Raw genomic sequence first — 72,089 nt, forward strand, 5'->3', positions numbered from 1 at the left:
CCTGCTGAAGATCCTGATGGATGTCCCGGAGCTGGGGACCAGCTAAGATTGAGGTTCACCTTTCCCTGTAGGTGAGCATTCTTCTTCAAGGTGGAAACACACCACCGGGTCCAAGCTACGTGCACCAAAAAACCTTGGAACAGACTCTTGGAAACCGTGTATCAGGGTCACTGGCATAGTTATTAGTGCTAGGAATCAAAGAGTAAATCTCAACAAGAATCACCTGTTCCAAGTAAAAGGCAGGAAATACAAAGCGGGAGCCTCACGGCCCAGGGAAACAAGACTATACCACGGCAAGGGCACAAGAACCTGGGTTTAGCCCCAGAAAGCCATGCATGCCCTGGTCAAGCTGGATCTTCCAGCTTTGTAATCCTGGGCTGCAGCTTTAATGAGACATTAATGTACCTAATTACAGGTACAAGCGGTTCCAAGAGAGAAGAGGCTATTATCCAACTTGCAAGTTCTCTTTCAGGAGGCATTAGCACAGAATGGATGGATTAGTAATTTAAGAAATTTGTTTTTTCCTACAAGTGCACTTTTATGCCAATGCTCCTAGGTCCAAACCTTTCATCTACTCCCTGGGGCTTTGGAGAGAGTCCTGAGAGGTGAAGTCATTTCTGGCCAGTTACAGCCTCCCAGGATCCACTTGGGCAGCAGCCCCCACAGTAGCTAGAGTGTCTGTGCCAGCCCATGGAGGGACAATGGCTCAGGCCATGCTGAGGTGACAGAGAAGCATTTGAAAAAGCGATTGAGGTTGATGGGGCCATCCCCAGGCACATCCACCACCTCACTGGGCTCTCAGGAAGGGTTGTGTTACCCCAGCTGGAGGGGGCGCCCCAGGCCAAACTTCGGGAACTTGGACACAACCCTGACCCTCCTCTCTTCTGACACAGTGACTCACACAGTTCACACAGAAAAGTGCCCATTCCAGACTGGAAACCACTGCCTGGTAGAGGAACCACTATAAAGGCTGGATCTGTGGCCACATTCTAGTGGCCGCACCACTGCTATTTCTTTCAGATGCGGCCCAGCTGCTCAGCCCTCACCTCCCATCTGCCCTGCTGAAGGAGCCTCTATGCAGCCTCCAGGCCTCCTGACTCTTAGCTCTCCAACTGGGCCCCCGGGGACGCCACCTCATACTTTCCCGAACCACGAGTCAGACTTTAACTCCTGTTCGGTGACTCCCTTTGTCGACAGCGTGAAGCTCAGACTCCTTAGCCTGCCCCTCAGCATCTTCACTCCCCACCACGCCAGGCCTGAGCCCAGAGCACTGTGTGGTCTGCAGGTCCCCTTTGCACCGATCCTTCCACTGCACTGTGCAGGGCCACGGGGACCCCCCACCCATCCTTCGAGCCACCTGCCTTCCCCTAGCTAATTAAACCCGAGAAGTGGTTAAAAGGGTTCTTGCAATCAACAGCGTGTGACCTGGAGCAATCACGTGGCCATTTTGTGCTCCTTTTGTTTCGTCTGTAGAATGGGGATCATAACAGGACCTTCCTATTGCCTAGTTTGGGGTGGGAAATCAAAGGACTGAATGCAGGTCAAGTGTTGAGAAGCATGCCTGGTGTGAGAAGTGCTCATAGAGCTCTAGCCGTCACGAGTGGTATGACCCCTGCCCGGGGGCTTTTTGCAGCCAGGGCACCTAAGCCAAAGCGTGCGGGAGAAGACAATACACCATCCCCATTGGGCTTGGCTTCCACTGCAAGCCAGAAATGATGGGCAGATTTGCGGTCTGCTGACAAGCTAAGCAATTGCAAAACAGCACAAGGCTATGGGCCTCCAACTGTGGAAAATGGCAGAAAGAGACATCTGCCTTCCTGGCTCCTTCTTGGACCAGGTATCCCTCTTGTAAAGCCCAGGACAGGGCCTGGATGAATGTGTGGAACAGCAAAGGTCTCATCTGCTTCCGTCCTTTGCAGTGATCCCTAAGGGAGGCTGGGCACATTCCTGTGGTCTGGGGTTCAACACTCAGATCCCCCTGTTCCCCTGATTACTTACTCTGCCACGGGTCTCATGGCAGGGTCCTGTGAGCATTTCGGTGAATAAGCGCCTCTCTACACTCAGGTGGATGGCCAGAACCCAGCACCCTTGGAGAAGGGGTTCCTGGGTAGATGATTTCAAGTTAACAAGCTTCACAACCAGAAACTGTTCTCAATAAGCTTCATCAGCACTCCTGTCCTACCCTTCCTCCCCCCGACCCAAGTCTTAGGGGAGGGGGCGTGGTAAGCAGCAGGTGTTTCCATTCCCTGGAACAGCTCCCCGCAGGATTTCCCACCACCAGCCACAGGGGCTCCAAGGGGGGGCCCCCCGAGGCCATAGGGCTGTGACAGTGTGCCAGGATGGAGACTTGGGTGGGCTGTGCAGTGTGCCCCCACCCAGAGCAGGTCATTTCACCCAGAGCTTTGCTTTGGAACTTGTAAGCAGCCTCCATAACCACAACAGTGGGACCACACAAATCTCCTGCAACAGAGCATGAAAAACAGCCTGCAGTCACCTGGAGATGGGAGGCCGGTGGAATTTCAGTTCTGACACTTAGGAAATAAACCGGAACAAGTTTCGACCTATTTGAGCCTTAGTTTCCTCATGTGCAAGATGGAAATAACGCTTGCTGTCCTGTCTCCCTCAGGGGCCTCTATGTTTATTCATGTGCTCAGCTAATTAAGCTGCAGCCAAATGCCAGGCCTGAGCAGGGGTGCTCAGGGGAAGCCTGCCGGTCCCTGGGGCCTCCAGGAACCCAGTCTAGCTGCTCTGATAACCATACAAGTCCCTATTTGTGAAAAAGCTATGTGAAAGTGTGAAATGCCAAACCACTGGCATCATTAACATGGAACGTCTTGCATTAAAGGTTATTATCTGCTGAAAAGGGCAAAATGTATATTAGGTTAGTGCTCTTCAGGCTTTAACGTGCACTAGGATCACCTGGGGATTTTGTCAAAACGGAGACTCTGATTCAAGGGTCTGGGGTGGGCCTGATACTCTGCATTTCTTGAAGCTCTCAATCTACTGGGCTGGGGGTCACACTGCACACAGCAAGGTGTTAGGTTAATGCTGAGTGATTACAGTTCATTAAACATAAGATATAACTTGGCTTATCAGATGGGCTAATTGCAGGATTTGGTGGGAGGAGAACACAGGATGGATAAGTTTTGATAGGAATGGTCGGCACTGGGCAAGTTCCAGAATGCAGGGCCTCTCTGAGTGGTGGCCACTGAGGATGGTCTACGCATCTATAGAGCAAAGTGAGATGCAGGGACATTTGAGGGAGGTGAGGTCTGGAGGAAGAGACAGGTGAGCACACTTCATGGGCTCCTCAGGGGTGTCCAGAATGCTCTGCAGAACGACAGGTTGCCCCAGGTGCAAGGGGTTGTCATGGTTTGGGCACAGGTCTTGGACAGCTTCTTCCGGGGCATCCTCTTTTCCCTACAAGTGTTCAGCAGGAGGAAGCTGGTCTTTCAGTGGGTCTCAGTTGAGACTGGATTCCAGGGCAACCTGACTTAAGCCAGAAAATATCCTTAGGGCAAAGCATCAGCTCATGGAGCCTGCGCCAGGGAATGCTGTCAGACCTCAGGAGGAGTGGGATGGGGGCTGGCCTCTTGCTCAGGCCCTCTCTCTCTCTTGTCTTTGTTCCTTTCTGTGTTCCCCAAAGTGCCTACTATAGGGCTGCAGAAGGGGCCCAAGGAAGTCAACAGAAAGAGAGCAGATAAGTACATACCGTGTCATAAATTTGACCTTGCAAGCAGTCTCCCACTTAGACACATATGCTTTACAATAAGAATGGAGTTGGGGCACCTGGAAAATTCTGTTCTTCACTCGATGAACTCTTTCCTCCAAAAATAAAGCCCATAAACTTGTTCAACGCTGGAATTTTCCCTCTGAAGAAAGTACCTCGTCTGGCAGTTGACTTAAGCAGTTATTTGCAGCCTATAATTTTCACAAAAACAGTAGGGTGTGCCTGGCGGGAGATGTTTTCTACAATCCCATGGAAAGAAAACAATGAGAAAACTTTGGAACAAAGGACGCCTCTGATTCCATCCGAAAATCGGCAACGCAGGGTCAAGGCCAACAAAGACGTGGAAAGTTTTGGAGCAGACTCGAAAGGAGTCGGGAGTGCTGTGCTTCAGGGGCTGCCAGAGAAGGGCTGGCAGGATTCTGGGTGGGACGAGGTGGCGGGGGATGCCAGAGGCAGGGGCGCCAGGAAGAGATGGCTGCAACAGTTCAGGTGACAAAGCTCGAGGCCCAAGGAGGCAGCAGCAGTGGAGGCTGGGAAGAGGGATCCGGGTAGAAGCCCGCACAGGGAGAACCAACAGGGCTCAGCAGTGAATAAACTGTACAGAAGGGGGTTCCGGGAGACCAGGGCAGTCTCGAGGTACCAACTCCAAGCGACTGAAGAATATGGTCCAGGCAATGAGGAGAGGGCACAAAGGATGGAGAGACTTGCCCGTGCTGGGGAGAGTTCTGCGCAGTCCGTAGCAATGTGGAAGTATGCCTGTTTCTCCTGTCCAGGCAGCTCCCCTAAGTTCCTGGGCCCACAGGAAGGGAGGGGATGGAAATGAACCAAGAGGACTGGTGAGAGAATGGAAATGGTGGGGTCTCTGCTTCTTGGGGACACTCCTTGAGGCCCTTAGTGCTGACGCTTTCCTTCCTTCCTCCCAAATGGCAGCTCATGGGGCCTTCCTGAGAACTGACCACAGAGTCCATTCATGCCTACACGTGAGGCCGAAAGTAGCTGGAGAGGCAGGGTCCTGGAGAGGCTGCTGCAATTCTCCCACAGGCAGGGGACACCAATATCCACACAGAGCTGAGTATCGTCAGCTCTAGGCGAGCCTCATCTCTGCCACCTTGGTTCCCCCTGGAGTGAAGAGTAGGAGGGGACACAGGACAACGAAAAGACCTTGACATGGAGAGCTGTCCACAGGAAAAGCATCTGCATGGGTGGTTCAGTGGTAGAATTCTCGCCTGCCACAGGAAAAGCATCTGCAATGTAGAACGTGTACCCTGTGCCTTCCAAGTTGAAGTTCTTCTCTGTCCAGGTCTTCTCACTGCTGCTCCATGTCTGAGACAACAGCAGTGACATGGAAGCTCTCCAGCGCCTCACAGGAGCCACTCTGGACTAGATCCGACCACCTCTTTGAACGGTCCCCAGGCTTCTCAAACAGTAGTGTTTGCTTACTATGACTGTATTAGCCAGGGTTGGCTAATGCTAGGTGCTGGAACAGCAATATCTCAAAACTCAATGGCTTAACACCAAGCTTTATTTCTCCCTCACAGAAAGTCCACAGTGGACTCCTTGTCAGCCAGCTCTCCTCCGGCGGGAACCCAAGCATTCTGGCTTCTTCCACTGTGTGGCTCCACCATCTCCAAGCCGGTCACATTTTATGACCAGGCCTCTAAGTGGCATGTAACCACTTAGATTTCTAAATCAAAGCATACCGAAGATTCCTCCAAACTTGGCAAAAAAAAAAAAAAAAAAAAAATCCATCCAACTTCTTTCACATGCTGAAATAATAGGAAAGAACTTGATATTTCTTTGTGTAGAAAAGGTCCCTTTGAGGAGGAAATGAAACTTGCCATGATGGAAACGACCTCTCCTTCTCAACCTACACCAGTGAGACTGGATTCTCACTGAGTTTCTAAACTCCTGGATGAAGGACAGTGTCAGAAAAGCCATGTGGACAGCACCTTCATGCCAGGATTAGCCATAACGCAGCACCCCTCCACTGAGCCACCCCTCTCTGCCAGGCCCTATCCTGAGCACACGAGGTGTGTCACTTCTATGTGTCACCACATCGTGCGACGTATCCATGAATGCACCCACTTGACAGGAGCAAACTGAGCACGAGGGAAGCTAGCTAGCTTGCATCAAGGTTACACAATGGTCACATGCAGTCCTAGGATATGATTCTAGGACAGTCTGGCTCCAAGACCCGCACCCGTTCCTCGGCATACGCCTGCCCTTCTCAGTTATCAATACAAGACAAAAGCAGAACCAGCAAGGAGACAACAGTGGCTTTAGACACCTCGCACCTTTTCGTGCGGTCCAGGGCAAATGGTAAATACTAGCATGTTGGAGCCATCCCTGCCCTTTGGTAATCATTTCTTCTCTGGATTCCCAATGCTGGTAATTTGAGGCTATGATTCCCATTTCCTGCATTAGCTAGGAGGACGCACAGATAGCAAAACTGCAAAACCCAGCTGCCCCCTGCAGCAGGAGGTAGCAATTACCTTGGACTCTGCCTGCAGCCCTCTGCATTTATCGGCTCCAGCTGAGGCAACCGCATACTCCGGATCTCACAGTGAACAGGGACTTTGTGCTGGGCCACTGGAACCCGCTCACAGCTGTACATCCTGGCCAGTTGTGCACATCTCTTCCCAGCTCCGTGTTCAATGTCATCGCATTAGAAGCTCTCAGTTGGCCATGGGGGAGTATTTACACCACAGAAATTGGTAAATGCCTCAAATCAGGACTTTTTTAAAAATGCAGGGATCCAGTTGATAGTGTTCTTGAGAACGGGGTGTGTTGGGGGAGGGAGCCCATGTGCAGGTGAGGAATTTGCAGTAAGGTGGGAAATTGCAGGAAGAACAGCCAGTGCAAAGCGGGCACTTACAATGTGCCTGGCACTGTGCCACGCTCTTGAGCTATTATCTTCTATAACCCATAGGAAACATATCAGGTACATATTACCATCACCTTCATTTAAACCACCCTTTAGCCACCTCACTGTACCTCTCGGCATAGTAGTGCCTCTGAAATATGGCCCAGGTCCCTCTGCTTCAAAAGCATCCTGGCTGGTTTATTAAAATGCAGATTCCAGGGCACTGTCCCTTCTGTGCTGAGTCATGATGTTTGGGGGAGGGGAGCCAGGACTCTGGATTTGAATCAAGCTCTCTGGGGATCCTTCTGCTCCACTACAAGTTGCAGACGAGGACTGAGGAGTTAAAAACTGGCCTCCAACTGCGGCCTTCTCATAGCTTACCACATAATTTACTGGGAAACCTGGCCAGAGAGTCGGTCTAGGACTTGGGTGGGGTTTGAGGCCTTGGCCCAAGAGCCCAGGGCTGGGGAGTCCAAACGCTATTCCAACTCCTTCCCCAGAAGCCAGTGAGTTCCCCAGCTCGGCAGGCCGCGGGGCCCCGGAGGTGGGGCACTTGGAGCAGTTGGTGGGGTCCTCTCTTTTACTGTCATGAAAGGAGTAGTGGGTTGAGTTCTCACTTTTACAACAATTTCAGTATGTGGAGCAAAATCTGTTTTGTATTATTTTCTTCTCAAAATAGACTTTCGCACATTTTATCATAATAAAATCACCTTGGTAGGACAGTCCTGCAACCTAAATGAAAACGCTCTCCAATGAAATGGCACTTGACCAACCTGAAACAAAGCAAACGTCGTATTTTAGATTGGAACGGAAGGGGGCTGGTGCACGGGCCCACCTGGCCATAGTTGTGACCAGGGCCAGCCCAGTTCTCAAAGGTCATGCTGGCCCACCCACCCCACTGGCCTTCAGAGCCTGCAGGCCCTCTCACTCTCTCTCTCTTGTGTGTCTTTCCACCAGAAGTCATTAGGGATGATTCAGGAGGCACTTGGGCTCTCCCTGGCCCCAGCTCAGGTCTGGACTGGCGCACAGCAAACAGCCCTCCTGTTGCCCGTAGCCACTCCCTACAGGGCACCAAGCCCGGAGAACGGAAGCGGCAGTGCCACAAACCAGCTGTGGCCATGTTGCCCTGCGACGGCATGGCCATCTCTGCCTGGCTAGGGCAGGGCCTGACACCCACCATTGCAGTACAGAATCTGGATGAAAGCACACCCAGGACCAAGCAAATCTCATCGACACCTCTATGGGACTACACTGAGCAGATCCCTGCTGAGAGCTAGTGCTGACCCAAGAGAGACAGCGGGAGGACTCAGGGTTCTCGGGGGAGGGAGAGAAGGAAAACACTTGCGGGGAAGTATTTCTAAGCTCTCTACGCAAAAGGAGGGCCCGTGGATTTGCCTCAGAATAACCTTTGCGGGGGATGGGGGTGGGGTATGTGTGGAGAATACTGGAAACAAATGGGCCAAGAGTTGATCGTTGTTGCAGCTGGGTGACGTGTGATGGGTATGGATTATACTTTTCTCTCTACTTTTGCAGATGTTTGGGAGTTTCTGTAATAAAAAGTTAAAAATCGAAAAAGGGACCCTCGGATATAATTTATACTCCTTTGCACAGCTCCTGCTGCCTGGGAGGCTGGAGGGTCCATGTCCCAATGGCACGGAGCCAGCAGGGAAAGGATATCACAGCTGCAGAGTCCCAACTCCCAGGCCCCACCTTCTTTCCGCACGTTCAGCCCGAGGCACAGAGGCCTCAACTGCCTGCACCCATCCATCGTCACTCAGCGCATACTTACCGTCCTCCTACCGGGAAGCCTGCTCCAAACCAGGCACCAGAGCCCAGCAATCAACAAGACAGACACGATGCCTGCCTTCATGAGTTCAGTGCTACCTGGGGGAGGCCAACAATAAACGTAAATGAACACTTGAGGTCATTTCAGACTGATACGAGCTATGGGACAAGAAACCAGGATGTTAGGAAAGACAGGCTGCTTTAGCTGTGGGGGTCATGGAAGGCCTCTCTGAAGAGGTCACATTGGAGTAGGAACCTGAGTGAAGGGAAGCAATGAACCATGAGGGCTTCTCGGGAGTGCTCCAGCAGCGGGAACAGCAAGGGCAAAGGCCCTGAGGCAGGGCATGCTTGGGAGTATATGAGAAACCACAAGGAGGCCACAATGGCTGAAGTGCAGCAAGCAGGAGAGAAGGGCAGGCACTGTGATTAGGGGATGGGCCAGGCAGGGGATATCACACAGGACCTCGAAGTCCTGGTAGGAGAGAGAGGAATGCCACCAACACTCTGGTTTGCAGTGAGAAGAGACAGAGGGAGCCAGAGTGGTGACCAGGGGATCAGATCACAGGCTGTAGCTGTTTCAGAATCCATCACACTTTTTACTTCTCCCATGAAACCTTTCCTGATCATTGAAGCCAAAAGAGCCTGTTGCCCTTACCTACCACTGTCCTGTAGTGTCCCCTCAGCTCTTTCATGACCCTTGTCATGCGTGCCTGTCCTATATGGGGAGGGGAGACATGGCCAGACATCAGCAGCTTGAGAGAAGGGACTGAGCCCCTTACACCTCTCATCCTCCTGGGAGCTCCCTCTCCTTCAAGTCTTATCCCAATGGCAGCTTCTGGATATTCAGTGCCCTTCCTCCAGTGTACCTGCTACTACCAGCACTTGCTTCCCCTGGAGCACTGGTCTTGACACACTGGGATAGTCTGTGCTTATCCAGCTCCTTACAAATCGGAAGCCTCTCCATAAGAAGAGCAACGCACTGATGACAGTTGATCAATACTGCATATTTGTTATGTGCCAGGCCCTATGCTAAGTGCATCTTATGCTCCCTTTGATCCTTTGAGGTAGGTAATATTGTTAACCCAACTCACAGACGGGGGAACTGAGGCTAGGAGAATGTGAGTGTCTTGTCCAACCTCACACACTAGTGACTAGCAGAGCCAAGATGTGGACTAAGGTTTGTCCGAGTACAGAGGTCCTGCTCTTGGTCTATTGTACTCCTCTATCCCCAAGCCCAGGAGAGAGAACATCTGAATTGCCTTTGGAGCCCCCAGTGCCTGGCAGAAGTCACCAGGGGCCCAGGAGGTCCATGACACACATCCCCCCCACCGACTGCCCAGCCCAGGGCTAGGCCCTACCCTGGGGAAGCAGCCAGCAGAAAGGCCCTATTTACTCAGGTGCCAGGTGTACTAGGTGGGGGGTGGGGGGCTGGGGGGGATGTCTGGGTTTAGAGGCAGAGTACCTTCTCACAGACATGAGGCCCTCTTTGAAAATAAAGGGCTGGACTGGTGGCCAGATGGGCAGCCAGGAAGAAAAGGCTGAGTTCAAAGAAAGCAGTTATGGGGTGAGTGACTCCTGAGAACAAAGGTGGGACGCGGCGGCCACACACACCCGTCTGTGCTCCAGCCAGGCCAGCTCCTCCTCGGTGCAGCTGGGACCTGAGACTCGGCTGTGGGACCAGCCAACCTCAGGAGGTGTTGCCATCCCAATGCCCTGTGAAGGCCTAGCTCCATCTCCCGGGAACAAAAACCCAGCCAACTCTCTTCTGAGTGGATGGGCTCAGAGGGGCTAAGTAACTTACTCAAACTCACACAGCAAGTAGGCACCAGAGACCAGATACAAACTAGAACGATGACCCCAGCCCGCTTTATGTCTAGGCAGTGTTGTCATATCCTGTTTTGAGCAGTAAATGACCCGAGTACACAGCCTAGCCTGGACTGGGATCTGTTGGGCACATGGCCCATGCTTTTTCATTGTCGTCATCATCATCATTGTTTCATCTTCAAAGCTAACAGGCATGGAATATTTACTGTGTGCCGATTGCCTTGCATGGATTACCTGATTCCTCACGATGACTCATGGGATAAGCATTAATATTCCCATTTTATGGTTGAAGAAACCAAAGTTCTCAGAAGCTACAGAACCCGGCCAAGGCTTCCTACCGCCAGATGGTGGAGCCAGCCTGAAACGTGAGCAACACCTGCAGTGTGGGGACCCTCACGAAGACAGCTACTCGCCCTGCAGGGGCTGCTCTCTGAGTCAGATCCAGAAAATGCAGGCCCTAAGCTGGATATGGCAGCTCTGAATGGGGGGCTAAAGGGGGGTGGTCCAGGCCTGAGGGCCTGAGCATAGACCTGCAGGGATTCCAGAGGGGTTCCAGAGCCTGGCTGGGGTGGTCAGGGCCCACGAGACACCGACAGTCCCTCCCAGAGCCAGGTCAAGTCCCCTCAGACAAGAGTGTTCCTGGCACCAGCCCCCCACCCCCCACCCCAGCTCCTCTTCAGCCATCCTGGCCATGCCTGCCCACATCAAAGCCTACTCTTAGTCAAACTCCCAGCCCCAACAACTGAGTGGCAGTCAGGAACAGCACTGGGTTTGCATCGTCAACCCAGACTCACACTGCAGTCTGCCTGACACCAGAAAACTATCTAGACATATGGAAACTGCCAGAAAACTCAGTTACGAGCATAGCTTTGCCATCACACAGTACTGGGTTTGAATCTTGAGTCTGCCATTTATTAGCCCTGTTATGTTGTGCAGTTATTTAACTTCTCTGTCCCTCAGTTTCCTTATCTATAAAATGAGGCTAATAATAATACCTGCCTGAAAGAGTTAATAGAGGGATTACATGACATAATGTACATAAAGTTCTTCACATACCTCCCAGAACTTAGTAAATAAACAGAGAAACAAAAAGTAGCTCATTTTGATCCAACTTGACCTTTAAATGTATCCCTTAAAGTAAACGGCCAAATAGCACTGACCTGAAAGTCAGAAGTCCTGAGTCACAATTTAGCCAAATAATTACACATCTCTGGGTCTGTTTTTCTCTTTAAAATGGGGATATTGCCCACATCCTACTCAATATTTGACAAAAGAATCTATGTTGCTCATGCATGAGGATCTTTGGAAAACCTGAAGCCTAAGCGAAGATGAGTTAGAAGTTGCCTGTCCTCTTAATAGCTAATCCAGGGGCGCCTGGGTGGCTCAGATGGTTAAGCGTCTGCCTTCGGCTCAGGTCATGATCCCGGGGTCCTGGGATGGGGCCCTGTGTTGGGCTCCCGGCTCAGCGGGGAGTCTTCTTCTCCCTCTCCCTCTGTTGCTCCCCTTGCTTGTGCTCTCTCTCTCTCTGTCTCAAATGAATAAATAAAATTGTAAAAAATAAATAAATAAATAGCTAATCCAGAATCTATCAGCTCTAATCAAGGGCAGGCTTGGGGCTGGGGTCTGATGTCACTGCGAAGCTGAGTGTAGGTTAAGAAAACCACCTTTTTTCGCCTCCTGATTTGCCACCAACATACATATTCAGAGGATGTGCTCTCCAGCAACCACCCCGAGCGTGGCGGCCTCCCCCCTCCCGGACCTCTGTGTCTGAAGCAGAGGTTGCTCTCCTGAGCCTCCCCAGCCCAGAGCAGTGCACAAGCCCACCACTGGAACCCGGGCCTTCTGCAGGACTTTGAGCCAGGTCCAAAGTGGATGTGACAACCGTAACACTAACTGAATGCTGCAAATGGGTACGGATATTTGCCGCATCTCAGGATGGAAATCTTTGCGGGAGCATGAGATGCTATAAACACCAAAACACTGAGTCTGGCATCATATGCTGATCAGCAAGAGGGCACTCCTGGGTGCTGGCGATTGTGCGGCCATTTCCTGCCGGAGGGGAGCTGGTGCACAGAAAGGATGCTCGTGGCCATGGCAGTGGGGATTGAGGAGGGACCCAGGGAAAAGCACAGATGTTCATTCATCAGTTATGTTCTGGGCACCCTCTCGGGCCAGACACTGGGCTGGGTGCTGGGGACACAGTGGTGACTGTGACCATTCCACCCTCATAGAGCCCTACAGTCTGGCAGAGACAGAGCTGCCAGACAGACAGACAGACACTGAGCGTGCCACAGTGTGGTGTTAGTGCCTCAGAGCAGGACATCCAGGGTGCTTAGGGAGAGTAGAGCAGGGGGACACAGTTGGCCGGAGAGTCAAGGATGGCTTCCTGGAGGAAGGGACATTTGTTCCGAGAAGTTAGCCAGGCAGGGACGGGCGGTGGGAAAGCCTGCGGGCAGCAGAATGTCAGGTGCATCACCTGACCTTGCTTTAAAAATGCCCATCCTGTTAAAACACAGTGGGCCTGGGGATGGAAACAGCTCCTCACAGAGTAAGCAAGTGTGTGGCTCATCTGTCCTCCAGCCTTGGTATCTGCAGCTGCAGAGGGTGAGAAACTGCTGCTCCTCACCCTTTGGGAACAACAGGGAGGCCTGGCTGGGCTGCCTTGCACGGTTATCTCTGAGACATTCTTGGCCCCGAGGTGGAGGCATGCCAAAGCATCCCTGAGTAGTGATTGAAGTTTTCAGGTTTGCCTTTGGGGAAATTCTTCTGCAAAAGCTCATGTATGGTTCCCACAGAGCTGCTCCAGATTTCAGACTTGGTGTTTTTTCACACTTGAGACGAAGCAGCACAAGCCCGCACATCTGCCTCTGCTATTTTTGCCTGTGGGTCCCTGTCTGATATTAAATATTGCCATCTTGCTCGCTGCTGTGAATGGCATTTTCATAGCCTTTTCTATAATAATTAACTTCTTGATGTCCTTTTTTTCTCTCCCCAGTGCTGGTGAGAGGAGTGATGGAAACGCTCAGGTGGTTCAATCGAGAAGGCAGTTTCCTGAAAAGGGCCCTGCACGTGGCTGTTTCCAGCCTTGGGTGAGCCTGAGAGGACGCCTGTTTGGCGTTTACCAGCATTTCTCAAAGTGTGCTCCTGGAAGCCTCAGGTTCACACCACGCCAAGAGGTGTTTTAGGAGAAAGGGGTCCCGAGGTCATTTGTTTGGGAAATCATGTGATTAAAAACTATAGAATACATTTCCTGGCTTTGGGACTTCTCAGAGCCTTTCATATGCAAATGGACACTAGAAATCTCCCTGAGAAGAATATTGCACCCGGAGGGGCCTAGACTCTCCCTGCTGCAACACCAAGACGGTGTATTGCTTTCCCAGGGCTGTGTAACTGGGTGGCTTAAAACAACAGAAGTTTATTTTTTCTCAGTTCAGGAGGCTAGAAGTTCAAAATCAAGGTATTGGCAGCGCCAAGCTCCCTCTGAAGATTCTAGGGCAAGAATCCTTTCTCGCATCTTCCTAGCTTCTGGTGGTTGCCGGCAACCCTTGGCATTCTTTGGGTGATAGACAAATCACTCCAATCTCTGTCTCCATCTTCACATGGTCTTCTCCCTCTGTGTCTCTGGGTCTTCACGTGCCTTTTTATGAGGATTCAGTCATGGGATTTAGGGCTCACCCTTAATCCAGTTTGACTCATCTTAACTTGGTTACCTCCACAGAGATCCTATTTCCAAATAATATCACATTCATAGCTACCAGGGGTTAAGATTGGGGCATATCTTTTGGGGGGACACTAACCCTCTACAATTGGGCTAGAGGGAAAAAAAATGTTAAAGCCGGAAGCAGGGTACAGCGTGGCTCAGTGCACAGGCTTTGTAGCCAGATCTAGAATTAAATTCCAGCCAGCAACTGAAGCAAGGTAGTCATTGTGGTACCTTCAGGCTCATTCTTCTCATGTAAACATCTCATAGGCCTATTGTAAGGGTCAAAGATAAACACATAAAGCATGGAGCCCAGTGCCCAGTACACAATAGGGCTTTAAGCAGAAAAGTGACAGGGTCAGATAAGTTTTTTGAAAGAAAGTGATCACCCTGGTTTCCAGGTAGAGGATGAGTTGGCAGTGCCAGGCCTCTGTCTTGATCTTGCTGGGACTTCTCTTGGGTGCACCTGAGCAAACACCCCATACAGCCTACCTGGCCTCAAAAAAAAAAAAAAAAAAAAAAAGTGTGAGGGATGCCCAGATCTGGACCATGTGAGGCTCTGCTCAGGGAACATGAACTCAGGGCTATCTGTCTGTCCCACTGTCTGTCAGCTCAGACATCATCACAAGACCTGGGCCAAGCTATCAAAAGTTTTGGAATCTATTCCCTCCTCTAAATGTGAGAATGACGGTCCCTTGCTGTGCCCCTCACAGGATGACAGGGGGATTGAATAATAAAATGCACAGCAAAGAGCTTTGTAATATTCAAGTGAGTGCTCAAGATGTATGTGTGGTGGTGGGGGTGATAGAGATTATGCCCCTCAAAATACTGCTCCTAGCAGGTCACCCAGTGCCCCTGTCAGACAGTCTGACTTACTCTGATCCCAAGGTAGGTAAGAACAGGACAGAGACAATTATTAGGAAAAAGTCCCCTGAGATATGAAGGTATTGAACCTCAGCCAAAGCTATCCTCAGCCACACCACTGAGGTCTTTGATTGCCGGTGACCAGAGATGTGCAGGGAAAGCAGAGCGGGCACAGCCTGGGCCGAGTGGACCAGGGCAGGCAGCAGGGGTCTGTCACTAGGCTATCTTGATAGGGTGCCCAGTGGCCCAAACTTGGAGGCAGGTGGGCATGACTCTGCCTACTGCTGCTGGGGCTGGGGCTTGGGCTGGGGGCTGGGAGTATGGAGCACTATGGGTCTCTAGGAGACTCTGTGCAGATGATAAGGAAGGATGCCCATCACCAGATCCGCAGGTGGGACAGGGCCCAACAGAGCCGCCTGTTATGATTCAAAGGCAAGAAAGCAAGCTCCCTAAGGCCCTGTGATTTATGGGGGCCATGACGTCTCAACCTGCACCAAACCTGTCTTTAGAAACTGGAAGCCAGGGCAGGCCTGGCCCCCTGCCCCTGGGCCTCAGCACATGCAGAAGCAGCATTGACTGTGTTGTTGCTGGCAGAAGCGTCCTCCAGAGCCCCGGAGATGGGGATTCCATGCAGAGGCCCAGGTGTGCAACCAGAGCCCGAGGGAACTTCACAGCTCTCTCTCTGACAGGGGGCCTGTGCCTTGACCTGCTTCTGGAACCAGTGCCTGTGAAGATAAAAGGGCATCTGCGCCATCAAGGGACACATTTCCAAGCTAGGCAGGAACCAGGGTGGAGCCTTGGAAGGCATCAGAAAATAAAACCTAAGACTGGGCTTAGAGACCATCAGGAAGGAACGCGGGGGCAGCAAACACCCAGGAGACCAGATGTCTGTCCGCGTGGCCCTCTCCAGATTGTGGACTCCTGGGGTGGCACCCCTCTTGTTTGTTGCTTCTCCTCAGCCCCAGCAGAGTGCCCGATGTGCAGCACATGTTCACTCAAGAGTGGACAATGCCTGGAATTCCCACTGTCAGTCCAATACCATTTTGCGGAGTACCCGCAAGGTCAAGTGATAAATGCTCATGGGAACATGGAGATAACAAAATAAGAGCCAGAAATACAATTGGAGTGTGTAAGGCCACAGGGCACAGAATTTAGGTTCTGTCTCCCCTACTTAAATGGCCCTGTAAACCTTCAGATAAAAAGTGGTTGTGATGGGTCCTACTCCTCTAAGAGGGTGGTTGTGAGCACTGCAGAGGCCACTGATAGGCGGTCGGTCTCAGAGCTGCACAGTGTTGTGTTCAATAAACCCTGGCAGTTGACGTTATTTTCCTAATTAAAACATAAAATACACTAAATGTTATACAATACAGAATGCACAGACGTTAAATGTCCCATTTGAGGAGTTTTGGCAACTGTACACCTGTGTAATCATCATCTCAGACAAGACAGAGATATTAAACATTTCCAATCACTCAGCTCCCTCACACGCCTTTCTAGTCAATCTCTGCCTCCCTGCTTCCAGAGGCAACCATGTCTGATCTCCAGGATCAAAAATGAGCTTTGCCCATTCTAGAACTTCACATAAATGGAATCATAAAGAATATTCCCTGTCCCCATTCTTCTGTCTGGCTTTCTTTCTTGCTCAGCATGTTTTTTAGGTTCAACCATGGTGTCACAGGCATGAGCAGTTTGTTATTTTTATTGGTGCATAGTATTCCACTGTATGAGTGTAATACACTTGAAAAAACCCCTATTTTCCTGTTGATGAACATTTGGTTTGTTTAGAGTTTGGAACTACTATAAATAAGTCTGCTATAAACATTCTTGTACAAATCTCTGTATGAACATATGCTTTCATTTCCCTTGGGTAAACAATCAGAAATGGAATCACTGGGTCACAAGACGTATGTTTGTAAGAAACTGCTAACCCATTTCCAAAGTGCTTGTGCCACTTTACCTTCCCAACAGGAATGTGTGAGAGGTTCAGGTGCTCCATATCCTCACCAGCAACTGGTGTGAGAAGTCCTTTTCACTTTAGCCACAGTACTGGGCGAGAAAGCATACCTCACTGTGGTTTTAATTTGCATTTCCCTGATGACTAATGACGCTGAGCAACTTTTCATGTACATTATTGGCCATTCGCGTATCTTATTTTGCACAATCTCTGTTCTCATTTTTTAAGTTGGCTTGTCTTTTTGTTTTGATCTGTTGAAGTTCTTTATGTATTCTGAATACAGTTCCTTCATCAGATATATGCATTTCATGTATTTCCCTTCTGTGGCTTGCCCATTCATTTTCTTAATGGTGTCTTTTGATGATAAAAAGCATCTTTTTATCACTTTTGACAAGCAATTCATTGTTCTTTCTATTGATGGTTTGTGCTTTTTGTATCCCATCTAAGAAATTTTTGCTTACCCCAAAGCTGTGAAGAAATTCTCCTATGTTTTTTCTAGAAGCTTTTTGATTCTAGGTTTTACATTTAGATTTATGATCCAACTCAAATTCTCATTTTTTAAAATTGTAGTAGTTGATGAGAGCCATAAGTACTAAGGAAACAGATTTTTTAGAAGATCAGATTTTACTTAAGCCTCAGGCTGAAGAGACAATATCAGTTCAAAGAAAGGGCCTTTGTTAGAGTCATGGCTGACTGACCACAGGCCACACATGGCTGGTATAAGAACCACCAGCCAAAGAAAAAGCTATGTTGACTTCCCCAATTACTTCCAGTTACTAACTCAGACAACCACAGTGTGACCTTACAGTGGCCCTGGGAACCATAGCAGGTCCCAGCCCAGGGCCCTAGGATGACCACCAGGAGATGACACTCAGGATGCAGGCGAGCCCCGCCCCACTGAGGCCCAGCTGGCCCTCAGAGGCCTCCCTGTACTGACAAGCTGGAAGATGACATGACTTTAGGCAGCTCCTTGTGGCTGGATGCAGCCAGTCCTAAAGGTGGCAGGGCCTGCTTGCAGCAGACGTCAGAGCCCTCCACATGGCCCAGGGACAGCCTGGACAGTTGGGGAGCCTGGGTGAGAGGCAGTGGGAGGTCACGGGGAGGTCATCAGGGGATGATGCAGCAAGGAGGAGAGGCATTCAAAGGTTGTGATCTTAGCAACAAAGGCCTGCAGCCCAGCCTTTGAAAACCTGCTTCTGTAAGCTCACCTGGCAGCTAGGGCCTGTCAGACATGTTCTTATCACACTAAGGATGTCCATCTCTTGGGCTCTGGGAGAAGGCCACTGGGGTGTTTGTCTCTCCTAGAGACCCTGCCACAAACTCAGTGCCCTGCTGTCTCTGCCGGCAACCCATCGTACATCTTGTCTACCCTCTCATTATGTTGGACCTGGTCTTCTTATCATAGCACTGGTTGATATGAACTGGCTAAAGCTAATATAAACTGTGTTACACTGCTTCTCTCTCTTTTCTTTGTACTTTCAAATATGAGGGTGCTGCTAGGACTCACAGAAGAGCAGGGTCCCAGCTCTGGCAAAGGAGGCTTTCTAGCTGCCCACACTCCATTGGTCCAACCTCTCCAGAGACAGGAAGAGATATGCCAAGGTCACACAGCTCATGAGTGACGGCATAGGGATTGGATTCTGGGCAGTCTGACTCTAGAGTCATATTCTATCCCAAAGAAATAAATGGACCAGCGGTTGCTGATTGCTCCTTGGTTGCCCAAGCAGCCTGGGGCATGGCAAAACAAACAGATAGCAGGGCTCTTGGTGACCACTGTTTATGGCGAGCCCCTGAACATCACCACCCACCAAGACCAACAAGCCTAAACCTTGGAGGCCAAGCCGAGCTGGCCCTACAGAGGGGGCAACGTCTGTGTCATCTCCTTCACTAGGAGGGAAGCTTCATGTGAGGTGGCCTGAGACACTCTGGGTTAATCCAGAACTTAGAGTTTTTAAAAAGCAAAGTTCTTTGCCTCTGAGTCTCTTGCAAGAGACTCATTCCAGCATCATTTCTAACTCAAACAATTTTGGATGTCAATTGTATGTCTTTAATGAGCCTAGAAATTTTCATAATTACCCTTTTTTTTTCAAAGCCATAATTATAGCTTCGAGTATATGCTACAGACAAGAAATTTAAATAGCACTTTTCACACACTTAGGCATTCTGCTTCTTTCTCCTTTCAATAAATAAATAAATAAATAAATAAAGCTTCTGATTATCCTTCTATTACCTTTCTTTTCTCCTTGAGGTAAACACGAAGAGATAAGACTCTAATTGTCTGCTGCCTGTTACCAAGTCACAGGTCCCACCCAGCCCCATCCCCCTGTCCCCTTCAGGGCATCTTCGCTTCCCCCACACTGGTTTAGAGGGGAGGTCACCATGAATGGGGGCAGGCTTCCCATCTCCAAGCACAAAGACTTGCAGGAGGTGGGAAGTGTTGGCTGGAGCTGCCCTCCAGCATGGAAGACCCAGGCTAGCCCTGAGCCTACCCAGAGCCCTCCCACGGGGGAGCAGGGAGCCACAGCTCCAGTGGGTATTACAGTGGAGCAGAGCCTCCCGGACCAGCCTCTTCCTGTGGAAAAGCCTGCTCCCAATGGTATGCCACAGCCTGCCCTAACTCCTTGGCATGCATTTGAATTTGCATGCAGATGGAGGGGCCTGGTGGGGACAGGACAAGGGCCAGGGAGACCACAACTCTTGACTCACTCGCTCATTCATTTATTCACTTATTCATTCTTCACTGAGCATCACTGTCCTCCTGGAATTCATGGCCAAGCACATCTCTCTCCTCATTCACACTTACTGTATGCCTGGCACAGAATCTGGCACAAGGGATCCGAGAAAAGTGAACTCAGATCCTTCTCAGAGCTCCCCTACCTTACCTCTTGGTAAGTACCACCACGTTTGGCAGGACTCCTGGCCCCACCTCATCCTCAGCCGAGAGCAGGGAGGAGGGCTCTGCTCCACCCCACTCTGTCTCATCCTCGGTGAGCCAAGTCAATCCGGTCCCTACCTAGTGGTCTTGCTGCTCTGTGGTCCCAGAACACTCCCTGGCATTCCTGGGTATTTCCTCATTGAGCTCGTGCTGGGCACTTTCCATGCATGGCTTGCATTCTACTCTTAAAAACTGCCCCTGGGTATAGATGTTACTGCCTTTTCTGGTGAAGAAACTGAGGCTAAGAGAGATCACATTTGAAGCACACCACAAGGCTCTGATGCATCTCTTTCCTGGATTTGCTTTGTCACAGCAGGCTAGAAAGTGAAAATGTGTCTTCTTGGGTTAAGATAGGCTGTTCCAGTGAGGAAGGGGCAGAGATCCTGCTCTTGGTGAGACTTCAGTATTTTCTCTCTTTCCAAAATGACGAAGGTCAACCTCCCTCACATCCCATTGCTGCTGGGAATTTATTTACCTCTGAACCCAAAAGCCTGTGTCCTGGGAAAGTTGTGGCAGGAACAAAAACATGTGGCCAGCATCAGAGGAGACGCCCAAGAGTGTCTGTCCTGCAGCCGGGGTCCAAGAGGAAACAGCCGCCTCCAGCGCAGGAGGAAGGTGCCAGCACAGCTGCCCCGAGGTGGGAGGCCGGCCAGAGAGAGGCCCCTGTGGGTGGGAGGCAGCTCTTTGTCAGTGTCCAGCAGAAACTGAAGGGAGAGGGCTCACCCAGGCCGATGCAGGCCTCATTTTGGCATACCCACCCCAGGAGGGTCGGACTGCTTCCATCCTAGCTCACCATCCTGCAAAGCCAGCTGGAAAAACAAAGAAAAAACAATCTCTGGTCCTAGGAGACCTAGCAAGTTAAGTTCACTGTCAAACACTTACTGAGAACATACTCTTTGCTGGGTGCTAGGTCTTACTCTCATAGATCTTATATTCTCATAGGGGGAGACTGACAATAAGCAAGAAAAAAAAAAAGTAAATAGGACAATTTCTGAGAGTGATGAGCTCTGTGAAGAGAGTGCCTCCAGGAGGGGAAGGTGGCGGCTTCGGACTGGGTGCTCAGGGAAGGCCCCACTGTGGAGGGGACCACTGAGTTGAGCCACGGGTAATAAGCTGCAGCCAGAGCTGCCAGGTATTGGGAAGGAGTGATCCAGGCAGAGGGACTGGCTAGCACAGCTGCCCCGAGGCCCGGCAGGCCTGCGCTTTTGAGGAGCAGGAAGTTGCTGGTGGAGAAGCCGAAGAAGCTGAAGCGGGTGAGAAGCGCGGGAGGTGATGGGGCCTGAGAGGTCAGCTCATTCCGGCTGCCAGGTGGACAATGACTTTCTGGAGAGCAAAAGTCAAAGCAGGGAGATGGGAGCTGATAGAGTTCTGATTTTAATATTATTTGCAGCCATTTCCCAGAGCCATTTCCCATCCCTAAATACCTAAGCAGTGTCCTGCTAAGAGGGAAGCTGGCTTCATCTCCTCAGAGCTCAAGGTGAAGACTGCTCAGAGCGTTTGGCCCTCTGCAGCCCTCTCTCCGTGGAGCCCATGGCCAGGGCTGGGCCTCTGGAAGCCTGTGTGGGCGGGACACATCTGAGCAGCCGGTGGCTCAATAAAAATAGTAAATGCAGCACACCAGGCCACCCAGGGGACCAGAGGATTTCATCCAGAAACCAAGAGCCTCCTTCGCAGTCTCTCCCTGTCTCCACGCACGCCTGCCATGGTCCTGCCCCCTGTCATGGCTGCCTGGCTTCCTGTGTCCAGGAACAGACACCCGGTAGGGCTGCAAAGGTGAGCGGTGACCTGGAGCTCACCACCCGCACCCTCCTCACCGCCTTTCAAGTGCATCCCTTAAAGCATTTGGTGAGGAAACGCTCTTTCTCCAGAATGTTCCATCCCACCAGACCCGGAAGCCTGCAGGACGGAAGGTCCAGCGGGCTTCTCTGGAGCTGGGGAGGTCCATCTTCCCAAATGCACTCCACATGCTGTGAGTCAGAGCAGGGCTCAGGGCACGTGGAAGGGGACCCCGGGGACCCTCATTCAGGCTGTGGATGGAGCTGTACCGTGACAGCCCTTCTTCCTTTCCTCTCCTCTCAGACCCTGCTCAGACAGCAGGCCACACGGCGGGAACGGTGGCTGTGTTTCATCTGAGTCTCCACTCTATTTGACTGGCAGCGGCTGCTTTGTGAAAGGTGTTAACAGGGCTTCACATCATGCCTTGGTTCATGAGGGAAACATGAAGTGATAGATTAGTGATGTCTGCCCTGAGCACAGCAGAAAACTGGAGGCACCCGTGCCTTTATTTGACAATCCTATCACAGGCTGACAAGTCTGGAGATGTCAGAAAGAGAACTAGCATACGACGCCATCTTCCTCTGTGTGAAGGCTACTGGGTCACTGGGTGGAACCAGTTCTCAAATTCCAGCCCACTGCAGGTCCCCGTGGGGCTCCCAGCACAGGCCCTACCAAGGAAAACTACTCAGCACTCTCCAGGCCTGATCCAGTCCTTTCCTTGACTCAAAACTCCCTAATCATATGGGGACTAAAGCAGGTTTCAAGCCCAGAACTTTCTTGGGCAGGCATCCTCCACAGCAGACTAAGCAGCTTCAGATCCCTGCTAATACACAAGCTAAGTGGTAGGAGTTTTAATTAAATAAAATTTAAAGAAAGTTTAACATTAATAAAGTCTCAACATTTCAAGTTATTAAAAGTCTACTCACAAATCCAACGAGGAAAACCATGTTGAAAACACATCATGAAGACAAACACCTTAGAACTTTGAGATGACTTACTTAGTTTGAGCTTTTGATTTGATCTTAGCTGGTAATAAGATCCATTTTCCAAAAAAAGAAAATTCAAAGATATTTAGAGGAACTTTCCTCTTTGGGCCTTAGGTTCTAATCCAAATCTTCAGTCCTCAGCTTCAGTTGGAGAAAGGCTGATCAAACCCAGCTCCACTTGAAAACAAATACACATCTCATAGTTGAGTGGCAGGCTTAACGAGCAGTCACATTCCATTTTAATTGCTAGATTATTAGCAAAGACAACATCTCCATGGACAACTGCAGTGCATGTAAATTCGGAGTGAGATACTCAGCTATGTAACTTTTTCCAAAGAAATGCACACACGCAGACAGGGCCGGCTCATCTCGGCTCTCAGGGGTGCTGGGGAGCAGTTGTTCTTGGTCTATAGCTTCTCCACTGGGGCACCTTTTAATAACAAATAATCCTCTGAAAGGACCAAATGGGATAGAATTCTTTAACATTAAAAAAGCCTTAACAAATCCATCCCAGATGATCTATTTCTTCACCTGCATGAAGGATTCTTTAAAACAGGTTTAATCAGTCAACTAGATAAAGCCATTCTCAGGGCAGCACGTTTGACTCTCCAAAGGGCACCAGCCCTCCTGGCTGGCTGCTCTGAAGTGGGTCCCACTTTCAGACAAAGAACTAACATGAGCTACTGTCCGTCCCTTTTCTGAAGATATGTTAGCTTGAATGACACGGTATGAGTAGCTCTTGGGTAGGACTCAGGATTTCTCTGAGCCCTCTGGGCTGGTGAAAAGCCCCCTAAAGCAGCCACATGGAGCAAGGGGCAGATGATAAATGGGTGCCCCCTCAGGGCAGGGACCTTGTCTGGGCCCCTGCCCACGGCTTGGCACTCAGCTGTCTACTTTCAGCTAATCCTCACGCTGCCCCAGGTGGTGGAACAGCTCTGGACATGGAAGCATGAAGTCTACATCCAACACCTTTGGTTTTAAACATTCTGCAAAATTGTTGGGCAGGAAATAAGGACTCCTGCAAAAATATCAAGGTCCTTTACAGGGTGATCAAACCGGTCACCAAGTTTACCTGGGATTTTTCTAGTTTTAGTGCTGACCAAAGTCTTGCACCCCAGGACACCCACCAGTGTCCAGGATGGTTGTTCAGCCTATTTCTAAATGTTCAAAGGGCACACTCCAGACGCCTCGAACAGTGCCTTCCATGTCCAGGGAAGCAACTGGAGAAAATGGAGCTTCCCTGGAATCCCTAGCTTGCTCCCACCCCCGCCCCGCCTGCAGTGTGACAGAGCACCAGACTTCAGTTTCCCCGGACAGGAAAGCACCATCGGTCATCCTCGCCTTCGATGGCCCAGCCCCTGGGTGAGGAGCCATCCCCTCACACAGGGCTCTGAGTAACAGGAATATCTGTGAGTAAAATTTATGATTCGTGTTTCCACTGGAGTTAACCTTGTAACCCTGGGAGCGCTTAATTGCCTTTTCCAGGTTTTGCTTTAATAACCAGCTTGACTCTTGCCAATTTTGGCTGGATTGAGAAATACTGAATGTGTGACTGGAAACGGAAAGCTCATTACTTGATACTTGATATAGCTTGTGCCAAATCTTTAATTCATTAAATTCAGTCATTGTGGCATCTTTTCCTAATGACAGTCAGAAATCTCCTTCAGGTGTAAAACTTCCCAACTCGGGGTATCTTCAAAGCTGAATTTTTATAAAAATGCCTTCCCTAACACATATTTAGGGGGACTCCTGGCCATAAATTACAGGACAGCTTTGGAATTCTTGGTCTCCCGGTCTCTCCCAGAGGAGCTCCATCTTTCTATTGGGGCCTCTCAGGCCCCACACTCCACCTTCCAAAGTAAGCACAGAGTAAGGTGCAGACATCTGGTTCCTGTTTCTGGATTCAAAATTGATCTGCTGGGTGATTCTTGGCAAGTCACTTAACCTCTCTGAGCTTAAGTTTCCCTAATCCTGGCTCACTAGACACCTCTCACGGGGAGGGGGCGGGTGGCCAATTAATAAGCAGGTGTTTTAGAGAAAGGGGCCTCGGCCTATGGTACAGCAGAAGCAAATCCCAAGGAAAAGAGTGGACAGGTGGGGGTGGGGGACAGAGGCACCTGAGAATCACAGCAGAGCAGTAGCTAAATTCTGCAAAACTTAAGTGGCTTAAAGCAGGAAGAAGTTATTTCTAGAGTCACTCATTTTATTCCAAGGCAATCAAATCTCCTTGCATAATTTCAGACCGAGTGTCACTGCTCTTTAAGGCTCTCTGGAGCACATTCCCTCCATAGAGTCTTCCCCCATTCACTTCGGCTCATGCTGGCTGTGTCCTTTCCTGAAGTTTCCATAGCTCTGTGTGATTCTTGTCCCTCTTTGATGTCTTAGGGCATTCATATGCTGGGGCTCCCACATTCCACATGCTTTACAAATCTAATCACCTTCCACCCTCTCTTACACCAACTTTAAGTGTTTGGTGTTATTGCCTCCATTTTGCAGATAAGAAAATTGAGGCACCGAGAAGGTTTAGCAACTTTGGGGTGAGCAAGTCATCCTGGTTTGTCCAGGTCTTTCCTGGTTTTAGCACTAAACGTCCCTTGTCCTGGAAAACTCCGCAGTCCCAGGCGATCTAAGTTACCCTGGTTTGAACGCAAATGCCTGGCTGGCCCAAACCAGGGCTCTTTCTCCAAGTGCTCCTTGCTCCTCTTCCTCCCTCATCCTCAGTCCCAAGTCCCCAAGCAGACACAGACTCCCTAAGGACAGTGGCCAGGTCTTCAACCTTTGTTGTTTAAGAGGACCCCAAATAAAGCGGGACCAGGTTAATATTGGCCAGTTTCACTCCTATTGACGTCGGCCCCCACTGAGGGCTCAGCCAGGCTCAGGTAGGGGTGGCAGGTGGTGAGAACATCCACTCCCGGTCCCACTTACTGCTCCTTTCGCTGCACACGTGACAGAGACAACCGCTTCTCGGTGGACTCACAGTGGCCCACAGGGGCAGCCTACTTTCACGAGTCCCATTGCACGGGATGAGTGCTGGCTCTTCATGCAGAGTGCTGGCACTTCAGGCTTTGCTTTTGGCATGTTTACAATAAACCTGAGTGTTAGAATCAATATTCCCTGGATAACAATCTCCACGTTCCCTCATGGAATCGGTTCTTAAGCAATTTCTTTCCACTAGTGTTACTAGTTTTTTTTAAGTTGCAACATATCGTTCCATGACAGGCGCCTTCACAGACATCCCTGCAATCCTAAGTAAATGCAAGAACACTCTGGTTGCTCAGGTGTGATCTCCTACAGGGACATCTCTGTGACCTAGAAATCAGGCCCCCAGTAAGGTGAACCTCTCAATTATGTCCAGAGAGGCTGTGCAAAATAGCTGCAGAGAAGTGAGTAGCTGCCAGGAAGCCCAGGCACCACAAGAGAACTCAGGACACTCAGGACAACGGCAGACACAACAGGAGAAAGGTAATAAAGAGGGGGAGAAGAACCTGTAGTAATGGGCACGGTAGTTAGAGGTCACTTCCCACACAGCCTAATAGCCCCGAGCCCCAGAAAACATTCTTGATGACAAGAACCCAGGAAAATCATGTCTATTTATAAAGAGAAGCCCGAGTCTTTGTGAAATGATGACTTGCGTCTGAGGTGCTCTGTTCACTAAGCAGGGAAGGGAACATATCTCTATAAAAACAGTGACATAAAAATAATAAGACTTGTCTTAAGTTGATTTGAAGGAAATTGCAAAAGAAAGATTTCAAAAATGCTTTAAAGTGGGCGCCTGGGTGGCTCAGTTGGTTAAGTGACTGCCTTCAGCTCAGGTCATGATCTCAGGGTCCTGGGATCAAGTCCTGTATAAGGCTCCCTGCTCAGCGGGGAGCCTGCTTCTCTCTGTCTCTTCTAATGAATAAATAAACAAAATCTTTAAAAAAATAAAAAAATTTTAAAATGCTTTGAAGTAACAGTAGCATTGGAAAAATAAAATAAGGATTTAAATACCCAGCTTCAGTTTCATAGAAATCTCACTCATCTGGAACACCATGTTCTTCAACTTGGCAGTCAATGAAGCATTTTCCATGTATAAATACCACAATTCTAAGTGCAACCATGAAATCTTTGAGGATTAATCTTTTGATAGATTATGACTGGCTTTTAAAAACATACTTAATGATTTTCAAATAATGTAGGTGGTAAAGCGCTCACCTTCTCACTCAGTCTGTAGGTAAACTTTTTGAAGAGTGAGATTCTTTAATGTCAGCCTCCTTCTTAGTTCCCTGAGGGCTTGCTACTGACAGCGTAAGGACACTGAGACTCAGCCTCACAGGCTCGGGTTTCGGAGCCTGAGTGAGCCAAGCCAATCAGTCATGCTTTCTTAGTGCATTTTTAAAAAGTTATCATGGCCCAGATTCTGCTGAGGAGAAGTTGTTCTTGTCAGGTTTCTACTGCTTTGTGGAAAGCATTTTCTCTTAATTTCCAAGTCAGAGCCTTCAGAAATAAAGGAAGCCCCTCCCAGAGCTATCAGGTGTGAGCCCCAGGCAGCTCATCTATCCATCCCCCTACCCACTCACACACGCACTCATCCACCCATCTAGCCATCCATTCTTCCACTCAGCCGTCCATCTAACCATCCATCTATCGTCCAGCAAACCTTTACCACGTGCCTCCTGGATAAATGTGAGTCCAGGGGAGAGATCCAGCGGCCCTGACCTCATGGTAGCCTCAGTCTGATGAGGGACACCAGTGGACAGGAAAGGAGAAGGCATGAAGGTGCTGTACTACAGTATGCCAGGGCTGACCCTGGGAGGGGCAACTAACTCACAAAGGGGAGGCAGAGAAGGCTGTTTCTCTGAGGACGAGACTACTCTGAAACTTACAAGGTAAGGGGGCATTAGCCCGAGCATAGGTCTCCAAGGAAGTGAAGGAGGCTCAGTGTGGCTGGAGTAGAAGCAGCAAGAGGGAGGGTGGCCAGGGAGAGGGGAGGTTGGAGGGGTAAAGAGGGACATACTGAGTAGTTTAGACATTATTGCGTTTAATCCTCTCAGCAACCCATAGAGATCTCTTATTTTTTTTAGGATTTTACTTATCTATTTAGCAGCAGAGGGAGAGGGAGAAGCAGGCTCCCTGCTGCGGGGCTCGATCCCAGGACCCCAGGATCATGACCTGAGCCGAAGGCAGACGCTTAACCGACTGAGCCACCCAGGCGCCCCGAGATCTCTATTATTTTCCTCGTTGTACACATGAGGAATTATATCTCAGAGAAGCTCATAACAAGATGACATAGTTGTTAAATAACAAAGAGAACATTTGAATCCAGGTCTGTCCAACTCCAGTGCCTCTGAAAATAAAGAGTACACTCCACAGGAAGCTCTACCCAAGTTCAGGGTGTTACAGTCCCCTGAGAGACAGAAAGATGGGAAATAGGTGGATCACCCTAAACCAAGCTCAGGTAGAAAACTTTCAGAGAAACTGCAAGCCTTATTGCCTACTCAAAAGGTCCCTAAATATACAACGGTTTCTGTGTCTACCTATGTTAGTTAAAGGGTGAACTTGTCAAAATAGATTACAAAGTTCTGATTTTCATACTGTATAAAGAGTTTCTACCGATCAGTAAGAAAATGGCCAACTAAAGAAAAATCAAACAAAGGCTGTAATTAAAATGTTTGCAGAAAAGGTGATGCAAATTGCATTTAAACTTAACAAAAAGACACTCTCATTCATAAAAAGAGAAATACAAACTGAAACTACCATGACAAACTATTTTCAAGCCTTCATACTGGGAAAAATAAAAAAGTTTAATAACATAGTATTGGCAAAAGTAGGGGAAACAGACAAGCTCATATATTGCTGGTGGGAGTGTAAACTGATATAGCCTCAATGGATGGCATTGGATAGTATCTTCCAAAATAAAATGCACAGATTCTTGGACCATGCAATTTGACTATAGGATATACTTGCACGTGTGTGAAAAGACAAATCTATACCAAATCTACAGAATTGGATGTACTTCTGAAAGAATGCTAATAAACTAAACGTCCATCAATGGAGAACTTAAATTATGTTATACCCACCCAGTGAACATTCTACAGCCATTAAAAATGGAGTAAGGAAACTATTTATGTACTGATGTGAAACAAACTTCAAGATCTCCTATAAAGTGGAAAAAAAGCAATGTAAGAGCAATGTGCATAATATGCTGCTAAAGTGGGTGTTGGGCTGAGCCCACTCAGATTAGCCAGCTGCTGGGAGTGTTGGAGGGACCCCAAGTTTCTCTCCAGGGGTTTGCCCAGGGCTGAAGAGAGCTGCCTCTCCAAGGATTATGCCCATACACAATGACTGATCAGAGGCCTGCCCCCCATACCCCAAACTCAGAGGGCCATTCCGGCTCCAGAGCTCTCTGGGGGGCTGAGCCCTCTATTGTGATAGCATTGCAGTTAGAACTCCTTCCTCTGGTCAACCCTGCTTCCTTCTCTTCCTCCCAGGTGTTGGCTCCTGCCCTGCCCAACTCCATCTCAGAGTCTGTTTCCATAGAACCAACTGCTACTGCTACCATTTGGGGTGGGGGGGGGAATGGGGGTATGGGCAGAAAGATTATCCATTTACATACCTACTTGACTGTACAAAAAAAAATACCTCTAGAAGCACAGGCAAGAATGCGCACTATGCAAAGACACAAAAGTAGGAACCCGAAAGGCTACGTGCACCCCGATGTTTATAGCAGCAATGTCCACAATAGCCAAACTGTGGAAAGAGCCAAGATGTCCATCAACAGATGAATGGATAAAGCAGATGTGGTATATATATACAATGGAATATTATGCAGCCATCAAAAGGAATAAGATCTTGCCATTTGCAACGACGTGGATGGAACTGGAGGGTATTATGCTGAGCGAAATAAGTCAAACAGAGAAAGACATGTATCATATGACCTCACTGATATGAGGAATTCTTAATCTCAGGAAACAAACTGAGGGTTGCTGGAGTGGGGGGTGGGGTGGGAGGGATGGGGTGACTGGGTGATGGACACTGGGGAGGGTATGTGTTCTGGTAAGCGCTGTGAATTGTGCAAGACTGTTGAATCTCAGATCTGTACCTCTGAAACAAATAATGCAATATATGTTAAGAAAGAAAAAAAGAAGAAGAAGAATGTAGCAGGAGGGGAAGAATGAAGGGGGGGAAATCGGAGGGGGAGAAGAACCATGAGAGACAATGGACTCTGAAAAACAAACTGAGGGTTCTAGAGGGGAGGGGGGTGGGAGGATGGGTTAGCCTGGTGATGGGTATTGAGGAGGGCACGTTCTGCATGGAGCACTGGGTGTTATGCACAAACAATGAATCATGGAACACTATATCTAAAACTAATGATGTAATGTATGGGGATTAACATAACAATAAAAAAATTTTAAAAAAAGAAAAAAAAGAAAAAAAAAAAAAGAATGCGCACTATGGATCAGCTCTGGGAAGGAGACCCAGGTGGTCGGGGCCAGGTGAAGAAGGGAGACCCTTTCCATTTTTTTGAAATTTTAAAAGGGTTTCCCCTTTTAGTGTTTTTGAAATTTGTATCATGAGCCTATGTTACCTACTGACAAAATAAAGGAAGTAATAATGCCTTTAAAAGGCAAAGGCAGAGGAGGTTTAAGAAAACCTAACTGGACTCTTCCGGTTTATCATTAAATAATTGCCCGCATTCAGCAGGAAGTCTCTGCCAGCCTGAAACGAGAGAGTCTGGGTTACTCTCCGGTCTGCTGACACTGCAGGGAGGACATTACTCCTTTTCCATTTCAAAACCCACAGAGACATCTGGATCCAAGCCGGGCTGGGAAGGAGAAGTGATTCTTGTAGGGCATCCCTCCTGGTGAAATCGACAGGGTTGCTTCCAAAGTACAGGCAGCACCAAGGGAACGTGGGCCTTTGGCGCTAACTTGAATTATCGTTCAGAGGACCGGAAAGTACAGGGTAGTGTGTGTCATCTGGTCAGGAGCACTTTGATGATGACGGGGCTGACCTTCCCACCAGGCCCATTTCTGGGAAGACATCTGAATGCCTGGCCTCGCCCTGCCTTGGTGCTGCTGACCACCCAGCTCTTCAACACATACTTGGTGGTGTGCTTTTCCAGATGCTTCCTCCGAAGAAAACTTCTGCCTCCACAGTGGGCCAAGCCCTTGCTTTTAGAAGTTTCTTCCTCATCCCATTTATGAATATAGAACTGAAACATTCTAAGTGAGATCAGAGGAGAATTTCTCAAGAATTGCTAAGTCAGCAAGAATGCCAGTTGGCAGAAGGAGACTGGGAGTGGAGGCTCTTCCCAGCTCTTGCAGATCCTGGGGGACCAGTAAATATCTGATGCCAACAATTCTGGTCCTAGCCACGCCATAAAATCCCTTTACGAGGCCTGACTCTTCTCCGTATACTAGATCTCTCCTCATTCCCTGACCTTTCTGCACCCTGCCCTCCCCCTATTCCTTGGCCAACACTGATTAAACCCATGGTATTTTCTCCATTTGCATTCTGCTGGCAGCAATGTGCATTATCTGGAGGCACCGTTTGAGCAGTGGAGGGTTGCGATCAATGCCAGAAGTAGCAGTAGTGTTAACAGTGGAAAATCTTTCTAGCCGACCCCTCAGAGGCTTCCCCAGAGGGACTTTGGGTCTTAGAAACAGCCCCAGTCCTCCAGTGCCCTGAAACCCTTCCTCCCTCTCCCATTTAGCCACAGCATGACTTCTAAGAAGCAGAATTGGTCAATGATGATTAGTTATAATCATAACAAGCCAGATATGCTATACCTCCCAGATGAAATCCTGGTGGTATAACAGTTTTAAATCTATAAACAACTGCCCCAGGGTATAGTTTTGGCCCCCTAGATTGGATTATTTCCTGCTGTTCATTTTTAGAAAAAGTCCTTTACCTAGCCAGTTGAGGCACTTGGGTTATGTTTGCAGAGTCTCACCTCTTGTCTTTCAAGGAGTGATGGCTGGAAGCTCATCTCAACAGCCTTTCCTCCTCCTGGAGGAAATGTCCCAAATCCCCCAAAGGAGTGTGATTGGTGTGCACCCCCACGAGAATGCCCGGCCCAAGCCAAAGCTTCTCTTCAGTCCTTCAAGTAAAGGCATATATGTATATGCGCATGTCTATATACACATACGTGTATACATAAAGTGTGCAATTTGTACACTTCAAATACGTGCGATTCGTCCTGTGTCAATTCTACCTCCGTAAAACTGTAAATAGTACTAACTTTTGTAAGAACTACGGGAGGAAAAAAAAAAAGACTGGGGTTAAATGTCCATTCCCAGAACACCTGGCGGGGCTGTGAGTGCCCACCACCCTGCCCTGGGCACCTCCACTCCGACCTGGGCTTACGCTTAGCAGCTGAGCCCCAGCCCTGACACCTGGGAACCTGGCACCTGAGATGAGACCACAGGTTTGAACAGCAGCGGTCACAGTCCCAACACTCTGGTGGGGAGACTCTCTTCCTGCCATTTAACCTGCTTGGTGACAAACTAATGGTAAGAAACAAATACAAGGAAAGGCTCGGGGGGGGTGTCTCAGGCACCGATGACATCTGCACGAAACCTGCTGTGGCTGTGAGCAGTCCAACGTGGTCAGCTCCTCGCCGGCTCACTGCAGGCCCAAAGCCCACATTACCTCCTTTTATAAGCTTTAGTATCCCTCGGAAACGCTCTCCCTTTACATTCTCCATCTCTTCCCTGGAACTTCTCCAGAGGGCTCTGCGATTGGGTTGCATACAAGTTTCTGAGCTCGCAACTTCCTTTCGGTCATAAATCACCCCTCACACACTCACTTTTTCCTTCCCATTGTTCTTCGGTATTAATAGCCCCAAATCCTGGGAGCATTTGAGAACCGTTCCAATTTTGGTTAGTAAATCAATTTGGAAACTAGTAGTTGGCTTTGCTCAGACTTCCAATCCTTCTGAGAAGGTCAGTTCCTACAAATTGGCCAAACCAGGGTGGGGAGGGCAGCCTGGTAAATTTCCCCATTTCAAAAGTCTCGCCATTTTCTCATGAAATGCTAGATACCTTGGTGTCAGTGTTTTTCTTTTAACTCCGTCTCTAAAATTAAAATGTTAATGAGAGAGAGAGAGGGGGGAAAAAACCCTAATGCCTTCTGTTGTGTGATAGATAATTTTTAAAAAATCGCTCATTTCAGGATACGTCAAATTCAATTATGAAAGCAGAGGAATAAATATGAAATCTGGTTCTGTTTGTTAAAAGGCTCTGATACTATTTTCAATTTGTTGGAAATATCTTTCTCCTAAATAAGTTCTGCTTCCTCCCCAAGCTGCTGACCTTCTGCAGGGCAAGTGAGAAAGTGTCACATCTCATCAAATGCTGACAGGCCAGGGCTCCCCCCAGATGGGAGTAGAGATCATCTGCCAGCTAAGGGGTCTGACCCCCACATCAGACAGCAGGAACATGCATTGAGGGATAAAGGAAACAGACCATTGGTTGGGTTTCCTTGGAAAGACAAAAGAGGAGCTCTTCACACATAGCACACTGACTTGAGTGGGCTGCATGCCAGACCAGAGCAGGTAGTGGAATGAGCAATGCTCAAGCCTCAAGGCCGACTTCTAGCCACGTAACACTCGGCCAAGGGCACCACGTTGGCAGGCAGGCCTCCTGGAGAGGGAAGACAAGGGCACAGTGTTCACCAGCTCCTCAGGGACCACCAGCCTCCCAGCTGCTGAGCTGGGCTTGCCCGGCACCCTCTGGCCTGATGCGAGGCCTGCTGAGCACACCTCTGGGCTGTAAGTTTGAGCCCAAGCTTGAGAAGCGTAACTTTCTCTAGCTCCTTCAGCCCTTATCCCGTCCTCTGATATTAGAGGCAGGTCCTTCATCTTTCCCTGTACAGCTGATTAGAGGCCAGCCTGTGGGCACCCAGTGCACGTGCCCCCTGATGGACCCCCAGGTAGTTCATGTGCCTCAGCCACAGGCTCCCGCCTCTCAGCCGAGGGTGGGGCTCAGGTATGGCACAGACGAATGATTTATTTAGGAGTGCCTCCCTAAAGCTCCCTCTCTGAGACATCATCAACATTTCAAGAGGCTGATAAAGTCTCCTGCATCCGGGGAGGGAGGTTATTAATCTATTCATTAGCATGAGACAATGTCTCTTTTGAACCTGATATATCTAATTGTGGAAGAGAACAAAGCCTGACAATTACAGCCTGAGACAAGGTAAGAGCATCTGCTTCCATGACGTCAGGACTTCTTCCAGGCGGCTCACAAAGCTCCAGAGTGCTCCCTCCTGCCCCACCCCCCAGCCCCGGGGAACCCTGTCGGGGCAAAGTGATGATAACAAGTAACTAACATTTACAGAGTTCTTGCTATGTACTGCACACCGTGCAAAGCAGCATGCTTGCACTGGCTGACTTCATTCTCACAACAGCCCTGAGAAGTGAGTAGTTTTGTCTCCATTCTACAAATGAGGGAACTGAGGCTCAACATGACTACGTGACTTGCTGAGAGCAACACAGCAAGTAAACTGCAGAGTGGGCCCCTGTCCCCGCCCCTGGCTCCCAAGCCCACGCTTCTTTCTGCTGCTCTATGTCTGTCCCTGGACAAGACTGCAGTGTGGCACCTGGGAACCAGCTCTGGGAGGACTCCTGGCAGCAGCTCTATTCATGAGCCGGGATGAGCCCCCACAATGGGTCTTTTGCCCTGGGTTCCCCAGAGAGCATACCAGATCTGCACTGGGTAAGATGGGGCACTGCAGGCGAGCCAGTCAGCAAGAACTCAGAGAGGCTGGCCTGGCTGACAGCACCAAAGCTGACACTCAAATCCAGGTCCACTGCCCTGAAGTCCAGTACGGCTTATAAAACTTGCCTCCAAAGGCTTCTACACCAGTTTACTAACAAACTCCCAGATCACTGATCTCTGGGACATTGCTGGAACATCATTCTGGTCATTGAAAGATTTATAAAGTCCTCATGCTCATTAATGGGTAAGAAGTCTCTCTCTGCTGGCTTGAGCTCGCCCCTCCAATTCTGAAGAGGAGTTAGTGGGTGTGGGTCTCCAAGCTCAAGGACAACATGGTGCCTCCCCAGTAGAGGTGTGGACAAGGACTTGCATTGCCATCCTTCATCCCTGGGCCTCCAGGGGCCACAGCCAGAGATAGTCCTAGAGCAGTGCACTCACCTAGATGCATGAGGCTATTCATTGAGAATGCCAACCCTTTTCTGCTAGAGAGTTAATGCCCCTGGAAGCACCCCTCAACTAATGAGGGGTGGTAGCATGGTGACAAATTATCTCCAGCGCCTTCATCACTCAGCATAACACTGAGGTGTGGTCTGCATCATCTTACTGCGCGCCCGAGGGCAACTGACATCCAGTTGCTCACAGAAGGAACTCCTGGGTTCTGCACCCTGACTTGGTGTCCTTCCCTTCCCTTCTGTCTCACATCACTACTCCTACCAGCACCACTCCCAATAAACTACTCGTGCTCCGATCCTTGTCTGGGGTCTGCTTCTGGGAAAACTCAACCCAGCCCCCATCCAGAGCATCCTCTCCCACCCCAACCCCAGGGACTCTCCTTCATGCCTCTCTCCTTAGAATGCACAACAGAAGTTGGGCAGGAAGTTTCCTTATATTGTGTGATCCTAGGCACAGGAGCTGACCTCCACAGCCTCAGTATTCTCAAAGGTACGGTGCGCTGACAAGCGCACTGATGGTGTATGGGTGTGATATGTGAGCATGACAACTGAGCACTGTGCCTCGCACACACTGAATGCTCACCAAATAGTAGCTGCCATTATTACTGTTTTCTTTTGTTTTAGAATAACCCAAGCACTTGTCTTCCCTCTGTCGTCAAACTGTGATTCCTGAAGGTCACACACCATGAGTATTTCATCTCTGTCTCCCCCCTCACAGGTGACACTCAATTACATACTTGTTGCATTAAATTGCTTTGCCTAGAGGCGCCTAGGTGGCTCAGTTGGTTAAGCATCCGACTCTTGATTTCGGCTCAGGTCAGGATCTCAGGGTGGCGAGATGGAGCCCCGCCCACTTAGGCTCCGTGCTCATTGGGGAGTTGGCTGGAGACTCTCTCTCCCTCTTCCCTGTCCCCGCTCTCGCACGCCTGCCCTCTCTCTCTCTCTAAAAAAATAAAATCAATAAATAAATTGCTTTGCCTGATCTTTGCATTACCTGTTCCTAGACGAAAGCATGCTAATTACGCTGCGTTTTTTCAGGCTCAGGGAACAGAGCCCTAAAGCACTTCCTGTTTGTTGACTTCTTCAGCGCGTGTGTGCTGCTCTATGTGAGCTCACGGCCGGAGGAGGCAGCTGTGAGTTACCTCATGGGTTATGATTTCACTCTTCATACGTTAGAATAGTTAGAGCACATCTCACGTGAGGCACGCCTCAAGGACAGCACCTGTGTTGATCCACGTCCATGCTCCTCTATGCCAGGCCCGTGGTAGGTGCTCATTAAATGTTTGCCATCTGACTCAAATAATCTGATATGAACATGCCAAATAGCACCAGAGGGTTTGCTCTAACGACCCCCATCACTGATGGCTGGATGTAGCCAGAGCCTGACTAGACTGATTTGTGAGAGAAAAACTTACAAAAAATTAGAAGGTGACAGAGAGTCACTAACGTTGGTAACTTTGCCCTCCTAGATACGTTTTATGCATGTCAGGTTACATTTAACTTTTCTGGGTGTATACATAGCTTATATTCAGTTTTCAAGCCACAAGTCTTGAAGCTTCTCAGTTTAGAGACTCCTTCCCTGAGTTTTGATGATTTGGCCACTATGATCAAATCTCTGGCCCCTTGATAGCACCAACATCGGTTAGCTTTTAAACACTTGATTAGGAATTACCTCAACCACATCATGACTGCTTATGAGGTGCTTCGATATCTTGGAGAGTAGATGGGGCCGTTTCTTGGCCCTGGGCTGCTCCACTATTGGACTCTGCCCCTGGCTACTACAACTCAGAGAGAGGCCGAGGCAGTGTCTTCACCCACCAGAGATTTAAAAATCAATTCTGTGCTTGGGAAAGAGTTGTCACAAAGAACTCCACAGGTGAGACTAGAGCCATCCCCGAGCCTGGTGAGAATCTGTAACTGCCCGTAAAGCAGTTCTAAACCCTGGCTGCTTGGAGGCAGCAGCTGGGAGTCTGGCACCTGCTCTCACCAATCAGATCAGGATCTCTGAGCATGGGACACATTATGGGTGAAGGGATTCCTGGGTACCTGTACTGTGCAGCCAGGCAGAGCAGAAACCCAGTGCTCTGAAGAAAGGATACAAATTCAACCAATTTCCTAGACAAGAGCAGACGAGAAAGGGCAGGTTAGAAGAGGGAAGGAGGATGGCAAGAAGTGGGGGGAACTGGTTTATCAAGAACGACAGTGAGGGGGAGCCTGGGTGGCTCAGTCGTTAAGCGTCTGCCTTCAGCTCGGGTCATGATCCCAGGGTCCTGGGATCGAGCCCCGCATCGGGCTCCCTGCTCCGCAGGAACCCTGCTTCTCCCTCTCCCACTCCCCCTGCTTGTGTTCCCTCTCTCGCTGTCTTTCTCTCTGTCAAATAAATAAATAAAATCTTAAAAAAAAAAAAGTGACAGTGAAAAGAGAGCAGAATGATGGAAATCCGAGAGAACTTTAAAAATGCCTCTCTTCGCTGCATGGTATGCGGGACACACCTCAGCCGAGCATGTGCCATATATTATTGAGTCCATTTTCTTTATATTAATTTTAGATCAGGAGCTCCTTGAGGGAAGGAGCCAGGTCTGATTTGTCTTTATGCCTCTGACACTGGCATCGTGTTGGGACAGAGGAGGAGATCATGAAATGTTGGACAGTGAGTGAAACAACAAACAAAACTCCCCTCCTGGATGCCCTGAGGACGTTACTGTTTCTAAAGCGCCGACTGGACACAACTTGAAAACAGCAGGGGTTTTTATGACTGAGTCTTCCTTCAAAGACATTCATTTGGCACTCTCCGTGTGTGCCAGACACCAGGAAGAGTACTTTTAGGAAAACAGAGCTGCAGAGGCACAGTGTGTAGATGCGTGACAAGCGTGCTAAGGCTCACATGGAAAAGCATGGGACGTGTTTCAGAACGCATGAGACTAGCTGAAGCTCAGGAGCAAGGCACGGGCCGAAATAAAGCAGAAGCAAAATGCCGTTCCACGTACTCCCTTCAAGGAGCCAGACAAGGTGTGACACCCATTAGAAAGATTTCCTTCCCAGATGATTATACTTTTTCAAACTCTGCTCACGGTGCTGATATTCTGTTTTCTGGGAAACCCACTCATGGTAAACTCATTCCCGTAATTGTGGATGAGCAGGACTTTGTTACAGCCACACTTCCCACCCAAACTCCTTCCTCCCCGCACTGGGGTCAACACCCTCTGAGCCCTCGCTCCTCCAAAACCAGCAAAGTGGGGCCCGGAGAGGACAGCTTTCCTTCCCCTGATAAGCAGCACTTACAATCCCCAGGTCACTCACAACTCACAGCTGGGCTCCTGAATGAGGAAGGTTCCTGCCCCCAGGAACTGTCCCTCTCTTATCTCCTCAACAACAGGCTTCTATGAGAAATCAGAGCTGGCCAGAGCCCTCATGTCCTAGAGTAATGGCCCGGATTTCAGCCATGGCTCTAAGTTGGTCCCTGCTTTAGAAGTTCCCCACAACCACAGGAAAACATCCGAGGAACAGAGGGATCTAGGCCAGGAGTGATTGGAATTGGATTTCAATCCTCACTTCCAACCTGCTGAGTTCTTCCTGAACATAAGCTCTTTATGTGAAAGATATCTAAAGACAGGCAATCACTGGGGTATTTTACTGAAAAACCACACTGTTATTTCCTGGTCTAAAATGCACAGATTACTGAAAATAGCCCTTGAATAAATGGAGAAGTTTCCTCTCAGTGGTTCAGTGCACTTAAGTAGAGTCTTGCCCGATCCCAGGGGTAAGGGCTGTTTCCTCTGTTTTATGGATGGGACACTGAGATAGGGGAGTTATGAGAGCTGACTGTGGTCCCAATGAACTGGTGGCAAAGCAGGTCCAAGATCTCCATGTCCTGGCTGTTCAATGGAAGGACCTTGTGTCACCTGCAGTCCGTCTCTCTCGCCAGGTCATGGCCCATGATGAAGGTCAGGTACTCATGGGGCCCAGGCATATAGCTGTAGTTTCACCAAGCAGTGATAGCACCCACAGCGGGTTTAAGGCACTCCGTGTCTTCGAGGAGTATACACAGTAGAGAGGAATAGAAACGTACCCAAATACATATACTGCAGAGCAGAGCCCACTGAATGTCCTGTGAGAGGGTCAAATTGCAGGACTGTGAAGGAGCATGAGAGCCGACATTCCGTCACATTGGGAGAGGAGAGGTCAAGTGGAAGGAAGCTCAGAAGCTGTGGAGGCAGGACTTGAGGGTGGATCAGATATTTTTAAAAATATAATAACCAGGGTATTTAAAAATGTAATAACAAGATTTGTTTATGTCAAAACAAGTCATTCATAATCCCACTGTCCACTGCAGTGGAGTATCCATTCCAGATTGGTCCATGCCCACCACTGGGATTCAGACATGTGTGGGCATGCCCAGAGAGCTACAGGGCAGGCCAACAAGAGCCTTTTGGGAGCACATCAGGCATGACATGCTGGGTCACTAACAAAGCCAAGGTGGTCAGAACGATGAGTCTGTCATTTTATCTGTCCCTTGGATTGAGTCCCAGCCCAGCCTTCCTTCCATAAACACCTGTCTAAGCAGCAAAGAGCAGTTTCATTAAAATTACATATCCACAGCTTTGCAGAGAATATGAAGAGACCATGTTATCATGAGTGTGCCCCCAGACACAGAGCCTCCAGCATCAGTATGCCTGGTGGAGAACGTACCCAAAGAACGTCCCAGAGAACGTCAGGTGCTCTGTGTATGGGCATCTCCTAGCCCTACAAGTGTCTGAGGCTGGGGTGGATTCCAAGGGAGAGGCCACTTGTCTGTCATGAGATTCTTTTGGGGAACCATGGGAGACTGAGTATTCCCTGGAATTTCTGGGGCCAAAATCCTACAATAACAAGTGGAAGTGAGAGATCCCCAAGTGCTGGTTGGTTCTATAAAAAGCAGCCACATTTTTAACCCTCCACAAGAGTAGCCCAAGGAAACATAGCTTACATAACTAAGTTCATATTTGCATATTCTATTCTAGTCCTTATTCACTTGCATATATAACAATCACAATGCATATTTCTATAATTCGCTTTTTCAAATTTATCACCAAATTACAAATTGCAGGTGGGGAGATATGGGAGAAGGCTATCCATGCAGATGAAACAATATAGCTCTCAATCAGTGGTTCTCAACAGGGGGCAATTTTGTCTTCCAGGGAAACATCAGGCATTCGGCAGTGTCTGAAGACATTTTTCATTGTCATGACTGGGGAGGTGATACTATGGGAAGAGGCCAGGGATGCTGCTAAACACAGGAGAGCTCCCCACCACAAAGAATTATCTATCTCAAAATGTCAGGAATGCTGAGGTTGAAAAACCCTGATCTCTAGGTGCAGAGACCAGAAAGTACCTAATTATTTGAGTAATTATAAGTAGCCCAACTTGAAAGCTGGCTGGGTGGGGATCCACTGAAGCTACCCCAGTGGGTGTTCTTGGGAGGAACTGAATGTATAGAGAGGGACCTGGAGGACACCCAGACAAGGACTTTTCAAGGACAGAGGAGAAGAATGGCCATAGCGGCCAGGGTAACAGCTAGTAAAATCAGTACCACAGAGGCCAATGGTGCTATGAGGCCTAAGGACGGGATGAGGTGCGTCCAAAGCTACCAGATGGCACAGATGAGGAGAGCTGGGGGAATGTCACCTGTGCCCTCCACAGCGAGAGCTGGTATTTCACTGTGGGTCTGGTGGCCCCCAGCCCAGGGCTCATCCCACTGGCCACACCACACTGCCTCAGGACTGCGTGGGTCTCTGAACGCCTCTTGTTGGACATAGGCGGGCTGGCTGGAGCCGTACTATCACAGACACAGAACGATGGTGAACAGGCACCAGGACACAGAGAGTCTGGTGTCATACAGAAGCTTTCTTCTTTCTTCCAACATGAGCTGAAAGCCCTCTGGGGGCCTTAGCAACTGCTTCTGCACAAAGTCTTTACATTAAACAAATAAATACTGCTTACCTCCTCCAGTGAAGCCCTTGATGGTGCCTCCTCAGTGGAGAGCTCAGTGGGCGCTGAGCTGGTGGCCAGGGGGCTGCTGGAAACTGGATTTCATGAGCTGCAGAGGGGAAGTCGACATCAAAAGGGATGGATGCTCTGCCTTCCTAGTGAATCCAGACAAGCAGCTGTAAATAAGCACAAGACAATGTCTTTCGCCTTGAAAAATGACAGCGATGGAAAGGCTTGGCAATACCCTGCCATCGCCGGGATGCGTTGAGTGGACACGTATACGCTGTAAGTGGAAGGTATATGGTGGCGGGTATGATCTTTTGCAAGGGTACCACCTATCAAACACACAAAGGCACCTACCTTTTGCTCAGGCACCTGTCCTAGAGAATGTTCACTGCAAGTTATGAAGTTAAAGATTTAGAGACAAATGAAATGTTCATCACTAGAGCATGATCTGATTGCCCTATGGTATATCTATCCTGTTGGACGTAGCTGTTAGGGAGAATGAGGCAGGTCTCCATGTGTGTTGATATGCAAACAAGGGTCAGGATTTATTTTGAAGTGACAAGAGCAAGGTGAAGTTGTGAGACAACGTGTAGAGATGAGTCATTACTGTTTCTAGATTAATATATCTGTGCACCCATAGAAACAGTACTGGGAAGACACACACATGGCTTGACAGTGCTTACTCCTTAAGAGACTATGGGCCGACAGAAGGAAAGGAGGGTGGCAGTTTTAACTTGCTTTGCTTGTGTGCTGTTTGCATTGTTAGAACTCACTGGTGGGATTTAACGCCTGGATGATGGCATTCCAACTTGTCTCGGACAGAAGAAGTCCCAGCCTTGCTCACTTTGCCTAAGGTTGCCAGCCCAGGTCTGGTAGCCATGGCCACCTGGGGCACAGAGACCCCAGGAGGACACACTGCAGGGCTGCTCCCAGGGCACATTACTGCCCCTGATGTATGAAGGGCAAGTCAACCTTGGGCAATTTAGAGCTGCTTACAGTCGCTTGGGCACTGGTGGGCTTGCTTCTCTCATCCCCCATCTGCCTGCCCAGGTGAAGAAGGGAGCAGCCTAGAGGAGCTGCATTTCTGGAGGCAGGAGAAGCCAGGAAGAGAAAAGTGACTCCTGGGCCACGTCTCTTCCCATAGGAAAGAGCACGGGGATCGGGACTCAGGGTCAGGGGCACTTCCACACTCTCTCACCCATTTCTGTTAAGGCCAATCATCAGCCTCACACTCGGGCTCCAGTCCAGCTGTGGGACTGGCAAAGCTAGGGGCATTCCACTCTCTGAACCTTGAAGCTTAGGCTCACTGTCCCAGCTTCTATCCCACACAGCTTCACACTAAGGCTAGAAAAACCAATGATTCTTGAGTGCTTACTCTGTATCAGGTACTCTTCTGAGTCCTGGCCACAGAGTGTGGTCTGAGAACCAGCAATAATCAGCATTACCTGGGAGCTTGTTAAAAATGCTGACTCTCAGGCACAATAGGACCCAGGTGATTTGTGTGACATTAAAGCTTGAGAGGCACTCTCCTTACTTACTTGGATCTATTAATTCCCTCTGAGTCCTATTATTATCATCCCCATTTTGCAGACAAAGGTTAAGCAACTTGTCTTAGGTCATCAGGCTAATAACTCCTATTGGCAGGATTCTGCCTGTAGAGCCTACACAATTAGCCACCACAGCACAATGCTGACCGCGTAAACAGCAGAGATTACAGCCTCCCTAACTTCCTATCTAGCCCGATGGCAGAGGCCTTAGGGTGCTGTGAGGAATAAAGTCAATTTCACCAAGACTAGCTCGGTAAAAAAAACATGTCTTTAAAAATTACGGAATCAGAGAGAATACTAGTTGCCAGGGATTGGGATGCAGTTTAACGGGAGTGGGAGGTGGGGGTCACTGCAATGATGGAGCTATTGTGTATTTCGACTGTATCACTGTCAGTACTCTGGTTGTGATATTTTACTATGGTTTCACAAGACGTTATCACTGGGGGAAACTATGGTAAGTGTGCAGAGGATCTCTCTGTATTATTTCTTACAACTGCATGTGAGTCTCAAAAGGGTTTTAATTAAAGAAAAAAAAAAGCCTTCTCCATAGCTAAAATTGCCAAGCTTAAGGCCCTGCTGAAGAAGCCAAAGTTAAATTTTACACATAGGGACCAGAAGCGCGTTCTGATTAAAGTAGGCACAATTAAAGGCCTGGGGAGGGGGCATGAGGGACCAAGTCCAAGTGCAGCTATTTACCAAAACCATTTGTGCTTCAACACTTAATTCTCCGTAGTTCCAGAATCCCAGCTTATAGCGCGCGTGCGTACGTGAACACACACACACACACACACACACACACACGTGCGCGTGCTTCCCACAAATGCAACCTGTTAGTCATTTAGATGGAAATAATCTCATAAAGCAGTATTGATGGAAAAGAACAAAATAGGAGGGCTCCAAAGTGGGGAAACCATGCCTGGCTTGCGGCAGAACAAGAAGAGCATCCTCTGGGCTAGAGTCAACTTTTAAGAGCAAAGAGCCAAACCGGAATCCTGCTCTTCATAGAATGTCTTAGCAGGGATTGGTTGTTAGATCAGCACAGATAGAGTTATGTCCATTAACAGTCTGCAAAAACACCCAGCCCAATGGTGAACCCCAAAGCTCTTGTGTGTGTGTGTGTGTGTGAGAGAGAGAGAGAGAGAGAGAGATGTGTGTTGTGTACCTCATACTTCTGACTGAAGCCGATGGTTGGCTCAGGTCATGTGAATTGGGCATTTTTGTAAAAGGCAGGAAAGCTCTAAGGTGAAGAGAGGACCTCCCTGGTGGGTGGTTCATCAGACTGACACACCCTCTAACTGGTTGCTGGTCACTTGTGGCAGAAGCCAGCTAGTAGGCATTGTTGACACTCTTTTCTACAGTCCAGACCAGACTCAGCCAGCAGCTCTTCACAGCACAGTAGGGCCTGCCGGGCTGCAGAGAACTCTATAAAGTGAAAATCAAGAGCCCCCTTGGGGACTGCCACCTCTGGTCACTTTGCACACTAGTCTGTGATGGATGTTTCCCGTGCTGACCACTGCCAGAAGCCAGCACCCAGATTGTCGCAGACACCCCATCACAGAAACCTGCACTTGTGTCCCAGGAAGCCACCACATGGCTCTCACATTGGGTGGCAACTGAAAAGACAGGCCTTTGTGTGGGTGGTCATTGCCCAGTGACCCAGGGAGAGGCCCGGCTCTGCCTCTGCCTGGGGACTGTGGTCTTTGTGGAATGGCAGTCAGGATACCAGTATCAGCCTTCTTCTTTCCACCCCTTCTCTTTCTATGTATATGTCTCCTCTTTTCCTCAAACCTCATCTCATTGGAGAATGCTATTCAGCTGAAGATTATATTAATTCCAACCCCTTCACTGGAAATACGCAGAAAACCATTTGATTTGCTCCCGAAGAGATCTGCCACACCCACCATCCAGGTTTAATAGGAGACCTGAATTCCACCCCAGTGGCCTGACGCCAGTAGTCCATGAAAACATGCCACCAGCACTAGGCACTGTGCAGCCTCTGTCTTGACCCACTTGTCTTCACACAGAGCACTCCACCTCCCATTTTGTTTCGAATCCTTCCAGCGTAGGACCTCCTGCCTTGTCTTCCTGCTTGTTCGCTTACCGCAGTCCACTTCAATGTAAACGCAGGAGGGTAGGGCTTTCAATTTGGTTACTTCATCACTCTTCCCAGCACATGAGCCCTGGGACATAATATCTACTCATAGATACTTGGGGGACTAGCAGTCTAAGACTGCATCTTAGAGCTGAGGCTCAGTCCTACTTCTCTTGCTTGTGGCTTCACTCTTCGACCAGAACTTATATGGCCCATTGGCCATTCTGGAGAAATTCCTCTCTTTCTCCAGAGCCCTAGGATCTCATCTCTTCTCAGCTTGTGGGCTCCCCATGTTCACCCCAGTTCATGGAGCAGGAAAAGACACACAGTCCAGGGCTAAGTCCACACAGGCCAAAGGTGGTCTGAAAGCCATCCCTCTCCAAAGGTTGGGTGAGAACCAAGTAACTAAAGACCACAGGTGGCAACCAGGCATGGAGCCCTAATGCCCAAGGTAGTTGAGAGGTTTGAGATGAGAAATTCAAGGCTGAGACTTTTTGGAAAGAGTACCAACGAGAAAAAGACAAAAACTCAGAGCTACACACTTAGCACCCACAGAGCCCAAGGCTGGAGGAAATCACGCCACAACACTGTTCTCTGTACACTCAAACGACAAGGAAGCTGACTAGTGGTTTCCTTTATCCTATAGCTCATGCTCGATCATGGCTGCCATGTGCCATAAAGCTGTGATGAAAGAGTTTGCATTTCACAAACATTGACTTTCACAAATCTGACATTTCACAGGGAGGCCCTGCTTCATCAGCATTCGGAGAAACGTCTCTGATCAAGCCAGGGTCTCAGCTTGGTCTCCATAGTGTAAGAGCTAACGGAAAGGAAAATCCACGTGTTCGGATGTTGGTTCCAAACTTGTACCAGCCATGGTCACATGCTCATGTGATGCAGCTTTGCTTAGAACTAAAGAGTGATAGAAAAAAATAATAGGATTGGTCAACGTGGCTGGTCTCAACATCACCTTTGCAACACTCACCCTCTGAAAAGGGCATCCACCACCGAAATGAGTACGAACGCCCAGTGAGGAGGGGCTGTGCTGGACTCTCCCAGAGGATGGGTTGCAGACATATGTCTGAGGGACAGGAAAGTAGCTGCCCCTGAGACAGAGGATACATTACTTTCCTAGGGCGGCTATAACAAAGTACCACAGACTGGGTGGCTTAAAACAGAGATGTATTGTCTCACTGTTCTGGAGGCCAGAAGTCTGAAATCAAGGTGTCAGCAGGACCATGCTGCCTCTGAAATCGGTAGGGAAATCATGCTTTGCGTCTTCCTCAATTCTGGTGGTTGGTTGGGAATGGTAAATGCCTGGCTGGTAGCCGCATAATTCCAATCCCTGTCTTTGTCTTTGTTGTCACATGACTGTCTCCCTGTGTGTCTCCATGTCTCTTACTTTCTTCTTGTAAGGATGTCAGGATTAGGGCCCATCCTACTGCAAAATAACCTCATCTTAACTAATTACATCTACAATGACCCTATTTCCAAATGAGGTTACTTTCTGAGGCACTAGATTCCAACATATCTATTTTGGAGGAGATACAATACAACCCATAACAGAGGGGTTGAATAAGATGGTGGGCCAGGGGTTCTATGACTGGCAAGATCCAGTGTCCTGGGAGCATGGCAGGAAGACAGCAGACCTCCAGGAGAAGCAGCTACATGGGGAGGCAGGACCCAGGACCCAGTGCTTTCAGCCTCAGCAAAAATCTGATGCCCAAACTGGGCACAGAAGTAGCAACGCTGTCTGCTACAGACCTCAAATGCGTGGACAAGATGGCCGGTGTAGGCTGTGGACCAGCACACACTCCCCGAGGATACTGGCCAGCGTGGCCGAAGAGCACAGCCCAGCGTAGGAGCCCCATGGTGACCAAAGTCAAATCTTGTAACATGAGGCTCTGGCCCTGAAGTCAAGATTATTTTGATTTAGAAAAAAAAAATTAATGTAAACATAACTCTTAAATCCAGCTAGTATGGCGGTTTTAAATTTATAGTAAGTTTTCAAATTTATAGGCTATACACATAATCACACTCTATTTCCATGCACTGCACAAAAACCAGCCCTCAAGATACAGAAGACATGAGCCAACATGGCAAACGGGGTAAAAAATGGACAGAAAGAGGCCAAACGTAGGTAGGCGTCAGAGGGGAGTAAAGATGAACCTGGAGAAACCAGTGTTGGTCCAGATCCCCTCCCCCTTCTAAATCCTTGCAGAAAAGAATATTAATAAAATGAAACTCTAAATCTGATCCCGGAGCAATAATATAACGCTCGTGCCAAACTTCACAGCCGTGGGAAGGATGTATGTAGCTGAGCAATCTGTGGACAGCATTTCTCGGCTGAAATTCTTGAAAGCCCATAGTGCTCAGGCCAAAATGCTCTGGAAACCAAGTCCTGTGGAAAATGCAAACTTTATGAATTGCACATGTGGCCACAAAGGCAGCTCTGCAGTCTGAGTGAAAAGATTTGCAGAGAAATCTGTCCCCATGCTGAAGACCACCAGGACTGATGCAGAGCATACCATGGGCCCCAGAGAGGAGAGGAGACTCACTCAGCCTTTGGGATTTTCTTGGCAAACTCCAGAAAAAACAAGTGGAGGCCTGTGCTGGAATCAGACATGATAGACAAAGGGACCACTTCCCTTTGCCTGAGGGGGCATCGCTGGAGAAGCAGCACCCGCGGGGCAAAGTGAAACCTTCTCCAGCTACCTTACCCTTTTTGTCCCTCCCTTTTCCCATCTGTGAGTCGAGGATCATATAGAATTTATCTTGTGGGGTGGCTGTGAGGGTGCTAGGGATTAATATATGTGAAGCTCGAAGAAAGCGCCTGACCCCTCACAACAGCCAACACAAATCCTCACCTGCAGCAAGCACTCCAGCAAAGCTGAAGTTTCAAATCTCTCCCCGAAGTTGCTTCTCTTCCAGCACTCCTCCTAAATTTTCATTTTTACTTTATAGATCTCAGACTGCCTTCCCACTTTGTCTCCCAACAACTTCTTCTCAATCTGGAGAGCTTCCCGCCCCGTCATAGGATCTAAGGACAGGAAAGGCCCTCCTCGGTCCCTCAGCTTCCGCCCCTGCCCCAAGGCAGAGCTCTGTTCACACCGACTCCGACAGATGGTTGTCGTTTCCAGACAGGAAATATTTATCGAGCATCCATTCTGGGCCAAGCCTTGTGCTCAGAGTTGCTAGGAATACGCACAAGAGTGGGGCGGGCTGAGCTCCCACAGTCTATGTGGGGGAATTGGAAACTCAGACAGGACTGGCTGCTGCAGTCTTGAGGCAGAATTTCTTCTTCTCTGGGAAACCTCCATTTTTGCTCTTGTGGCCTTCAACTGATTGGATGAGGCCCACCCACATTATTAAGGGTCATCTCCTTTACTTATAGCCAAGTGATCATAGATGCTAACCACATCTAGATTAGTGTCTGACTAACTGGCTACTGTAGCATCACCAAGTGGACATGTAAAATTAACCATCACACACAAGGTTCATTTGCCCTTGTCCTCCCCCCTTCATGTCCAGCTTTCTTCCCAGCTGCCAGTTCTGTGACTTAGAGCAACTTCAGACCCACCATGAGACACAGAAAAGATAGCTTTCCACTGACTTTTTCATCAGCTCCCACCCTTGCATTCACTCTTCCTCCCTAAAATAAATCCTTCATTCCATTTCACTCATAATGGTGGGATTTTAAACCTCTCTTCCTTCCAATTTATTCAATGTATGTGCTTATGGGGCTTTCGCACAGGGAGGTGGCATACCTCGGAACTGTCCCCAGAGTTCCCCAGGAGGATGTCACAAAGACTGCTCACATAGAGGTGCCTCGCTGGAAACATTTTCACTACTCCAGATGCTGCCAGAAAAGATGCTAGAAGGAGATGTCGGCTGCTGGTCACTTTTGGCTGTGGCACACTTCCAGGAACTAGCAGGTCCAGAAGCCAACCTCCGGCAGGGACTGAGCACTGGAGAAAGTGTACCCCTCAGCCTGACAAGTGAGACACACTGGAACCGGGAAGAGAAAGTCTCTTCCTCCTCCCTCCCATGTCCCCTCAGGCTTCCCTACTGATCACACATGGAACAATGTGTCAGCTGGCAAAGAAGAACCATTTGCAAAGCCCATGCCCACCTCCATTCTGACAGAGTCAGCAAAGGGGGGTGGATTTGGAGCTAAGAAGCAATAAACTGGATAAACTAGCATAGTTCATTCCTTTGGCTACTCAGTTTCCATGTGGGCACTTGGACACTCATTTGAACTTTTAGGTAACAGTGAAATAATGCTATCCTCATTCCACCTACTATGGTAAGGCTATCTTCTTTCCAAGTGAAGAATTTCTCACACTGTCATAACTGCTATCTATGGCTTCCTTCTTCCACTAACCGTTCTGTGCTCCTCCCATGCTCTCAGTCAGATCTCAGCTGGCTGGATTCTTTACTTGATGGCATGACTGACACCTTAATTCCTGAAGAGTCCTTAGTCACCCTGCCAATATTTTGGTTGCTGTAGTTTTTTATTAACCTCTGCTGCCAGGCATGGAACTACTAGGAGGTGCCCCAGAGAATCCCATGGGTTCCAGAAACTGTCTTCCTTTCCTCCATTGTGTAGCTACAACCCATCATCTCTTGGTACTCAGGGTCAATCACTCCAGCCAGTAGACCAACTCCTTTTTGTTGATTCAGGGGCATAAGGAGCCCAAAGCAGCAAGGTCTCATCTTCCCACTTCATGGAATCACAGCCCATGTGATGCACTCTCTGCCTGGGGGAATAAACCTACAAACCAGCAGAGCTCAAGGACACCTGAACAGGAAGCAAAAATTCTGTGTATGGATCATTGGGCATAATAGTAATAGATGCAACTCCCATTTAGATCCCTTGATTCCTGGCCCCATGCATTCTGACTCTTAGGGAGACAGCACCATATTATGATTTTGATACAAAGCATATGCTACATCCTATAAGACAGAACCCCACCCATTCAGGAAGTTATTTCATAAAAGGTACCACAACTGAGTCTTCAGTAAGTCACTGCACCTTCCAATTAGCCCAGCCATGTCCAGTGAATGGGGTAAGACCACGTAATTCCATGGAATGGGCGTTATCCCTTCTACACCTCCTTTGCTAAGAAATGGACTGCTGATCAGAAGCAATGCTATGGCGAATGCCATGGTGGTAGACAAATCATTCTATGAATCATGGATGGTGGTGCTACAGACAAGCTCTGTGCAAATCCATACCTAGAAAATATGTCTAATTCCAATGATGACAAATACCTGCCTCCTTCATGACAGAAGAGGTCCAATGTAATCAACCTGCCACTAGGTGGCTGGCTACTTACCCCAGGGAATGGTGTAAAGAGCTCAGTGTTGGTCTCTAGGCAGAGACCTAGCTCTTGCTAGGCAGACTAGGCACCTAACAGCAGTATAAGCACCCATGCCACTAAGTTCCTGCATAGCCTCCATGCCTGCCCCCATGGCTCCTTTGTTAATGGGCCCACTGAGCAAGCACTGGAGTGGCTGGGGAAAGAGGCTGACTGATGTCTACGGAGTATGTAATTTTGTCCACGTGATGACTAACCTTCTCTGTACTGGATGTCCTTTGGGTATCTAAATGGGACACAAATATCTTCACAGTTTGTGCCCATTCTGAGAGAGGTCCATCTAACACCTCTTTCCCCCAGACTTTCTTGCCACTAATCTTCCAGTCATGTTCCTTCCAAGTCCCTGATCATCCAGCCAAACCATTAGTAAGTGCCCATAAATCTATGTAGATCCATACTTCTGGCCATCTCTCATTTCACAAGTGGACAGATAAATGTATTGCTCAAAGTTCTGCCATAGGGTCCAATCAGGACACAGAAACCACATGGAAATGGAAAAATTTAATATAAAGAATTATTAATAGAAAATTAGATTACATTAATAGGAGATGAATGGGGACTTGGGTAGAAAGAGTTATTGAGAACTCTAAAGAACACAGGAATAGTAAATACAGGAGCAGCCTCTACCCCTAGAACTAAGATAGGGCCCTCGTGCCCAAGGAAGAGCCTCCTCCCTGACCAAAGGACTGGGATTCTGACCTCAGAGAGGACACAGCCATAGCTCACTGGATGGCACAAAAGCCAAAAGATGCCTCACCGTTGCGACTTGCCAGGAATTCGTCCTCTGAGATGTTAGGAGAAGGTGTCCAAAGGGAAGTGCCATAGTTCAGAACTCCCGGTAAAGCCACATGAGAGAGTCCTGGAGAAGGCCACTCACAAGGAGATATCTGGCTGGTGGCATTCCACTGGGAAACTGCCAAAGAAGCTGCTGGTAGAAGCTGCTAGCCACTGGGCATTGCAGGAGCTCAATGTGTAGGAGTCAGGCACTAGAGAAAGGCGTGCCCTGCAGGAGCCTAACACAGCAGAAGCCACATGCTCTCAGAACCTGAGCACTGGACAAAGCAAGCTCTGCAGGAGTCTGGTAAATGAGAACCAGAGAGTGGAAACTCCTTCTTTCTCCAGTGTCCCTCAATGTCCTCTATTGACAAGGCTTAGAATCATGCCAGCTGGCAAAGGAGAAATATTTACAAAGCCCATTTCCATTATCATGGAGCAGGCAGATAAAGATGAGTTTGGAGCTGAAAGGCAATACATTGACAACTGGTATGGGGTGGGGGGTGCTATGCTAGGAGATGGGGTCAGAGAGAACGGCAGGAAGCAGACCAACACATGGCAGTGCATTATTCTATGTATAATCGGAGCAGATATAACTTCATCAGGAGTTAGGGCCAGAGTAATCAGGAAAGGCTGCCTGTAGGAGGCAGAAGGTAAGCTTCTGCCACCCCAGTAAGATGATCAGCTCAACCCAAGGGTAGGGGCTGGCTGAGTGTTCTCAGTTCTGTTCAAGTCTAAGCAAACCACCTTACAAAAAGCAACTTCTGTGAGCCTGACATTGAACTGAGCATCTTCTCTCATTTCCCCAAAAGCTGGCCAGGGCCAGGCTAACAGTAGGTACTTAATAACAGTCAATGACTTTGAGAGAGTTTTCCTGTTCCACTCCATCAGCACGTGACCACACTTTATCCTCAGGGTCATCGTTTGCCCTAAAATCTTCCTTCCCAGGGACAGTAGCCTCAGCTGATTCCAAGAAGTCACTTAGCGTCTGGAGGCTCCTTCCTCCCCATGTAAAGGAAGCATCACCCTCTATTGCTCTCACCACAGCTCTGACCTCCTGGGTGCCAGCAAAGTCCCTCTATCCTCATGACTGAGAGAGCTTGGAGTATGGTGATGGAAACAGGAGGGGAAAGAAGGAGCAGTCCTTGACTTATCTTGGTGATGGACACAATTTTGGTCTCTCCAACCTTTGCCTTTTATAAGTCAGGCTTTTAGAAAGAGAAATGGAGAAGCAAACAGCCCTCTGGGATCTCTAGGACTTTGTGTAAAGGAAGAGCGGTCACTGCGTTCTTGATCTTGCAATGTCTCCAAGTTGTGGCCTTGATTTCATAAACATCTCCATTCAGGGCTCCCTAAGTGAAAAATGTCTTGGACAATGAACAATCCCAGATTGATACCCAGCCTTCTCCAAGGTTCTTGAGACCTTGGATGAACTGCTCATAAATGCTCTCTTTTCCCCTCCTTTCCTGCTCTATTTGGTTTGCTCCTCACCTCTCCCAAAAAGTCAGATCCAACAAGTACTGAGTCCCTATCTGGATGGCCATTATCCTCCTCAGCTTGACTTCAAGAGGGATGCTAGGGCTCTGTCCCTAGTTGCTCACCATCCCACCTAGGAGAGCAGAGTCCCACCCCCAGATGAGGAAGAGTGGGCAGGGCAGCAGCTACTGAAGGTCTATGGCCCTGCTCCCCAATGTCTAATGAGCAAAGGAATCACCTTGGGACTTCTTGAAAGGCAGATCCTGATTCAGAAGTTTTAGGGAAGGCCCGGGTAATCTACACTTCCAACAACTTCAAGTGATGCCAAAGCTGCCAACCTATGGCCCACACTTTGAGTAGCAAGGGTCTCCAGTGTGTGGGTCACAGAACCCTGGTGACATAGGAACTCATAAATCCAGAGGCTAAAGGCCCCAGTAAGGTCTAGGGAGTCAGGTAAAGCTTCACAGATTTGCTGACACTGGAAATGGGTCTCAAAGACCAGGAGGTTTTGCAGGGAGGGAGGTGTCCAAGCAGGGGTACAGCACCCTCACGTCCTCCTGCCACAACCACTACTCTCTCCTGTCCTGCCTCTGATCCACCCACGTGCTTTTCCTGCTCAGCATGCCCTACTTCCTGGGGTTGGATCAAGTACATGGCTCTGTGTCATGGTCAAGTTCCTCTTCCCACTCTGGTTCCTTCTCTGACCCCTGAAGGCAAGCGGAGGACACTTCAGGAAGCACTCCTGCCTACTCTCTCCTCAAGCAATTATGGGCCAGCAGGAACAATGGGACTACAGGAAATGTAAATGGGCATATGCTGGGGAAATGTGAGTAATGGCAAGAAAAGGACAAAAGATGAGAATGGCCCCCTGACAATGACTGGCAGGGGAAGTGGGTGGAGGTGGGAAAGTCTCTATTAACTCACTCTGTTTGAATGAGTCCCTGGGGAGCCGTGATTTTCAGCCTCTAAGTCAAGAGTCTGGCATTTAAGCTGCATACATATCCCACTTAGTCCAGTGGACAAAGCTTGTCCACTCCTAAGACGCTGATGGGTACACAGGAACAGTCCTCTTTTCATCCTGCCCCCATAGCCATCCTGCTCCAAAGCCACCCTCTCCTCAGGACCACAGCCAAGCAAATCCTACACATGCATCTTTGAGGCCTGTCCCCCTTCTCATTCAAACCCTGCTCAGACCAGCCCTTTCTGGCTTGACAGCCTTAGCCTGTACTGTGGGGTCTGCCAGGGATACTGTGCCCTCCACCCACTGCACACTGGCTCCTTCTAACCCTTCAAGTCTCCGAGTAAAGTCACCTCCACAGAGAAGGCCCCCTGTTTGCCACTTGTCACCACTTCCTCATCTGTGGTTCACTTGCTGATGCTCTTTCTGTCCTGCCAGGATCCAGGCTCCATCAAGTCGGGTGCCAGCCCAGTCTCTGGTACCTCCCGGACATTCAAGAGACATCCATGGTGGGAAAAATGAAGCCCTTGGACTCACATCCCTCTCATGAGGAGTTCCCAGGCTAATTGACACCACATTGATCATTTACAGCAATTTCTTTCTAATTCATGTAGTTAGCCACAGAACTCCTTCTCTGTCCCAAAGCAATTTCATCCCAGAAACCCGAAGGCCCCCCCCAGTGGCTCCTGCAAATGCTCTGTCAGACAACCCCCCCGAATGAGGGCCAGTCGCAGGCCAGAGTGTGTCCCCCACTGCCTCTGCTCCATTTTCCCATAAATGAGTTAGCTGGGGACCTTACACCCAGTTGTCTGGCTCCAACCAGAATTCAAAGCTGGGAGTGTGCAACAGGGAGTCCGCAGGCTCCTCTCGGAGGAGAGCTGTGAGGTCAGGGCTGGAGGCTTCAAGCCCTTGTTTCTGGGAGAGACCTGAAAAACTCTTACCACAAGCAGCAGAGAAGGAGGTGTCCCCGGTGCCTGGTATGCGCCAGCTCTGGGCAGCTACAAGCAAGTCCCCCAGGCCACCAGTGCAACGGCCCCGGAAGACCAGCTCGCCGCTCCTTGGCCCTTCCCTGCCTCCCCGTGCCTACTGCGGTCCTCATCCATAGGCCCCAGCAGAAAGGATCTAAGGACTGTTTACGTTCTTGCCATTTTTGCTTGTGTTTAGACTTACTAAAAAAAATACATCTTAAACATTTATAAGCAATCATAGGCCCTCGTGGATTTCAAACAAACTTTCCTATAAACCAGTCAACTTCAGAGTATCCGACCGCCAAGAATCATAACCCTGCAGAGCTGGTAGGCCCTTAAAGATCCCAGTGTGCTTGTTTTTCAAGTGGAGGCACAGGAACCTGCCCAAGCTCACAGGGTGCTTAGTGGTGTATGCAAGGCTGGAGCGCAGGGCTCCTGCTTCCACAGCCCGGCGTTCCCATTTCATGTGTGAAAAATCTGAGCCCATCAGCACACGGCCTCTGCAGGCATGTGGTTCTAGTTTTTAAGAGAACAAACTGATTTGAGGTTTCAAAAGATTAAGCACTTAGAGTTTGGAGAAGGAATGTGTGTTAAGTGCACATTCTTGGTCGTCAGCCATCCCCCAGCGCCGGGCAGGCTGGCTGCCTGACGCGAGGGCTCTGAGACTCAGTGTGTCTGGCGTCTGAGGCACAACTCCACGCCACAGGCCCCGAAACTGCTCACGTTGCAGCATGGTGCCCCAGCAGAGGGCCAGGCCTGAGCGGCAGCCCCGACAGCCCCATTCAGAAAGAGGACGACAAGGACGTGTCCTCTCCAAGCCGAACAAGGGCTAAGGATCTTCATGTCAAACTCTCCCCCCAGGTTCTGCACTAATAAGGGGGCTACGGACCCAGGAATGGAGATCCCCGCTGAGGTAAACATCCCTTAGAGCCCTCAGAAGCCTCCTCAAAGCCTAAAGCCAGAAAGGAAGGGTCTAGCTGAAGGCCGGAAAACACCATGCAGGCCTTAAGCCCTCTGGGTCATCACCTTCCTCTCTCCACCACCACAGGCCCTGACAGGAAATTGAGCAAAGCTCTTTCTAAACCTCTACCGTGGGACTTCCTAGCAGGGCTCTGAGGGCCAAGGCCTATGCTCCAAGGAATCAGCTTTCAATAAAAGCTGTGGCCCCGGGGGATCCCACCACAGGGCCTGTTCTGCAGAGTACACTGGATCCTGTGCTGGCTTGGGATGGGAGGGAAAGCCAAGGCTGGTTGGGAAGCCCCAGCTGGCTTGCGAGCCTTGGAAAGCCAGAAGGTGACCCCTTCCAGCCATGGGCTCAATGCAAAGACTTTGTGGCCTCTCCCCGCTATCCCTGTGCCCAAAGCCCAGAAGATTCTCTTTGCAAATGCCCTAGGCTCCATCCTCCATAAGGCTGGGAGGCTGAGGCTTGGTGGCACAATGAGGACTGCTGAGGCCACCTCGGGCCCTAATGGTATCCCTAAAGCACAGAGATTTTAGGCAAGATGTTTTTAGAGCAAAGTAATTGATCGCATACCCAGACTTCGGTTGTGCCTGGCCACGTGCATGCCTGTTCTGTGTTTGAGATGAGAGAGGACGCTGCTGCTAACCTCAGGGACCTACAGACCAAAAGGAGAAGCCTAATCAAAGTAAGTCTAAATGCAATGGAGTTGCCTGAACTGGATTAGGAACAGAAAAACGACACTGCTACAAAAACCAGTAAAATCCAAATAAAATCTTGAGTTTAGTTAATAGTCATATATCAAAGTTGGTTTCTTACTCTTGATAAATGTACCACCATTATGTAAGATGTTAATGGGGAAAGCTGTTACAGATGAGGGGTAACAGAGTATAAAAGGGTGAGGAGTATATGGGAGCTCCCTACTGTCATTGCAACTTCCCTGTAAATCTAAAAATTTTCCAAAATAAAACGTTTATATAAAAAAGTAACCACTGATCATGGAATCACTATGTGTCATTCAGGGGGCTGAGTACTTCCTCGGCATTATCTCATTTAATCCTCCCCAAACCTTATGGAGGCTGCAATTATGATCTCCATTTATAGCCAAGGAGACTGAAGCCAGAGCTGCGGACATCCCGCATCTAGTAGGCAGCGGGTGGTAGCTCAGCGGTCACCACCACTCAGAGGAGCAGAGATTGTATAGGCAGTCACCGGTACAATCCCATATATAGAAGGACTCTTGGATTAAGACACTACACGGAAACCCACGTCCAAGTAAAAGTGAGTGATTTGCCAGAAGGCCTCTGAAACACTTGCCAGGACTTCTGAACTCTCTCCAAAGCCCACCTGAGAGTACTCTTCCAGTCTGTACAGTGTCAACGGTGAGAGCCACCATCCCTCCCTGCAGCATGCAACTCCTTCCAGCGGGAAATTAAATTCCTTCCTACTCCCTCCTCAAGAGCCTTGGAACATAGTTCTCAGAAGCTTACCAAGGGAAAATTCTTTCTTCCTTCTATTTATAAAAAAATTTTTTAGGACTCAAAGCACTTCCTAAGTTTCTTTTTCACACAAACAAATTGTGCAGCTATTCCCAAGTCTCTGGTTAATCATGAGGCCCTCCTTCCATCCTGCAGTCTAACCGTGCCCATCACTGCACCTCACGGCCCTCACCCTCCTCGGCCCTCTTCGGCCCTGCACTCCAATGCCAAGAAGTGCGGAGTCATGAGATGAAGGGGAAGGAGAAGTTCGAGCTCTCTCCCCAACTAGCCTGTTAGCTGACAGAGCAGGGAGCAGGTCCTAGTCTCTGGGTTTTCTCTTTTTAATATCTATGCTCTACTAAGTGCTAGAAATAGGAATTCTTAGCAGCTCCTGGTCTGAGGAGCTGCTGAACAAGAGACAAACCCATGGAGGATGTTTTTTATTTTATTTTATTTTTTAAAAGATTTTATTTACTTGTCAGAGAGAGAACGAGAGAGAGAGAGTACAAGCAGGGGGAGCGGCAGGCAGAGGGAGAAGCAGGCTCCTCACTGAGCAAGGAGCCCGATGCGGGACTCGATCCCAGGACCCTGGGATCACAACCTGAGCCGAAGGCAGATGCTTAATCAACCACGCAGGCATCCCCGGAGGGTGTTTACAGGTGGGGCTCAATGGTCTCTGCTCTGCTCTCAATTTCAATCATGAGCAAGGGAGACCAGGCCAGCCTGTCTTTCCCAAAAACACTTCTCTAAGAAGAGCTCTGATCACAGACAGACCTGGCAGAACTCAGGGAACTTGGGGCAACCATGTCATGGCAACTCAGGGTGAACTGGAACTCAGCCTCTATGTCAGGTTTTGCTCCTAGTGGCTGAATCAACCTCATCAGGAAAAGTTCCCCATTTTGTTCTCGAGGTTTTAACCACTTCCTAGGGGTGACTCCAGTGAGCAGGGCCACAGCTGAGATGCTGATGGTCGTTTGGGGGTATTTCAGGCCCAGTGAATAATTATGTGAACAAAATAACACAAAGTAGTTGCCAACAGCTATTAGCCCTGTGAAAAATAACAATGGAAAACTCAGTTGACTGGCTATCAAAGGGCCCATATGGAAAGGAGGAAGTCCACTGTGGTTTAACATCTGTAAACTCAAAACACAACGCAAAAGAAGCAAACAACCAAAAGAAAAACTGTCCACAAGTCCTTACCCTCAGAATAATATCAAGGCTCCCGTACATCACTTAATTGGCCAAGAGCTGGTTTCATTCCAAACTGGTGTGCACCTGAGCAGTACAGAGACTTTGGCTGTTTCCGAATGGTGACAGAGCAGTAGACAGGAGCCTTATTCCCACTGCCCCCACATACAAGTTACTCCCCCTGCAGAGACTGCAGTCTAGTGAGTGAGTACCTTCTCCTGTAGGTATTCCAGCCCTTTCCGTCAACCCTGATGGCCAGGGAAGGCCTGGGTGAAAGCGACCTCCCTGCTGGTGAAATCAGCACTAGGTGATAGCTTCATCATCAACTCACACCTGCAAAAGTGGCCTCCCAGGAGTGAGGATGAGCAGGAAAACAGTCTTCATTTCATCCTCTAATCTCCTGGGAAATGTCCCATGTGTTGTGCAAAGGGCATGGCTTTCAAATCACACAGACCTGGGTCTGATTCAGAGTTCCATCATCCATTATTAGCTGGGTGATCACTTCTCGGCTTTTTGGCGAAGATCAAGTGCATTATTAGCTGGGTGGCCTTGAGGAGGTGACTTAACCTCTCTGAGCTTTACTCTCCTCATCTGCCTTGCAGGGCAAAGTAAATACTAGAGATAATGAATAAAAAGCCTCCAGTATGGTGGCTTTTTCATGAATATTAGCAGGTGACACCGCCCCTAGGAAACTAGCCACCAGTATGCCCATCGTTCATCAGATATCAGCGTCAACCCCAAATCTGCACTCGGATCAGAGACAGCACTGCCCCTAATCCCCACAGCTCGCACTCTCTGCTTTGCAAAGTTGACTTAGAATCTTAGCTGCCTGTGTCATCTTCTACTACCTTCTACCACGAACGCCAGGCTCCTACCACCTCAGACTTCTCCTGAGCATGCCCTGCTTAGCTGGGACACTGTAATACCTTTATTAGGGCTGGTCCTCTGCTTGGGATATTTTCTCGCCATCTGCCCTTGTTGAAATTCCATATGTCTTCCAAAATCTGTGTCACGAGTGGTCTTCCCTGAAGAGCCTTCCTTAATCTCTGTTAGAACAACCACCTTGGCCTTCCACAGCACAGTCTTATGTGTACTATCAATTGCTTATCCTAAGGGCTAGATGAGAATATCTCTGTTCTCTGATATCAGTCCTCTGGCTCTGGTAGGGTATGGGCTCTTCCATTTATTATGGGTGGCCTTCGTCAAATTATACTTGATGCGCAAAACCTCAGTTTCGTCATCTATAAAATGAGAGGATAGTCATGGTACCAAACACACAGAGCTCTTGGGAGAATTACACATATTTATGCAGGTGAAGGTGCCTGGTGCATATTAGTCCAGAAATGTTGGTTGCTACTCTGAGAACCTGTGAAACTGTGTGAGTAAATTGGGTCACCGGCTCACCAGCCTGGAAGCTCTCCAAGGCCAGAACTAGATCACCTCCACAGAAAGAACATGGTTCCTGGCAGGAGCAGCTGCTCTATAAATGTTGGCTGAATAGGATTTCCCTTGGGAGAGTTAGCCCTTTGAAGGCTGAGATCACGTCTATCCTGATCTCTCTGCATAGTGCTAAGTAGGGACAGAGAGCAAGTTAGCCCTTCATCAGCACTGCAGGAGAATGAGGCCCATGGGAGACAGGTTGTAATGGGAGGTGCCCTTCTCTGCAGCAAAGTGCCCTTCCCCCACCTTGGCCCCATCAGGGCTCTGAAGGGTCTCTCTGGTCTCACCCTCTGCCTTCTTTAGGCAGGAAGAATCCATTCTTGTTCCAGTCCCACTCCTAGTTTGAAGGTTCTTCACATAGGAGCAGGTGAGTGACATTCTGAGGGGATCACCATAGAAGGGGCTAGAAACTCAGCTTGGTCACCTCTTCGAGGCCCTCTGTATTTAGCCCCACATTGGGCAGGGCCACAAATGACCAAAGAACTGGGCTTCATTCTCATGGAGGCTGCAGCTGTTCTTGGCTTTTCCCCACCGCCCGTCGGGAAACAACACAGAAACATAATTGAGCAGCTGTGGCTGTAAAAAGAACCTGCTTCAGAACAATACGTTGTGTCCAGCAAGTATGTGTTATAGGCCGGTGACGGGACAGCTAATACATGATAGATGAGTCCACTCTGTGCACCCCCACACTGCTCTCTGTCCACTTCCTTGCCTGTGTGTCACGGGTTCAGGACTTGTGTGCCATTCCCTCTAGCTCCCATAGCCCCAGGTCCCTCCTGTGGAGCTTGTATGTGATGCAGACTCTTAATGCCATTGCAAAGGTTCTAAGTGACGTGGATGCCATCTGAGCCCCCTGCTCTTTTCTCTCTACACTTGAGCAAGTGCCCATCAGATGCTATATCTGCATCATCAGGACCTGCCAATAGAGTTTTCATCCCATCCTCAGCCCTTCTTATGTCCAGATCCACTCCCTATGTATGTAGCCAGGTTTGGCCAAACCACGCTTGCACACGTGTTGTTTTGAAAGATTAGCACAGAATCCAAAACAGTATTTCTCTTGGGTTCCTCTTCTAAGCCAAAAGAGAAAGAAAAGTTTCCAAAAAAATAACACATTATTAACCAATGAATGAGAGCCAAGAAAACAATGTAGCCAGCATATTTATTCCAAACAGCTTGTTTAGAATGCAAATTGCAAATATATTTAATTCCACCAGGCATTCTGGAGAACCATGCTGAAGACCTCTTACAGCCAGCAGAGCCAAGAAAGTCACCCTAAGTGGTTTGGCCCTGCTCGCTGGTCAGGGACTGCCTAACACTAGTTACTCTTGGGTTCTCCTATAGCAGGAGAACTTGCTCCATGCCAAAGGGCTCACTCTGAGAGGCCTGCTACCTCTCACACCTCCCGCTTGAGAGCAACATTCCTTCATCCCATGCCTTTGCCTTGAGAATGACCATCTGGCCAGAGTCAGCAGCACTATCAAGAAGTTTCCCTCTAAACAAAGGCAGCTTGCCCATGAGAAGAAAAAATAAAAGCCACTGTGACAGCCTCTATTAATGGATGTCAAAACTAGCCCCCAAGTGTGTGAAAGTCCAAATCAATTTGATTTATGAAAACTAAGCAAACTTTCCAGTAGGTTTGGCACATCCACTGCAATGGAGAAAGGCCTTAATTATACTGCCTCTTGCTCATTAAATAGATAAGATCTTAGCAGAGACGAGCTATGTTTTGTCTTCACAAAAAAAATGTAAATCCATCTGGCTCCGTATTTTATAGTCATCAATAGCCTGAGGCCATGTGAAATGCCCAAAGTTTTCATCTTCCCAGATCTGGGGGTGGAACAGAAGTGAGACATCAACACAAGAGCTCTGAGGCTGGCAGCGTGGAGATGATGGTGATGTATTGGAGCATTCCTGTCTCTACAAAAACCCAGAGCCAAACACTGCACATGGACTATATGAGATGCCAAGGCATAAAAAGCCAAAGGAAGAAATAGCCCTGCACTTTATCACAGAAATGCCTTCTCTTGGGCAATCAATGGAAAGAAGATTCATACTCTTAATGGTTCAGCTGACCCCTCTTTCAACCCAGAAAGGACCAATGCTCTCTGGGCACAAGCCTCTGAGTGTCCTAGGGCTTCTCAATGAGGTCATCCCAAATACCGACTAGAAAGTCAGTTGATACTAATGGAAAACTACTGTGTGGGCAACAGAGTTCCAACACCCCTGGGGAGCCTGTCATTGTTCAGATGAAAGTGGCTTGGAGGAAATATTGCTTTCTACTGACTCTCACCCAGCAGAAGCCCCATATGTTCCTCACCTCACAGTCGGGACTCAGAGCAGGAACAAGTGTGTGAAACAGGAAAGTTCCCTCACAAAGGACCCTCAGTCCTTGGACTACTTTTCTTCCCTCTTTATTTTTTTCTATCATTCATCCAAATGTCTTAAATATCTTATAAAATATTTCTAAATTTATATCTCCATGATGGGCCTCTTCCTTGAATCCTAGATTTTAAATTCAACTGCGAACTTGACACCTCTTAACAGGTCTCAAACCAAGCTTCTTATCAATTGATTGTATATATTGACCTTGTGCCCCATTATGTTGACAGAATCATTTCTTAACTCTTGTATTTTTTCCCCATAGGTTCTTTAGGGTTTTCTACATACAGATCGTGTTGTTGGTAAATAAAGATCGTTCTATTTTTTTTTTTTTTTAATTTGTATGCCTCTTATTTTTCTTTCTTGCCTTATCTCACTGGCTAGAAGCTCCAATACAATGTTGAATAGAAGTGGTGAGAATGGACATCCCTGCCTTGTTCCTGATTTTAACAGAAAAGTATTCAGTCTTTAATGAGAGAATATGATGTTAGCTGTAGGTTTTTCGCAGATGCTATTTATCAGGTTGAGAAAGTTCCCTTCTATTCCTAGTTTTCTAAGAATTTTGATTAAAAATGGGGGCTGAAATTTTGTTAGATGTAGCTCTTGCTACATTTATTGAAATGATCATATGGTTTTTCTCCTTTGTTCTCTTAATATACTGAGTTACAATAATCAATTTCTAAATGTTAAATTAAGCTTATATTCCTGAAATAAATCTCAATTGGTCATAATGTACAATGTTTTATATATATTTCTGGATTCAATTTCCTTATATTTTGTTAAGGTTTTTTTTCTGTTTGGCTATGTTCAGAAAAATATTAATCTTTAGTTTCCTCTTTCATGATATTATCATATTTTAGTATCAAAGTTATGTTGGCTTTATAAAACAAGTTGGGAGTGTTTCCTCCCCTATTTGCTGAAACAGTGTTACATCAGTATTACATCTTTGTTGAGTGTTCGATTGAATTCATCTGTGAAGCTATCTGGGCCTGTGGTTTTGGTAGTAGAAAGGTTTTTTATTATGAATTTAACTTCTTTAATGGATATAAAACCGCTCAGATTTTCTATTTCTTTCTTAGTCCATTTTAGTAAGTTGTGTTTTACAAGAAACCAGTACACTGCCATGGCATAAAGTTGTTCATTATGTTCCCTTGTTATCTTTTCAATAAATGTAGGACTCATAGTGGGATCTCTTTCATTCCTGATAGTGGTAATTTGTGTCTTCTCTTTTTTTCTTATTCAATCTTTCCAGGAGTTTATCACATTTAAAAATCTTTTTACAGTGTCAACTTTGAGCTTTGTTAATTTTCTGTTATGTTATTGTTTTCTATTGCATTGATTTCTTGTTTTACCTTTTTTTAAAGATTTTATTTATTTGAGAGAGTGAGCAAGAGAGAGAGAGCGCAAGAGAATGCGAGCACAAGCTGGGGGAGAGGCAGAGGAAGAGAGAGAAGCAGGCTCCCTGCTGAGCAGGGAGCCCAATGCAGGGCTTGATCCCCAGACCCTGAGTCCATGATCTGAGCCGAAGGCAGATGCTTAACTGACTGAGTCACCCAGGCGCCCCACTTTTTTTACCTTTTTTATTTCTTTCCTTGTATTTACTTTGTGTTTAAATTGCTCATCTTTTTTCCAAGCTTCTTGAGGTGGAAATTTTAATCACTGATTTTAAACTTGTCTACTATAAACATTTAAAGGTATAATTTTTTCTCTAGTGCATTAACTGTATCCCAACAAATTTTAATATGTTGTTTTCATTATCATTTCATTTTAAATATTTCTAATTTCCAGAAAAAGAAAAATAGTTCTAATTTCCCAGGAGATTTCATTTTGGAACTTGGTCAAAACAATCTTTTAGAACACACTTCAAAAAGTATTGTTTGGGGTTTCCTAGATATTTTACTACTACTGATTTCTACTTTGTTTTTTTGGTCAGAGAACATACTTTATAATTTCAGTCCTTTGAATTTCAATATTTTAAAATTATTATATGGGTCTGCAAATGGTCTAACGTTGTCAACATTCCATGTGCACTTGAAAAGAATGTTAATTCTGGAACTATTGAGTGTAGTCCTTTGTGTCAATTAAGTTGGTTGACCATGTCCAAGTCTTCCATATTCCTACTGATTGTGGATTTGTCTATTTTTCCTTTTCGTTCTATCAGTTTTGCATCAAATATCCATAAAATCTGATTATAAGAAGCACATACATTTTGGACTGTTATGTCTCCCTTGTGAATTAATACTTCTATGATTCTGAAATATCCCTATCATGCCTGACAATACTCCTTTACCATGAAGGCCATTTTGCCTAAAGTTGGTAGAGTCTGGCCAGCTTTCTTCTACTTGTTGTTTGCATGGTATCTTTTCCCATCCCTCACTTTCAATCTGTGCTTTTATATTTAAAATGCATCTCTTAGGGGTGCCTGGGTGGCTCAGTCAGTTAAGCTTCTGCCTTTGGCTCAGGTCATGATTTCAGGGTCCTGGGATTGAGCCTCTCGTCATCCTCAGCTGGGAGCCTGTTTTTCCTTCTCCCTCTGCCCCTCCCTCCACTTGTACATTCTCTCTCTCTCTCTCTCTCAAATAAACAAAATTTTTTTTAAAAAATGCATCTCATACACAGCATGTAGTTTAGTCTTGCTTTGCTATCCCATCTGATCATCTCTGCCTTTTAGTCCACTCTCATTTAGTACAATTCTTCATATGCTTGGGTTTAAGTCTACCATTTTGCAACTTGTTTTCAATTTGTCCCATCTGTTTATCCTCATTGTTATATTGTGCCTCTGTTCCTCTGTTTCTGGCTTATTTTGAGTTAATCGAATATCTTTTTAGCTTTCAATTTTATTTCCTTAATTAGATTTTTAGCTATTTTGTTTTATATTTTAATGATTGCTGTAGAGATTACAACATGCACCTTATCTATATGAGATGATAGATGTTAACTACGTCTATTGGTAGTCATTTACAATCATTTCAAATGTGTATTTATTTACAAAATATATACACATTTCAAATGTATATATATATACAATATATGTAAATTGAATCATCATGCTATATACCTTAAATGTATACAGTGATGTCAATTATTTCTCAACAAAACTGGAAAAATGCATCTTCACTCATTACAGTCTACTTACAATTAATATTTTACCATATTACAAAAGATGTAAGAACCCCATAAATATATCATTTTACTTCCCATCCTTTGGGTTACTTTTGTCATGTATTTTCCTTCAACATACATTATAAAACCCCACAATGAATGTTATAATTTTTTTCCTTTTAAATAGCCAAATATAATTTAAACATTTTAAGAGAAAAAAGGAAAGAAAACCTTTTATACTTACCCAGGTATTAACCTTTTCTCTAAGCTTTTGTTCATCGGGAAGTTTCTTAATTCCACCCTCTTTTTTTAAGGATATTTTTGCTAGATATCAGATACAGAATTGTGGCTTGACACTCTTCCATTCTCTTCTGGATTCCATTCTTTCTGATAATAAGTCAGCTGTTACTTATATTATTGTTCCTCTGTTAGGTACTGTGGGTTTTCCCTTAGGCTGAAGACTTTTTCTTTTTCATTTGTACTCAGCAGCTTGACTATGATGTGCCTAGGCACAGAGTTTCTAAAAGTGAATCCTCCTGGCACACCTGGGTGGCTCAGTCAGTTAAGTGTCTGCCTTTGGCTCAGGTCATGATCTCAGGGTCCTGGGATCGAGCCAAGCCCCATGTCAGGCTCCCTGCTCAGCCGGGAGTCTGCTTCTCCCGCTCCCTCTGCTCCTTCCCCCACTCATGCTCTCTCTCTCAAATAAATAAATAAGTAAATAATCTTAAAAAAAAAAAAAAAAGTTAATCCTGCTTGGGGAATGCAGAACTTCTTGGATCTGAGGTTGATGCTTTCCAACAAATCTGGGAAATTCCTGGCCATTATTTCTTAAAGTATTTTTCTGCTCCATTCTCCCTCTCTCATATCCTCATAGGCCTCCAACTACCCTTATATTAAACTGCTTACTATTATCCCATAGGTAAGCACGTCTCTGTTCAGTTTGCACAGTCTTTTTTCTCTCTGTTCTTCAGATTGAATCATTTCTATTGATCTCTCTTCCAGTTCACTAACCCTTTCTTCTGGAGTCTCTAATCTAATATTAATCCAGTTCAGGGAATTTTTCACTTTAGGTATATATTTCCACATTAAAATTTCCACTTTGTTTTTATAGTTTCCATTTGTTACCTCATTACATCCACCTTTTCCTTTAAGTTCTTGGACATATTTATAGTAGCAATTTTAAGATCCTTGTTTGCTAATGAAAACATCTGGGTCATCTTGTGGTCTTTATTTTTTTCTTAACTAGCAGTCACATTTTACTGCTTCTTAGTACATCCAGTAATTTTTTCTTATATTCCTGACACTGTCAATGGTGCCTTATAAAGTTCTGAATAATGTCATCTTTCTTTAAAGGGTATTGCTGTTGTTATGGAAGATAGTTAAATAATGTATCTTGATCCTATTGACTTTTGTTTTATTCTTTGTTGGGGCTGGTCCAGTTTTGCCTTTATGTTTGTGTTTTGTGTTTGTTTGTTTTTCCTTAATCTCAAGTTATGGTCCTCAATCTAGGGAGTGATCCTTATTCCTAAAATATGATCTTTCCAGGATAATAACTGAATGTTTGAAGAGCTCATTATGTTCACTCCATTTCTGCAGTTTTCTCCCCTCCAATAGCCTGCCCCATAGCATCTCCAAACTCTGATTTTTGCCTCATCGATCTACTTTAATTTGCTATGCTTTATTCAGGGAAAAAGAAAGCTGGTGATAGATGTCTGTGGAATATTAAACTTTCTGAATAACACAGAGAGCTAGAGAGCTAAGACTAGAAATTCTCATTGTTTGGCATCTACCTGACTATACTATAGCCCTTGGTACACAGAAGTAGCTCTCTTCTGGTGCTCTTAGGATCATTATAAAGACAAAGTTGGTAGTTAACAGCCCGGGCCTTGCCAAATAACCTTTGTCTGAAGTAGCATATTAAATGGGCTATTCACACCTGTTGGTACCTAAACATTATTTTTGGTCCCACATTTTCCTTATTCTATCTGGTTATTTGATCAGACAGCTTTGCTATGAGACTGGATGCTACTTAAGTTCCTTTGCCTCTCTGCCTACTCATTTAAAAGTTGTAGTATCTTATTCTTTTTGTTAGAAGAGGGTAGATTGAAAAGAGAGGGCAGAAATTTGAAAGAAATTGAAGTCATTTATGTTTAAGATTGTGTCTTCTGTTTTGTTGTTGTCTTTTTTTTAAGAGGGGGGGAGTGGGAGAGAATCTTAATCAGGGACTTGACCTCACAACCCTGAGATCATGACCTGAGCTGAAATCAAGAGTTGGACGCTTAACCAACTGAGCCACCCAGGCGTCCCTGTCTTGTTGTGTTTTTGTTTTCTGAACATAATACCATGTCATTGGCTCTCTTGACAAGATGCAGAAAAAGAATCCATATAGTACTCAGAATTGAAACAAAGTGCTTCATGATTTATATAAGGATAATGATGTGTGTACATCACTGTATTTCATTAAATCTAAGACCATTTAATTATAAGACTTACTATTTTTGGTACCTCAATTAAACTATGACATGGTCCTTCATCAACAGCCTTGTGAGACACAAGAAATCAGATGCACCATTATGGTTTTAAAATTTCTTTCATCCTATTCCTGGGGATTTGGTATTTATCATGCCTTTAGTAGCATGGCTCATCAAGTGATATACAATCCATTGTATACAATTCAGTAACAAAATGAGCACCTTCATTTATTTGTAACTAACTTTCTTTATAGCTTTGGTAAAGCCTTGTTACTCAGTGTATGGTCTGGACCTGTACTAATAACATCACCTGGATGCTAGTTACAAAACAAAACCCTCGAACTCCACCCCAGATCAACTAAATAATCTTAACAAGATTCTCACATGATTTGTTTGCACATTAAAAGTTTAAGAAGTATTTTCATAAAGTACTTGGTTGTTGTTCTGCAAGAAATATGGAATTTTGGTCATTTCTCCAATGACCGATATACGCTTCATTTATAGCAATTTTACATACCTCTGCTCTTTTGTGTTTGTAGTTTCAATAACAAAGCATAATGTAATCTTTTTTAAAAACATTCTAAATGTCAATGAAACTTAACATATGCAGCACCAAAATGTATATAACTTCATAACTCACTGAAGTGAAATATGAACAGCTAAGACCAAGTTTTCACATGTATAGATGATGACATGTCATGACTGCTCCCTGGCTGACAGGAACTGCACCATGCCATGAATTACAGAGATGTTAAAATACGAAAAACAGAGAAAATGTGCATCTTAAAATGGATGAAATGGAGCACGTGATGAAAAATGTATTCATTCTTTATGGAGATTTAGGCTTTTCTAGAACTAGAAATCAAGGTCCTTTGTTACAACAACAAATAAAACGAAATATCCTTTGCGGTCCCTGTCATTGTGGCCTAAACTGTTCCGTAGAGAGCCGCAAATGGCTTCTCTAAAATTGACAGGAGGTTGAGGATGCTGCTTTAACCAAGAACAGGGAGTTGAGACTTCTAATCCACTTGACAACCACCATTTCTGTTGCTTATGAAAGGAATTCTCCTTGCTTTGCTGCATACCAGACTTTTCAGCACTCACATTTCTCTCCTGATGGAGAAACATGTGATGAAAAAACACTTCTGCCAAAAGAGACTCCTCCTGGATTAAATAAAATTGCTATACTCCTTACCCTGACCTTTAGCGTGAAAAAACGAATGAGTTAGGGACCATGAGTAAAAGAACTCCTCAACAATTTTTCACCCAACTGTCCCTAAATGGTTGTAGAGGCCTGAGCTCCTTAAGTTGGTAACATGCTGCTCTTCTTTGGGTCCCTGTGTGCTTGGTAAGTTTTCCTTTTCAAGAAGTGGCAGGAGAGGGCAATTGGTGGGGAGGAAGAGGGGGAGAGGGAGGGAGGTGGAGAGCGAGAGCAAGAGAGAGAATATGAATTCATCTGGAAGTCCTGGGAATCCTGCAGCATCCACTTGACATAGCTTTCTTTGCTGGTTCAACTCCAACAGGAGGGTACGGTTTCATACGGGCAGTACTAAGCCAAACATTTGGGTTGTATTGGTTATTTTGCCAGTTCATAACCAGCATGTGATAGAAAGTTTACTTGTTGGTTATTTGGGTTGACCACATTGATGATAAATTACAAATCCTGAAGGAAGGTCAGAGACGGGATCGGTTCAACTCACCCTGTATCAACTCCAAGTCCACGTAGCTATTAAACGATGCCAGTCAACGCAGATGCCATGAGTAACCGTGTTTGTTAAAAGGAGCTGGCTTTTAAAGGTCATCTTTTCTATTTTTCACTCCCAGTCCTAATGGATGTTCACTCTGCCTCACTCTCGTTCTCTCTACACTGAGGCAGTACAGAACTTGGAAAATTCTTCCTCAGTCCCATGGGAAGCAGACCACACTTCAACAGAGATGTACAACAAGGTCTGGCATGATGAGTAACAGCCCACATGCTTCCCCGTGTGTGAATATGGTATTGCTCAACCTCCGGGGTGATGGAAGTTGAAAACTGGCACCAGAGACCAACATCTAAAAACTACGGCTACTGTGCACGCAGTTGCTGCAGAGGATGTTTCTAACACAAGAACTAAGCGCTCACTGCATTCCACATGCTGAGCTATTGATCAGATTAACAATGGTGCTGTTAAATCTCCTGTCATTGAACCACGGGCAGAGTCCCACAGACCTGTGTGTGACAGAAGCTGCCCAGAGCTTCCTGTGGAAAGTGCTCTCTGCCCTAAGAAGTCAGCCACGCTAACTGGTCCCTTTCCATAGCATGGACACCAGAAACAGCAAACCACAAGCACTACAGCAATTTACAGATGACTGCCACTGAGACTTAAAATTTCATGTCATCTTCTTTGACCATTGAGTCAAAAGTGACCTTTTCATAACGGGAAAGCCAAGAGCACATTCCTACCCTCATCAAAGAACAAAGCACTTGAGAGTACTGACTGACTTGTTTCTCTCCCTCACTGAACACTAAGCCTGTCAAGAGGAGACTGTGTCTCATTCATTACTTCCCCACAGTGCCCGGCACAAGGTTTGGCACCAAGTAGATTCTCTACTGTGTTTGTTGAATAAAATCAATTAGAAACATAATGTGCTAGATATGAAGTAACCTGTAAGGGGACAATCAGGGGGTCAGCAGAAGGTTATTATCCAAGACCAGTGAGTAATAATTACTCTTTTTACTAGAACCATTCACCTCTAGTCCTAAAATCCAGGCTGCTTCTTAAATATCTATAGAAATGGGAACCAGGAATGAGAGTTGGGGGAGGGGCGTGAAGTACCGGTTAGTATAAAAGAATGACAGATTTGGGTTAGACATAATTTTCTAATGTTTGCTTAGGAATGGACTTGTTTTGGCCTCATAAGAGGATGAAATCTGAAAGGCCCAAGACAGAAGGAAGGATGAATGGAATGAGCAACACCAAGAGGTAATAAATTTCCTGTCACTAGAGGTATTTCATTAAAGGCAATGGTGTGCAGGGTCTGGCTTGTACTTCCTTGAGACAGCTGGCTATAAATATCTTCCCAGCCCTATGTTCAGCGATGTCATATTGGGTAGCTTGAAATCAGCCATGGTGGGAGTATTTACACTATGGAAACTGGCTAACTACAAACCAAGACTTTTGAATTTTCCCCAGAGAGCCAGTTGTTGAACATCTACCAGCACATCACTGATTAAAGGTTCAATGCCTGATGTTGAGGCCATTTATACATGAGATCTTACTCTGAAACACAGCTGGCACCTCCACCAGCACCAAGTTATTTGATGCATCCCCTGCCCTATCTGGAGACACCTCATGCCTGGGATGGTTGTCATTGTTGTTGGCCCCACCACCAAGGTTCCCAGGCCTGGTTACCTCGCCCGTTTAAACTTGTATGGACTTAGCTAGAGATCTGGCTCCCCAACACCAATACCACCAGACCCTGGCTCAATATACACAGATTCAGCACCTGACAAGCAGTCCTGCTCAGAGTCCTGAGTTGGCATACTGCTGGGGATAATTTCCTGCTCTGTGGCATGAGAGTTTTCCCCAAGCTCCACTGTAGACGTGGAACAGCCCTGGACTCCACATGCTCATGAACAAGCAGAGGCTGGAGGGCAGGGCCACTAGCATTTTCTTGCAGACAGTGTGTGCTTTCCGAGATCTGCCCCAGGGATCCCGTCCCCATGAGGTCGAGAGTCACGCGGGGCCACTGGGAGGGTGTGTGTACTGGAGTCACAGGAGACACAGACGAAGGTAATTAGCAGTTGTCACAAAACAAGGCTGCAACAATGGCAGCACTTGGTGCATGGGGACACTTGGCTTCCTCCCGTGAATAAGGAATTCATCTGGCTTCAGCTCTCTTGGTCCTCAAAGCTGCAACAGACCTAGAGAAATCCCCCATGCCTATGTGGCTACTTGCTCTCTCCTTTCCATGACACAGCCCAGGCCTGACAGGTAGTCGGTACTTAAAAAATATTTTCTGAATAAGCAAACTAGCAACCATTCTCTGCCTTAGGCCTCTCAGACTTCATCTCTCTCTGAGGACCGGAACAAGTCCATCTCCTCCAGAAGGCCTTCCCAGACCCTGGTATTAGAGTATGCCACCAACCCAGGTCTGAACTCCAAATCACTCCTTTCCCTTCTCAAAAACTCCCCCAGTGGAAGTCAGTCTGTGAAGACCCCTACTTGGACTTGTCTTGGCTTCTGTGGGTCTTGTTTCTTCAAGGAGACCATGAGCTCCGTGAGGGCAGGACCCAAGCTTCCTCTTTCTCTAGTGTCCTTCTATGGTGTCTAGCTCAACGTCAGGGGTCTCAAGGTCCCATGATTATTGGTCATTGGCTAGGATCTCCAATCACTGGATCATAGATCAGATCTAGAAGATATTTTATCCCTCCCTCTTTTTATTGCTTCTCTTGGTCTCTTTTCTGGGTTGCAGAATGGACTCCATGCTAGCAATGTCTCCCCAGAGGGTGACAGAAATGGCAGCCACCTCCCTAATGAGGAAGCAGCAGAGCCCACAGGCTAAAAGCACACTTAGCACTCCCTCATGACCCAGGTGACATGGAGTTGGCCCTGCCTTCCTACCTTGCTCTTGGAGAGAAAATTGGACTGACTAAAAGACAGTTATGAGCAAAGTACCCCCACAGAACAGAAACGAAAATAGCATGAAGCACTTGGCCTTCCCCAATTCTAACTTAGTCTCAGAAAAGAACTCAAACTTGGGGAGAAATGGGTTTACTTTCCCTGAAAGAATTCAGAAGTCATATGGGGAATATGTCAGCCATTTGCCAACTTCAGATTTAAATTAAGTTTAAATTTTTTTAGAGCTCATAATGTTTATGCAGATTCTAAAACTGAGCAAGATATTTGCTACTTCATTGTACAAAAATCTAAATCCAGGAGAACCCGTTTCTGTTGCTGATTCCAAACTTAGTACCACGAGAGCAGATTTGTTTTGTTCAAATAAATACTATGATTGAATCATCCTCACATCTACCTGTCTTAGTCGGCTTGGGCTGCCATAACAAAACACCAAAGACTGGGTGGCTTAAGCAACAGAAGTTTATTTTCTCACAGTTCTGGAGGCTAGAAGTCAGAGATCAGGGTGCCAGCATGGTCGGGTTCTGGTGAGAGCCCCCTTCCTGGCTTGCAGATGGCCACCTTCTTGCTGTGTCCTCACGTGGCCTTTCCTCAGTGTGTGTGCATGGAGGGATCTCTCTTTCTCCCTCCTTCTCTTCTTTTAAGGCCACCAATCCTAACAGATTAGGACTCCTCCCTTATGACCTGATTTAACCTTAACTACCTCCGCCTAAA

This window comes from Phoca vitulina, unplaced genomic scaffold (assembly GCF_004348235.1).
Source record: "Phoca vitulina isolate PV1807 unplaced genomic scaffold, GSC_HSeal_1.0 scaffold32, whole genome shotgun sequence".
Classification (NCBI taxonomy): Eukaryota; Metazoa; Chordata; class Mammalia; order Carnivora; family Phocidae; genus Phoca; species Phoca vitulina.